This window comes from Orycteropus afer, unplaced genomic scaffold (genome assembly GCF_000298275.1).
Source record: "Orycteropus afer afer isolate SDZICR_OR568_19922 unplaced genomic scaffold, OryAfe1.0 scaffold00056, whole genome shotgun sequence".
Classification (NCBI taxonomy): Eukaryota; Metazoa; Chordata; class Mammalia; order Tubulidentata; family Orycteropodidae; genus Orycteropus; species Orycteropus afer.
The window spans coordinates 5,243,833-5,314,786 of record NW_006921643.1 but is presented as its reverse complement, the minus strand read 5'-3'; the positions used below and the strand labels follow the sequence as shown (position 1 = coordinate 5,314,786).

Genomic DNA, 70,954 nt, shown 5'->3' with positions numbered 1-70,954 from the left:
AAATCTGAGAGGAGCAGACACAGGAGGTCTGCTCCTGAGCCACTGAGAAGATGGTATTGCTGCCCCCCCTATTTCTACCCCTGGCCAGGGCCACTAGGGTTCATTGCTTAGAACTTGAACTTGGTACCCACTACCCTCCCCAACTCAGTCCCCTCTGGGTCAGGCCCAGCCTGGCTCCTGGAACCAACTTTCCTAACTCCCTTTCTCAGCCCTCAGGGGAGGAGGGGCCTCCCTGGTGGGGACTTCGGACAATAAGATGAGCAGCCCCTGCGGGGGGGGCAAGAGGCCAGATGCTCAATGCTGTGCTGGAGAAGGGCAGGGTGGGAAGGGGGGGCAGGGCAGAGCCCAGAGGCCTTTCTGGGGGTGGGCAAGCTGGGAGGGAAGGGGGGCAGGCCAATTGGGGTTCCTGATGACACCTGAATGAAATAAAAAAGAAAAGCATTTAGGAAACGGAACTCACGTCTTACCATTTGTGCTGTTTGTTTACTTTTTATTTTGATTTTTTTGCATTTCCGCTTAGCTTGGATAATGAAACTAGACTGGTCAGTTTCATTCCAGTTTCTATAAAAATCAGTTTTCCTTCCTGGTTTTCTTACACTTGTTGTCGTGTATTGGTTCAGAGCCCTGCAGGGAGTGTTGGAAAGCAGGCACACTCCGCCCCTCCTGTTTTTCTGGAATCCAGAACCAAAAGAAACAGTGTCACTGATACTGAATTTTGTTTTAAAAAAAGAAAACTCAGGGGGATTTGAAAATGGGGATCCAAATCAAGGTGACTGTCTTCTGTCTGGGCCAGACAGAGGCCTCTGCACTTCCTCTTGCTGCTTTCTCCTCTTCTCTCCGTGTTTTTGTAGAGCACGGTTGGTGCGTGACTCTTGGGGACTGGTTCAGGGGATGATGACAGAACAAGACTCTCTTTCCGGCCCTGTGCACATACCAGTGGCATGCCTCCCTTTCCCATTGGCTCATCCTCCCCACCCCTTGTGTCCCTGCACCACCACCCCCGCTGTGTCCAGGTGGTTCCCAACCCATACCCATCTGCCTATTCATCCTCACCACATCTCCAGCCGCACCCGTCATGAGGTCAGAGACCCTTCACCCTTCCAGTGCCCGGGGGCACACCCTCATCCTCATCCTCTCCTTCCCCCGGGTGAGGGCAGCACACATGGCATTATCCCCAGGCTACCAAATGGAGAAACTGAGGCCCAGGAGGTGGGGTGGGGAAATGGAGAGGTAGAGGGCCTGACCTCTCTGTCACCCCAGATGCAGCCCGTGGGCCCTCCTCTCTGCCCCTCTCACCCCTGCTCTTCTCCAGCCCTGGGTACAGACCTTCCCAGAGTCACAGCTGATGACTTGGTGGGAAGGGCTGGGAAGGCTGTTATCTGCTGCTCCTTCTAATCTGTCCTCTGTGCCCCTGAAACTCGGAGAGTAAATCCCCATTTGAGTGGGAACCCACCAACCACCACCCACCCAATCACACTGAGTTCAGACACCTGTCCTGGTTTCTAGACTAATGTACCCTGTACCCTTTAACCCTGATTTTGAGTGCAGGTTAAAGAAACTGTAGACATCCCCCTCCCCCAACCCTTCTCCAGGGAAGCCCCAGCCTCCAGGATGTGGCTCCTCCTCAACAAGCAAGGCTAAGGAGAGAGATAGGAGTGTCCAGGAGCCCCTGCAAGGAGCCAGTGCCCCAAAGAGCTGCCTTGGGTGTCCTCCCACATACATTGCGCCTCTTCTTTTGTTCATTGGGTGGGGAACATGCTTTCCCAAGGCAGGTAGGTTAGAAACATAATTTTGCACTACTCCAGGGGGCATAATTCAAGTTGTAGACTGTGTCGACGATGCCACCTGGAGTTGTGCAACTCAGTGGCCATGAAAGACTTGAGGATGCAGTTGCATAGACCAAGCTGGATGTGGGATCAGGGATGTGTTTAGTTATCACTGGTTTCCAAGACCCATTCAGCAGTGGGAATAAATTTCACCCTTGTTACCCACTGCCCCCTGTATAACCCTATTCTCTCTCTTAAACACACACACACATTCATTCACATACACACACAGACTTTCTTGTTTTCCAAAAGCTGGGCTAAGCTCAGATTGGACACAGACACATCTCTTTCTTGTTCCTTTATGGATTCCAAGGGTCATTTGGGCAACTTCCTGGGTCTTTATCCTCTCTCCCCAAAGGTGCTTCTACTTGAAAAAAAAAATCACTTCTCCCCTGTTAGCCCCCATCCCAAATGGACACCAATTTTGGAGAGCCAAGGAAGAAGAGTTGAGCTTGGCTGGAGTCAGTTGGGAAGCCTCACCCACTCCCTCCATTTTCTTGGGCTGGGATGATTAGGAACCAGGCCCAGGGATCCAGAGAAGGATGTATTGCCAAGGGGCTGGAGGTAGCCTTTTTCTCCAAGCCATCACGCCCACCAGGACGAGTATGCATCTACCTCACTGGCAGCCATGGGCATACTTCCCAGCCCTCCAGCAGCTCCCATTGGCCAGATACACTCCTACCAGTAGCAAGAACAGCTTCCTGCTTCCTCTGAGGGAGATTCATTCCATCAAGGCCCAGAGAAACTCCAGCTCTACGCTCACTTCCCACACCCATTCTTCACTGCTCCGGGTGAGGTTTGAGGGCCACAGGGTTTTCATGAGTATCTATCACAGGCAATGCCACCACCCACTCCAAGCCCAAGGGACTTGCTGATGGTCAGTGTACACTAGAGTGCTACAAGAGGTAGAGCACACTCACCTCTTGAGGAAGTTGAGATTGATCAATATTGTACAGTAGCCTATTGTTGAGGAGACACTGGTCAAACCCAGAAGAGGTGATAGACTTACCTGATTTCCTAAGGAAGAAAGGGCAGGGGCAAGATAGATTCATCTTTGAGAGAGCGAGTTGTTTGTGTGAGGATGGCAGTCTGGCCCTGCCTGTTTCTCCTTAGGTATCTGGCCTTGTTGGGCTTCGGAAGCAAGTGCAAGGCTGGACGTGTCTCCCAGAAATCTGGAGACTGGGGATCACTTGAGGGGAAGAGTGGCAGCCAGAAAGCAGAAGGAAGTGCACCTTTAGGAGGAAGATAAGACAGGGAGATAGGAGCAGGTGGTGCAGTAGGGGAGGCAAGGTGGGAGAATGAGACCAGGCCAGAGCGAGGCAGTGAAGGAGAAACAAGTCACAGGGAAAGGACAGGGTTTCCATTAGGCCCCCGACACGGAACGGGCTCCGAGTGTCCCCAGTGAGCCTGCTCCAGCTCTATTATGATTCTTGCCCCCTGAGGCCAGATACTGCACACCTGGCCTCAGGAAGGCCAACTTGGGGATGCTGGTCATTCAGGCTCTTCTCCAATCTCCCTTTTTTCCCACTAAGCTTTTCCCATGTGTATTACTCTAGAGCAGACTTCCCCAAACTGCATTCTACAAGGTTTCCTCAAAAAAAACAATTTCCATGGTCAAATAAATTTGGGAAATACTGGAAAGTTTAGCTATTTCCATCTGCAAAACTCTTCATAGCCTTTCCTGTGCTGATAGATACTGCAACTCTGCAAAGAGCTTTGGGAATGGATTTCCTAAACTTATTTGGCCACAGAACCCTCTTTGAGAGACTAGATAAGACATCACCAAGGTCACTTTTGTCACAGGCACACAATCTGGGAACAACATTCTGGAGTTCTCCTGTGAGCTTTCTGGGGGCTGTTTCATGGATGACAGCACCTGCCAAGGGCCCTGGGGAGAATCATTTTGTAGGGACTGAAAGGAGTGGCTCCCTATAACAGTACTCCTCGAGTCTCCCAGCACCCTGCCAGTGGATTGCCTGGTACCAAGGGGCTACAGTTCTGGCTTCATGGGGCACCAGGCAGGTAAGAAGGAAAGTTTCAACAACCATTAGGACTATAAGTCAGTAACTTCCCAGCTTTCCCCCACCCCACTTCCCTCAATCATCCTCCTCCCTACCCTTCCCCCACCCTCCCCACCACCCACGGAGCCACATCTATTAGAGAGATTTTTTTTAATGAGATTTCAGAGCCCTCCACCCAGCCCTGACTCCAGCCCCTTCAGCTACAAGTGTGACCCCAAATGCCTGACTTGATTTTTCTCATTCATCACTGTGCACTTTGATTTCTAACCTTAGCCTCGCGGGTGATGCCAGTTTGTTCTGTGATTTTTCCCCTTTTCCTTCTCCAGATGTCCAAACGGATTCTTCGGACAGAGATGTTTGGAGAAACTGCCTTTGCGATTGTACATGCCAGATCCTAAGCAAAGTATGTTTGAAGATACAAACACAAGTCCCTGCTCCTTAGAAAGCTTCCGGGTGCAGTCCCCACCTCCCCTCCCGATGTAGGGCGTAGGGCCAGGGGTGTTGGTTGTTTTGATCTTTGGCTGTTTTGTTTTGTTTCTCTTTTTTCTTTTTTGTATTTTGGCTTGTTAGTTCTTTTGTTTTGTTTTGTTTTGTTTTGTTTTGCTTTGTTTTTCATTTTTGGCCTAATCCTTGGGTTTAAAGTTCAGGGCTGCAGGTAAGGGGCAGAGTGGCAAGGCCAGTACAAATGGTAACGGTGGCAAGGAACCCAGCTGGCATTGGCAGGAGCCTGTGCCGGGGTGTTGCAATGCCTGTGTCTTGCTATCCTGGCTCTCTCTTTCTGGTTTTCTTTCTTTTGGTAGGTGTCCTGTGGGATACACCGGGGACAGGTGTCAGCAGTTCGCAATGGTCAACTTCTCCAGTATGTCTCTTTCTTCTATTTCTTCTCTTCCCTGGTGACTGACAGTCTCCCCCTGTGGGAGGGATGGGGCCTTGCTTAGAGAGACTAGGGAAGGCTGTGGGGGTGTCCTGGGCTCCTCTCAGTCCTCGATGCACACCAGAAGCCTGTGCAGAGGAGACCAATACACCCCCTGCCACCCCTACCTCCCCACGTCGGCTGTACTGCTGGGCTCTGTAATGCTAGATTCTCTCTACAGCCAGCCAGAGCTACACTTGGGCCTTTTACCACCTCTGGGGTCAGGCAGCCTGGCCAGAATGGAAAGAGGCATTTGCAGAGCCTCCAGCTACCTCTGAAGCCCTGTTTGACGGTGTCAGGCTGCCAGTGGGGCCTGCAATGACTGTATGCATGAGTGTGTTGGTGTGTCTGAGCACAAAAGAACGTTCTCAAAAAGCCTGTCTTCCAGTCTGACCAGAGTTTGTTTTGTTTTGGGGTGGAGGGGGCATTGAGGGAGAGGAGACCCAGTGTTATTGTTTCATGGATGCCAAAGACCAGGGAAATGTATGTGGCTACAGGATGGGGTAGAGTAGAGGGTTGCTGCAGATGCTAAAAGACAGAAGGAATGAGGACTCAAGGCGTAATTGGGGGCATTTAACTACTAACCAGAAGTCTGGTGGTTCAAACCCACCATCTGCTCCTCGGAAGGAAGATTAGGCAATCTACTTCCACAGTGATACTGCCTCAGAAACCTAAGGAGGGGTTGCTATGAGTCGGCTCCGACTCAACAGCAGTGAGCTTTTCTCCAGGACCTCTCTGGTTTTAATCCCCATCCAGGACTGTAGTCCTTTCCTTTTTTACTACAGAGGTTGGAGCTTTCTGGTTTGCAAAGTTTGGTTTAAAAAAAAAAAAAAATGTGAGCCTTGTGCCCCAAGGATGCAGCCGTAATTATGAAATGTTTATTTGGAACCTGAGAGCAGTTCCTTCAAGTACCGCCAGGTGGAGGTGGAGCAGAGCAAAAAGCTACTGGTTAACCTTGGACTCTGTTTGGGGCCCAGTGGTCTATTGACCTGCAGGGCCCGTTCCTGGTCATCCCATCCCATCCTGCAGGACAGACTAAACCACTTCCCAGCCCTCCCTCCACCTCCTCCAGAGGAGCACAGCTAGGTCCTGTGAGGAGTTAGGAACTGGAGTGTGATGGGGCCTGGGCTTTGGGAGGTAGAACTCAGGAACATGCCCAGGGTAGGGCCAGGGGGCCATTAAGGTAGGCCTTGAGGAAAAAGGGTTTTGGGGTTTGGGTCTCAGGATGGAGAAATGAACCTTCCCAGTCCTCCTCAGACCATAACACAAAGGCCCAAAAATGCCCCCACACACACACACACAGGAACCCAGAGGCCAAAGCTTGGAGAAGAAAGTAGAGACCCCAGTGAGGATGAGGACCTATTAGCCTAGATGGCCGACTGTCTTGATAAGAGTGTGGGAGGCAGCACCTCCCCAGGCCTTTCTGGTCTGAGGCCAGTGAACACAACCAGGTGCAGAGAGGAAGGCTTCAGGGGTAAAGGCAGAGTCTATGGACAGGCATATGGCCCAACAGAATTCTCCAGAGCCCAAGCTCTAGGAAGAATTGCAGAGTCAGATCCAGCCTCATGTAGAGGACTGTAGAGCAGGAGGGGCCTAAGGAGGGTCAGGGTAGCAAGGCAGAGAACAAGGATCAGGGAAAGAGGCAATGGTAGGCATATTCTCTTTCACCCTTAGGCCCTCAGCCTCCCTGACTTATGGGATTGTTCTGGACAGGGACTCCCAGCCCCTCTGGAACTCAGTTGTTGTCCAAGGCTTCTCTGGCAGCTGGGCTTCTTCAGCTTTCAGCTGAGATCGGTTGAAAGGGTCAGCTGGGCTGCAGGCCCCCAGAAAGGAGCCTGGAAACGCGGTTCCTGACCTTGCTGCCTAGGGCTATCATTATTATTACTGTTAGTGTTTTGTAAAGGATAGTTCTTAAAAAGGCAGTACAAAGTGGCGGTTCGGTGTTCAGGCTTTAGATTCAGATCAACCTGCATAAAAATGCCAGCTGCTGCACTTACTAGTTCTGGGACCTCATTTAAACTCTGACTTTGTTTTCCCATCTGTAAAATAGGGATAATGATACTTAAGCTTATAGAGTTGCTGCAAGGAAATGAAATAACACACATGAAGGGCTTAGCAGAGAGCTGCCATTGTGGTTGGAGGAACGTATAGCACTTCTCCCAGCTACAAATGGCGATGGGGGGGGGGGGGCAGCATCAGTCCCCCAGAGCCTGACTCCCAGCACCCTGAGCAAAGTGTCTAAACAGGTTACCTTTGCAGAGATCAAACAGAGCCTGTGGCCAGAATAGCATTCTGAAGCTTCTCCTCTTTCTACTGACAGCCCTTCTACTCCAAGAGGCCAGGCTCATCCATCTTTACACACTGCCCAATGCAAATAGCATACATGCCTGTACACATACACACACACAAGCACCTTGTCCAAGCATCCTGTGACTGTGTGTCATGGGACAATGTCCAGGATGAAGAACTTGCATATTGTCTCATAAGCCTTGGGAGTCCAGCGTTTAGCTTGCCATGGTTACTGGTCAGTATGCAAATTTCTGCCTAATAGGACCTGCCAGCCCCATTCTAGCCAAGTAGTAGCCAATGAACATGATGAGTGAGAGAGTGCTGGGGGGGAGGGGGACAGACATAGCTGGATGCCCCTCAGAATCCACCTCCCTGCTTCCCAGTGAGAGGGCAGCAGACTACTACCATCCTGGTGGCTGGCCAATCCCTCAGTGGCATCACCAGTCACAACAGCCACTGCTGATCCACCCTAGAGAACACTGACTTTTAACTCAAAAAGAAGGCCAGTCAGGAGCCCCAGAAGCTGCCACTGCTACCATGTGATGCCCAGAGGGGTGACACAAAGGAAACCCTTTAAGGGCTTTGGGAACCCTGCTTAGTTATCCAGATGGTCATTGTCTTCTGTATAGCAGTCAGACCTGCCCAGAGACTCAATAGGTAGAAATAACTAACTGGAGCTTAACACTAGAAGACTGGAGGTTTCCAGTCTTCCTCCTGCTACCTTAGGAAAGTGTCCTAGCACTAGTGGGCCCCAGCTACCTTACCTAGTATAACAGCTTTATCCAGAAGTGGGCCCCAGAGCAGACCTATGAACTACAGTCCTCTTAGGCCCCCTAGTGTGACCAAGCTGAGCTGTTCACTCTCAGGGGAGCACAACTAGGCATTCAAACAATGTGAGCTCTCTCAAGCTGCCTGGAGGATCCCTGGGGCCACAGGATGTACTTACTGCTTAGTGAGAGCTGCCCCAAGGACCTTTAAAGTTTGTCAAGTTCATACTGTCTGCTCGGCACTACTGGCTAGCTCTGGGAGGCCCTAGGAAGGGTGGACCTAACTGTGCAAATGCTAACTTTCTCCTTTCTCCAAGCTGTAAGACAGCAAAGAAACCCAAAATTCACATTGACTGCCTAACCTCAGGCTGAACAGGAGTGCTGGTATGGTCTCTGCTTGGATCTGTGGGGCCTAAACTCCAGATCTTTCTCAATGTGCTTTCAGTCAGAGCCATCTTTATTCCCAATTCAGAGCCACTCCACTCTCCCACTCTTTTCCAAACGCAGAGACCTCTGGGATACCCATCAGAAACGGTGGAGAGATCAGGGATGCAGGGGAGAAGCACATTAGAACACAGAGTCCAGCTCCTCCCTCATCTAGCTGGGGCTTACTGTGCATATGGGGATGCCACACAGTGGGCATGTCTGGCTGCCAGGGCCTGAGCCTTGTGCTCTCCAGGCCTACTCACTTCTCTATGTGAGAAAACAGGGACTATGCTTTACCCGTATTCACCATCAAATTAGGGACTAAACTGAGTCAAGGCCTGCAGACAGGTGCTACATTAGAATGGTAGGGGAGCATTTGAAAACACTGTTGAGATTTCTGGGTTCCTGCCCCAGAGATGGTGATTCCATTCATTGAGACCATTCAGAAGACAGCCTGCTTTACAGCTCTCAGAGATCCCACGGCTAGGCTTGATCCCCATTTAACAGGTGAAGAGACTGAGACCAAGATTGATTGGATGTTGCTCAGGGTCCCACAGAGGGTCAGAGGCAGAGCTGATTCTTGGGCTTTGGTGGCATGGACCCTGAAAGCACATATTAACAATGTGGTTCCACTTCAAAGAGTGTGAGTTGTCGGCCATCTGAGGAGCACAGGTATTCTATAAAGAACCTGCTTGTCTCTTTCTCTGAGGGGCAGTTTACTTTTCCAAGTAGTGAAGTCAGGTGCAGACTCTGGCCTAGCTTCTGCAGACTTCTGGGGGGTTGGCAATGTCAAATGAAGTGGCCTGCCGCCTCTCCCCACTCCTGCTCCACCACAGAGCACTTCCCCACAAGCGCTAAGTCTCTGTGCCCAGGTTCCTAGTAGATGAGCAGGTCAGCTTAGACCTGTGGCACACCCTCATTCTGAACTTAGAAAATGCTGGTAAGAAAAGAAGCCCCAGCAAGGATACTGGGGAGGAGGGAAGGCACATAGGGCCTCTTGAGGGAGCCCTGGGCAAGTGGTCTCCGGGTAGGGCTTCAGAGTGCTGAAGGTCCTGGTACTGGAGCTAGAGGGGGAGGACGGGGGCTCCTCAGACCCTCACCCCCGCTGCCCTTTCCTCCCTGGGGACATTTGCCGACTGACTCTTCCACCTCTGCCTCCCCACCAGGTACTAACTCCCATAGCTCACCTCTAAAGAACCTGCCCTGCCTGATGACTCTAACATTTCCTCTCTCCACCCTCCTCAGGGGCTCCTGGGGACTGGGTGCCAGGGAAGGAGCTCAGGGGGCCGGGAGGGGATATCACTAACCTGCTTTCACCTCACAGGCTGGCTGCCGGTATCTGAAGAGTCCTGACCAACGTTTCTTTCTCTCTCTCTCTCTTTCTTTCTCTCTCTCTCTCTTTCCCACCCTCTGACCCTCCCCCATCTCTGTCTGACCCTCCTCTCCTCTGCACTGCCAGAGCACCTTGGATTTGAATTAAAGGGTACGGAACCTTTATGTATCACTCAGAGCCATCCACAAAGCCCCTCTCTACAGCCCCTGATACCATATGTGCTGGATGTCTTCTTTCCTTTCCAAAAACTTTCAAAGGGATGATTCCAAAAATCTCTCCTGGCCACATCAAGATGTGCTATCAGAAACTAGGTTGATTTGGGGGGTGGGGGTGGGAAATAAGAGAATCTCACAAAGAACACATACCCTGGGGTGCAGATTGTGTCCCCAGTGTGCAGTAGTACCCCTTCTACAGGTCCCCGAGGGGAGGGCCCCTCCTGAACTGTGTGCAGCCCAGGGGGGCTGACCAGACAAGAGCCAGGAATGGTGTTAACAGTGAAAAGCCTATGTCTGGAAGCCCCAGAAGCCTGGTTTGGAGAGTTGTGTAGAGAGGCATCCCTTTCAATTTGACTTCAACCCTCTTTCTTTTCACCATTTCCATTTCCATTGCTTTTCATTCTGCACCAGGCTAGTGGCTGATAACTCCCTGTCTGTCTGCCTCCTGTCCTGTGTCTGCCAAGCTTTGCCATCTGCTTGAGGCTGTCACCCCCTCCATGATCAGTCTCACAATGGCACTCACGTGCAACTGTGGGCAAGACCAAGGGATGGCGTTAGGCAGGGCTGGCCTCCAGTGCCTGTCCACACCCCAGCCCCCCCAGCCCCCCCATCCAGCTTAGAACTTTACCTCCTTCCCTCTGCTACCCTCTGGCCCGTGGAAGACTCCTTGGGCTAGAAGGGACTTTGATGAGGTCAGTCTTTCCAACTCTCTAGCTTTGTGCTGGGAGGCTCCACCCTGGCCTCAAGTGTCCAGACATATCATAGCAGGAGAGATGTAGGAGCTCAGAGGAGCTGAGGCTTCTTCAGGGAGACATGGTGGGGAGCTACAGTGATGAGAAGGCTGTCCTGTGGCAGGTTTCAGGAGGTCTTAGTTCCCCCACCACCCAGTGCCTATCAACTGTTCTCAGTAAAAGATAAGAGTTGTGTGTAAGAGTGTGTCCATCTATCTCTGATGACAGTCATGGGGTGGACAGAAGAGGACCGAGTCTGTGTGGTATCTGTGATTGGGGCGGGTGTAGGTCTATGTGTGTGTGTCATGTGTACTCTGTCAGTGTCCAGAAGTAAAAAGGTATCTGTCTTATTAGGTCTTTCAGTGCAGGAGGGGAAGATGTGTAGGGGCGAGGTAAAACATCTTTGTGCAGTTGGAACCTGGAGTGTGCAGAGGTGCGTCTGTGAGTACATGTAGGTATGCATCTGTATCTCTAAGGGTGGTCTGAATTCACTCCTCAACTCCACAAATAACTACTGAACAGTAGAATTCACCAGACTCTGGGGACATAGCTCACAGAGTCTCTGCCATAAACCAACAGGAAAGCTATCAGGTGGTGATAAGTGCTAAAGAGAAAATAAGATAGGTTAACAGGGTAATGCCTGCCTGGAGTGGGCAGCTACTTTAGCTAAGTGTTCAGGGAAGGCTGATGAGGTGACATTGGGCTTGCACCCTGATGAAAAGTAGCCAGCCCTGCAAACAGCAGGGAGGGTGGGGGGTGCGATTTGCAGCAAGGGCACAGCAAGTGTAATGCTGATGTGGTCTTATTCAGTGGATGGAAAGCTGCAGGGTGTCTGTAGCACAGGGAGCATGAGAGAGAGAGAGAGAGGACTACAAGCTGAGATCCAAAGGGAAGCAGGCCCAGGATGTCAGGAACCTCAGAGCCTGAGTAAGGCTTTGGGTTTGATTCTAGTTGCAGTGGTTATTAGATTTGACTTTGGGGTAGAGATTAAACAGTGGTGTGAGGAGAAGGGCAGGAGTAGAACCAGAGAGACCAGTTAGAAGGCTGCTGCAGCCACCCATGTGAGGGTTGGCATCATCTTAGATTAGTTGGAAGTGGTAGAAATGATAAGAAGTGGTCAGGTTGAGGATCTTTTGGGGTGGTAGAGCTGAGAGGACTTGCTGGTAGATGGCGTATCAGGGTTGGTGGGAAAAAAGGGAGTAATGGAGAATGATTCCAGAGTTTGAACCTGAGCAACAGGAAAGTGGTGCTGCCACCAATGAGATGGGAAGCCTAAGAGGACAGGTTTGAAGAGAAGGTAAGAGGTCAATGATTCTCTTTGGCCATGACCCTTGAATGCATGAGGCACAAGCTCCAGGAGAAGGAAGTCAGGGCAGACAATGTAAATTTGAGAGTCAACTACATATAGATGGTATTGGACATCTGGATCAGGATGAGATCACTGAAGGAGAGAGGGCAGATGGAGAAGTCAAAGCACCCTAGGCCCTACTATATCCACACAGGTAGAAGAAGAGGAGAAGTCCCTGGGTGGTGTGAACGGTTAAAGCACTCAGCTGCTAACCAAAAGGTTGGAGGGTGGAGTCCACCCAGAGGTGCCTAAGAAGAAAGGTCTAGCAATCTCCTTCCAAAACGTCAGCCATTGAAAACCCAGTGGAGTACAATTCTGCTCCAATATACGAGGTTACCATGAGTTGGAGTTGGCAACTGGTTAGAGGAGGAGGAGGCAACAACAGATAGAGAAAGATTAGCAAATAAAGTTGGAGGAAGTCCAGGAGAAAGTGGGCATCCAGAAGCCAGGGGGAGTGTGGCCCCAGAAGGAAGGAGTCAGCTGAGGGAAAAACTGTGACCACTGGACTTGACACCAGGGCTGTTTGTGGTAACCATGACCAGAGTGGTCTCAGAGGAGTGATGGAGACAGATCTCTAGAGAGGACTGAGGGGTGAATGGGGAAAATGGAGCTAGAGCTGGGGATCTGCGGAGAGGCGTGTTTGTTTAAGTCACCATACAATTCTGTCAGTGGGCACGACAGTATGTGTATGTGTACCTGTTACTGGAGTGTGTAGTTCTGTGTGTGCATGTGTGCATGTTCCTCTGGACACACGTATCAGTGTATCTTTGTGAAGGAGTCTGTCTGTGCATCAGATAGGTATATGTGTGTCTGGAGGCTCTGTGCCCCTGATCTATACCTTTGCCACAAAAGATGCTGCAAGCCCAAGAGGTTAAGGATGTTTCTCAGGACTCTGTCAAGGATTTCAGGTCCAGTCTCTACTTATCCCTAAGTTGTAAGAAGGGGAGCAGTATGGAAGGGACAGCCAGCAGGTGAGGAAGGGGTAGGGTTTCTGGGCTGAAGGCCTTGAATGTGGTTACTGCTATCACTTTTTCCCTTTTCTCTCTCCTACCTTTCTCTGTTCTAGCAGGGTAGGGGTTGCCCCACCAAGTAATAGGGGATAGAGATAGGCTGGTCTTTTTAATGGCTTTGAGGCCCAGCCTAGCTCAGCTCCTCAGAAAGGTTGGGGCTGCTCCTTGTGCACAAGGGCTGCCCAGGAATTCAGGTAGGCTGTGCTGCCACTCACTGGCTTCTCACAGGCAGAGACAGTGAGGGCTGGTGTGGGCCAGGCCACAACCTGAGCCAGAAGCAAAGGCCTTTCTCCCTGCTCCCTCCCCACGGCCCTCGCATCCCTTCTAATAAGGCCTCTCTGTCTGATCTGCCACCAGCCAAGACAAACCTCTCTCTACCTTCTTGGGGAAGCTGAGCCAGATGTCTGAGTCAGGCCTTTGCCCAGAGTTTATGTGTTAACTGGCTTCAGGAACAACTCCTATCAAAGTTCTTTGCAGCCACCAGGCCATAGTGGACAGGGTCGCTGGCCACGCTGGGCTGCCTCCCCTGCCTATGGCCTTGGGAACCATCCTACCCCGTCCCATCCTCCTGCATTTTCCACTCATGTGGGAAGGGGAAAGGGTTGGGAAGGGAAACTCATGAGGTAGTTGTGTGTGACCAGATCCTTGTGGGGAGGGGGGGTGAGAATGGCGGGAGGTGGGGTAAGCAGAAGGCAATCCAGGAGATGGTAGCAGGGAGGGGACTGGCTGGAGATGGAAGGATTGGAGAAGCGCTATCAGGGCCTGAGCTTGAGGGAGCCTGGGGCTTAGTGGGAGGTCTCTGCATCACTGTCCACATGGGGTCTATATCCTGCCCTGCCCCTCACATCTTTTCTACCTCTGCAGAAGCCGAGGAGCTGTACCAGAAGCGGGTCCTGACTATCACTGGCATCTGTGTGGCTCTGCTGGTCGTGGGCATTGTCTGTGTGGTAGCCTACTGTAAGACCAAGTGAGTGTCAAGCATGTAGGCCAAGCCGGGGCCGGGGGGGGGGGGTGCCTCCAAGATTGTTTTTGTGAGAACAGGCTCTCCTTCCCCACCCACTCTGTCTAAACTCGGCCCCCTACACCCTCCTAAGCCCCAGCTGCCCCTTCAGGGGCCTCTGCAGCTGAGCATGAGGCCAAAGGGCTAAGCCAAGAAGTAGGAGCAGTTAGAGGGTGGAGAAACAGGCTCTAAAGAATGGAACAAAGAATGATCATGAGCACAGGCTTTGGAAGACGTCAGATCTGGGTTCAAATCCAGCTCTGCCATTTCTGAGCAAGTTGGTGACCCTCTCTGAGCCTTAATGGCCTCATCTGTAAAACAGGAATGGTCCTAGTATATCCCTCAAAGGTGAGGGCTTGAGTAGGAGTGTGTAGCTGACCCCTAAGTTCCTGACACAGGCACCAGGGTGGGTGAGGAGGGGCTGCAGAGAGGAAGGCTACATCCCTAGGGAAGAAAAGAGACCTCAAGACACAGCCTGACCCCACACTGGGAGCATTCTAGACACTAGCACATAGAAGATGGGGCTGGCCACCTCTGTGCAGAGATGTGGGGGCAGATCCTCAGGGCAAGGAAGATAAATGGACAGGAAGGGGAGCTTCAGATAGAACAGTGCAAGCTAAGAGACAAACAGACCAGTCAGGTGTGTTCCCTGAGCATAAGCACCCAGACTAGTTGGAGCAAAGGGCTGTAGTCGGGGGGGGGGGGGAGCATAAGTCTAAAAAGACAGCTGGGCCCAGATGGCATCATAGGGCCTCAAATGCCAGATGAGGTAGTCTGGGTTTATCCTGCAGATGGTGGGGAGCAAACAAAGGTGGTAGAATGATGAGGGCATAAATATGATAGGCTTATCAAATCCATTCATATCTGGGACAAGGGTCTAGGCTGAGCCCCCTGGGTCTGGATATCTGCTGCTTCTATATGTGAAATCTAAGACTCCACCTCCTAAGACAAGAAAGGCCAACAGGGGGCCAGTGGAGGGAGTTGGAGCTCAGGGAACCCCGTCTCTTTAGACTGGGACCAAATGGGAAAATTGAGAACAAGAATTGGAAAGAAAGCAAGCCTCCCACTTGCTTGACTCCCACTATTTTACTCATTTCTTCAACAAACATTCATTCAATGCCTGCTGGACACCAGACACTATGCCAAGCACATAATCAAGTGCCTACAAGTGTGGCCAGTGCTTTGAGTGACAGGTCCAGTGTCATGGGGCACATTCAGGGGCACCTAGCCTCGGCTAGGGAACAAGAAGGGTCTGCATAAGGATTTAGCATTTAGACTGAGACATGAGCAGAGGTGGGCAGATAAAAAGGAGGAAGAGGGGTCCAGGAAGATGGATCAGAGTGTGCAAACGCTCAGAAATAGCCCTCCAAGCATGCAGCAAGCTGGAGTGAGAAGATGACAGTGAGAGAGAGGGCGGGAAAGAGAAGCAGGATACTGAGGGCCAATGAAGGGCTTTAAACAGTGGAGTGACATGATCAGATTTGTGAATGAAACAGATTTATTGAGCACTTACTATGTGCCAATATAAAGCAGTCCCACAGCCATGACTACCTAACCACAGCGCCCTCTTTTTTCTCTTCGTAGTGCTTTACTGAGAGTATTCCTTTCATTTATTTGTTTACATGTTTATTGTTTGTCTCTCCTACTGGCCTGCAAGCACCAGGAGGGCAAGACCCTTGGCTGTCTTATTCCCTGCTGTATACCCAGTGTCCAAAACAGTGTCTGGCACATGGTAAAAGCCAGCACTGTGCTAGAATATTTCATATACTTCTAATCTTCAATGTCTCTATCATCTCATTTTACAGATAAGGAAATGAAGCAAAGAGAGCTTAAGTAACTTGCCCAGGGTTACAAACCTAGAAAGGAGTGGAGCCCTACTCTCTCAGCAGAGCTGATACTCAGTATCACTACACTCAGGCCCTGCTGATTACAGGGTGTTTGATGGTGTCAGGGAAGACTGGGAGGGTCCTGGCTGAGTGCAGCTTGAGCATGGGCCGAGTGGTAACAGTAGACTGCCACAGCAGTCCAGGGCAGAGGTCAGGAAGGCTAACAAGTTCATACATTGTGTTGGAGGCTAGGAGGGCATGCCAGACTAACCCACCCTCCCCTGCACAGAAAACAGCGGAAGCAGATGCACAACCACCTCCGGCAGAATATGTGCCCAGCCCACCAGAACCGGAGCTTGGCCAACGGGCCCAGCCATCCCCGGCTGGACCCTGAGGAGATCCAGATGGCGGATGTGAGTGGTATCCCCAGACCCCTCTGGGCCCTCACTAGACAGCTAGCCTTTTCATGCTCCCTGCTAGAGTGGGCCAGGGCAGGTGCCCACCCAGCCCATGATCAGCCCTGCCTGCCAGATACTGCCTCTCTTGGGTGACTGGCCTTGGTTTGTCTACTTCCTTAAAGAAAAGAGGGGAGTTTGATCTGCTGGGGCCATCGCTGCCCCAACAGTGAGTCACTTCTCATCCAGAGGACCCCTTCCCAACCTAGTACTCAGGGCCCACACTTCCCTATCCCCGCCCACCTCCAAGAGATGTCCATCACTAACTCCTGCCCACCCCTCTGTTCCAGTATATCTCCAAGAATGTGCCAGCCACAGACCATGTCATCCGGAGAGAAACTGAAACCACCTTCTCTGGGAGCCACTCCTGTTCTCCTTCTCATCACTGCTCCACAGCCACCCCCACCTCCAGCCACAGGTGGGCACCCACCAAAGCCCTACCATGCATGGTGATTCCTGTATGCATATTCACCTGTACATATCACATACTTGCCTAAGTACACATACACAAACTGGGCTCTATATTGAGGTCCCCTAAGCAGCCGCAGGAGGATAGAGGTGGGGCTTCAAAGCAGAATCCACAATCAAACATCCCTTCAGACCCTCAGGGGGCCTGATTCTCTATTCCAATTTAAACTAACCCCAGAAGAATAATTGTATCATTTAGCTACCACCTCTCCATTTAGTTTTCTTTTGGCCTCTCTTTATCTGGCATAAAGTGCCGCCTCATTCAAACATCCAGAGTTATTTGATAGCTGCCCCTGAGTTTGCCCACATGAATCATAGTCCACTTTAGCCTTCTCTCCAGAGATGAGAAACCCTGTCCACACAAGCACAGAGGCTGCTTATACAGCTCAAGAAATAAATGGGCTGGCCCTTTTCTTTCCTGGGCAGTCCATGGAATAGGCAGGCCCCCACATATTAGCCACTTGGGTTGGGCTCCCTGAGGTAAGTGGTTAAGAACAATGGGGGTGAAAAAATCCCATAAAAGGGGCCCTGGGATGAGGCTAAAGGGAAGCTGATTGGAGCGAGGAATGGAAGCAGCGTCTGCACATCACAGCCCATCCCTCCATGGGACCCCAGCCCTTCTTCTCCCACAATCAGGATTAGGCATTTGTGATACCACAGGTCAGCCCAGAGGGGAGGAGGGCAATGAGCTGAGGAAACTTAGGATGGAATGAGGAGCCAGGGAAGGGGCGGCCAGGAGACCACGCCTGCTGGGCTTTCCTGCCCTTTCTAATACCTTGACTTGCCCCCACCTGGCTTCCCCAGACACGAGAGCCACACGTGGAGCCTGGAGCGTTCCGAGAGCCTGACCTCTGACTCACAGTCAGGCATCATGCTGTCATCAGTTGGCACCAGCAAGTGCAACAGCCCAGCATGCGTGGAGGCCCGGGCACGGCGGGCGGCAGCCTACAGCCTGGAGGAGCAGCGCAGGGTGGCCATGCCACCCTACCATGACTCCATAGACTCTCTGCGTGACTCCCCACACAGTGAGAGGTCAGTCCTTACCCCGTGGTCTTTCTTGGCCAGATAGGTGCACTGCTGACCCAAGTGGACACTTAGGGTACCTTGGAGACACTCCAAAGAGCCCCATCCTATTTTTCAGATGGACAAACAAGGTCCCAGAGAGGTTAAATGATGTGCATAAGGCCAGACTGGATACATTCTGGGCCACTGAACCCTGGTATGGAGTGACTATATAATGTAATTGTCCTACTGGGATATTTTAGAGTAGAATGAGATGTTATTAGTAATTTTACTGGAACAAATGGACATATGGCTGCCCTATCCTGATGTCACCTAGAGGCCTAGTATCCCAGCAAGAACAGAATGACACCAAGATTATGCAGATGCCGGTAGGGGAAAGGATTTGACCAGTGCAGGATGGCATGAGCCAGAGTGATTGCAGGCCCAGCAGCATTAGCAACAAGACCCCCCCACCTCCCCAGGTCAAGGTGCTGTCAGGTCCCTAAGCAGTGGATGCAGTGAGAATCAGGAAACTCCTCTTCTTCCCTGACTGCTAGCTAGGGGAAGAGAGTAATCACAGGGGGCCAGCCCTCAACCCTTGCTTAGCCCCAGAGTGGTCTTTGGCAAGTAGGGTCTGTGGGAAGAAATCAGAGGAGAGTAACAGTACTAGGCTAGGGAGGAAGGGGAGGAGCAGATGTTCTCCTGTTCTCGTCTCCGCCTACTTGATGCCAGGCCATGTGCTGGACAGGCCTGCGGGGGATCTAGACATGGTCTACTGGTTCCTGCTCCCAAGGAGCTCCCTGCCACTGCAGTTCACATCTATGGAAAAGTGCTAAGCACAGGATACCACTTCAAGGGATACCAGTCTGACTACAAGCTCTGACTATAGGAAGCAGCGAGGTTTTCCAAGACCCACCTTTCCAGGCCCAGCTTCACTACCTTCTATCTGTGTGATCTTAGGCAGGTTAATCCTCTCTGTACCTTCGTTTCCTCAGCTGTAGAACAGGGATAATACTCATCATTCCTGGTTATTGTGAAGGTCACCTGAGATAACGTACATAAAACTCTTAGCTCAGTGCCTGGCATGCACATGGTGCTCAGGAGATGTACCTATTGTTATCAATAATAAGCACAGCAATAAGACTTTTCAGTGCGTGAGTGGGAAAGTAAGAAGCAGAGAGATGGGGAAGAAAAATGTTACAGGCAATGGGAGGCAGTCTTAAAGCACTTATGAACGTGGCTAGTGAGGTGGGGGGGAGCCCTGGTGGTATAATGCCTAAGGCATTTAACTGCTAACCAGAAGTCTGGCAGTTCAAACCCACCAGCCACTCCTTGGAAGGAAGGTTGGGCAGTCTACTTCCATAGTGATACCACCTTGAAAACCCAAGGAAGGGTCGCTGTGAGTCAGATCCAACTTGAGGGTAGCACGTTGCATTTGCATTAGTGAGGTGAGGTGCCTGGGGCAGGATGGGATGTGGCAGAGCTGGACCTAAACAGGTAGCTGGGGCCAGATAGATGGCCAAGGGCCCTGGGCTTCTGCAGGAAGGGCCTCCTGAACACAGTTACAACTTTAAAAGTTTCGATCTGGGAACTACATTAAAAAAAAAAAAAAAAAAAAAAAATTGGAGGAGAGACCCTGGAGTGGGAGAATGATCAGATTGAGGCAACCAGACCCAGGGTCAAAGAGAGAGGGCATGGGTAGGACTTGGTGGTTATTTGGATGTGCATGTAGGAGAGGAAAGAGGGGTAGTCAGGTGATTCAGAGAAAGTAATGGGCCTCTGGGCTGGTTCCAGAGAGCAGTGAGGTGCCAGCTCTGAAGTTTGGAAGGAAGGCATGGAGATAGGTGGTCTCAATCCTGAGATGGACGGTGGTTGGGCAGGGGGCTGATGGGCTGAGGGGTGGGGTTGGGGTGGAGAGGAGGAAATAGAGAAAGAAAAAAGGTTCCCAGGACCCAGCCTGGGAAATATTAACAAGAGCAAACACTTGGAGGAGTTTGAATCTTTAGCCCCAGGCAGATTCACCTCAGTGGGATCTTGGTGACCATCAGCCCTAAACTGAAGACCTTTCCTGAGACAGGTTTTGGCTTGGTAATAGGAAGGAATATTTCCCTCACTAAAGCTATCATGCTGTGGGATGAATTGTCCCTGCGGGAGCAGTGAGTCCAGGTCAGGTCACTGAAGTAGGACTAGTGTTTTCTGGAATAAGGCAGTATGAGGCCTGGTTCCTGCCTGTCCTTGGTTGAAACCCCAGTTCTACTACTTCCTCACTCTGTGAACCCTGAGTAAGTGACTTAAATGTTTTGAGTCTCGGTTTCCTGGTGTGTAGTATAGGAACAATGGAAGGATCTGAATTACTGTATTAGTATTAGATGGTACCTGCAACCATACCCACAGCAAATGGCCAGTGAGACTTACTAAGGGTCAGGTACTAGGCTAAGATATATCCCACTGATATATTTGTGGAATGGTCCTAACACTATAAAATTAATTCTAAGGTACAAATAACAGATAAGGAACTTGAGGCTTGGAGAGGTTACCGCCATCATTCTTGCAGGTGGGATTCTGGGCAAGAACTTGTCTTCTGTCGGGGTCCGCCCCACTCGCTCCCACCTTCTGGCCTACAATTCTTCCTCTCCCTGCAGGTACGTGTCGGCCCTGACTACGCCCGCGCGCCTCTCTCCCGTGGACTTCCATTACTCGCTGGCCACGCAGGTGCCAACTTTCGAGATCACGTCCCCCAACTCGGCGCACGCTGTGTCGCTGCCTCCGGCCGCGCCCATCAGTTACCGCCTGGCGGAACAGCAGCCGCTGCTGCGGCACCCGGCGCCCCCAGGCCCCGGGCCCAGCGCAGACATGCAGCGTAGCTACGACAGCTATTACTACCCGGCGGTGCCGGGCCCGCGACGCGGAGCCTGCGCTCTCGGCGGCAGCCTGGGAAGCCTGCCTGCCAGCCCGTTCCGAATCCCGGAGGACGACGAGTACGAGACCACGCAGGAGTGCGCACCACCACCGCCACCACCGCGCGCGCATGGTGCGTCCCGCAGGACGTCCGCGGGGCCCCGGCGCTGGCGCCGCTCGCGCCTCAACGGGTTGGCGGCGCAGCGCGCACGCGCGGCGCGGGACTCGCTGTCGTTGAGCAGCGGCTCCGGCGGCGGCTCGGCCTCAGCCTCAGATGACGAAGCGGACGATGCAGACGGGGCACTGGCAGCAGAGAGCACGCCTTTCCTCGGCCTGCGCACGGCGCATGACACGCTGCGCTCGGACTCGCCGCCCCTGTGCCCTGCATCCGACAGCAGGACTTACTACTCCCTGGACAGCCACAGCACGCGGGCCAGCAGCAGACACAGCCGCGGGCCTCCCCCGCGAGGCAAGCAGGATTCGGCGCCCCTCTAGGGGGCCCCGCACGCCCGCCGCCCCTTCCGCCTCGCCTGCCCCACTGTCTTTAAGGAGAACAGAGACCACAGATTGGAGAGAGAAAGGAGGGAAAAAAAGAAATAAAAATATTTTTATTTTCTATAAAAGGAAAAAGTATAACAAAATGTTTTATTTTCATTTTAGCAAAAATTGTCTTATAATACTAGCTAACGGCAAAGACGTTTTTATAGGGAAACTATTTATATGTAACATCCTGATTTACAGCTTCGGGAAAAAAAAAGAAACAACAAAAAAAAAAGAGAGATGGGCCAATTTTTTGACTCTTTAATAGAAACCTATATTGTGGTGCCTTTTGCTGTACGCTAATCTGGAGCTCCTGGAGAGAAGAGTGGAGGTGGGGCTGTGGGATCCCGCTGTGTAGGGATGGGGGGCAGCTGTGGGGTTCTGGTGGGGGTGAGGTTGGTGGGCTGTAAGCGCTTGACCCTGGGGAAGGAAATGAAAACTGAAGTAGGTTTTCCTTCAGACAAAATCTTGAGTCCAGACCCCCTAGAAGGAGAGGACAAAAACCCTAGCCTAGACTTTGGGCCAGAGTTAGGATTGTGTAACTCACGGGGGTGGGGGTGGGGCGGGGACAAAGGCCCAGCGACAGCAACCAGAATGAGGAGGGGGCCTCCCTGATCCTCACAGCTGCTAAGAGAGGAGGGCCTAGGAAGAAGTCTTCCCCACAGCCCTGGCCCCAGGGAGGGGGCGCCTCTGTCAGGGGCCCAGTGTATGCGGCTCCTCCTCCCCATGGCCTCCAGGACGCGCCTCCGTCTCTGCAGCACCTTCGTTTACAGGTCGTCTTTTCTATTTTACGCCTGCATGTCCTTTGCATTTCAAATTCTTTAGATTGGATGCATGGTCACGCTGGGACCGAGAAGAGCCACTCGACAGTGTATTTGAGTCCCCTTTAGCAATAAAGTAACTATTTCCTTCTCACAGCCCACCTCCCAGCTCCAACCCACCTATAACTTCCACTTCCCTTCTTCCCACGATCCCCTAACTCCCAAAACTGGGTCCACAGAATCTCTGCTAATTTGTCAAAAAGGTCATTGTTATTTAAAAATAAATAAACCCCAAACAGAAACAAATGGGAACCCTGCCCTGAAATGTCCAAACACCTGACTGTTGACACTTGAACATTTTTATATTATAAATAAAATCAGAAATAACTCATGTTTGATGGTGTGTGCCTCGCCCCCTAGATGAGGAGGGGAGACAGAGGGATGGGGGCCTAGGAAAGATGGATGGATGTTGGTGTGGAAGGTGGAGAGGGCCAGGGCAGACTCTGAGAGGAAGTGATTCTCCCTCCAATCTCCCTGGCCCCAGTTCCTAGGACAGGCTTCAACAAATACCCTCCCCCCTGTCCCCCTTTCCAAGATGGAAGAACATTTACTAGACGTTCCCCCTGGCTGCTAGGGAACCTGGCCAAGGGACTGACGCAAATTACTGTGCTTCGAAGTCAGCCTCAGAACCCTGTCCCAGTTCCTGTCCCGGACTGGCAGGGGCCGGGACTGAGGCAACATTTCCGGCCCCAGGTGGACAAGGAGGGGAGGGTTGTGGGGTTGGCACTGGGGCAGCTGAGGCAAGATGACCTTTGGGGCCTCCGGCATGTCACCAGCAAAGTCTAAACATGCCAGGTGGTATAATGGGTACCCTCCGCTGCCAGAAGGACCACAGCTGCTGCAGCTGGTAAGCCCACAGGGTGTTGCTCTTTCCCCAACTTTATACCCCCCTCAGAGCCACGGCCTGTCTAAACCCGCTGGCCCTGAAGAGTATGTGATTTCAGGCACAGAAAAGGCAGATGGAGGTCTAGGGTTAAGAAGCCTTTCCCATCAGTGACTTAATTGTTTAAACCAGTGCCCAGCATCAGGAACAATGAGGCTCTAGTCAGATAGGGAGTGTATGTTCTATCCAAAGAGCTCAGGCAGTTGACGTGTGTGTTTGTGTAAATGCTCCCAGGATGTGTGCTCAGTTTGGAGACTTTACCGACGGGAGGGAAGGGAAGCTTAGGGTTGTGGTGTATAGGCATCAACAGGACCCCAGGTTCAAATCCAGCTCTGCCCCTCACTAGCTATGTGATATCTCCATGCTGCAGTTTGCTTGGCTGTGAAAAGATCATGGATTACCTACCTCAAAGGGTTGCTGTGGAGATAATGTACATAAAGCACACAGAACTGCTTTTGGCATGTGATAGAGGCCTATTAAAGGACTAATTTGATGATGACACCATGTGCCTTGCATTTTTTAATCACATGGATAATGGCAAAAACAATGAGAGCAGGGTGATAGAGAAGAGTAAAGAAAGAACTGAAATTGTAGTTATTATTGGGGGCTGAGAGAAAGTACCTGTTAAAAACAAAGGATCAATATCATGAAACAAAATGTGTGTGAATTGTTGAATAGAAAATCAGTTTGCTCTGTAACCTTTCACCCAAATCACAATAAAAAGTAAAAAAAAAAAAAGAAACAAGGAAAATAATGAACTTAATGCTACATAAACTCAGACCCCTCAGCTGATTCTAAGTTTGCTTTAAAATTTTCCAGAGCCAATAATTCCTCTTTATGACCTCTGACCTCTATGTGCTCCCAAATTAACTCTGAATGACCTCAGTGTATTCATCAACCTTTTTGCAACCCAGCTTAGTGTCCTCATTTGACCCTTCTGAAGGTACTTGGGGTACCATTGCCTTCAGAATCTTATCAGAAACCATCTCCTCCACACAAATGAACCCACCAATCTCTATGTGACCCCAGATGATTCTGAATAACCTCTTTGTGAACTCACTGACCTTTTCATAACCCCATTTAGTACCTTCATTATCTACTCTGGATCCTCAGATAACTGCTGAGTCTAAGGCCAAAACTTAAAAGTTGTTCCTTGGCTTTTTCCTCATCAAATCATCTACTCATTCATTTCACAGGTATGAGGATGGGACTTGGGAGCAGGTATGGCTAGCGAGGCCTCTTTGCCACTCACCCTCTGAGATGTCAGACTAGGGAACCTGTAGTATGCCTTTCAGGAAGAGTTCTAGCCCTGTTAGATGCTCTGGTGGCACAAGGTTAAAGTATTTGACAACTAATCAAAAGGTTGGTGGTTCTAACCTACCAGCTGGTCCATGGGACAAAGGTGACAGAGTCTGCTTCTGCAAAGATTTACAACCTTGGAAACCCTATGGGGCAGTTCTACTCTGCCCCAGGGTCACTGAATCTGAATCAACTCAATGGCAGTGGGTTTGGGTTTTGGTAGCCCTGTTAAACTACTTCTCTTCTACCACTCTGACGCCAGAAGCAGCTTCCGGAGCCGAAGTCATCTTCTCTCACCCAATTTCTTTGTCTTCTCTCTACCAGGTCATTTATGGCTTCTCCTTCCCCAGCCCCCCTATAGGTCCAAATGGTAGTGGTGATGACCTCCCCACTAGACTGTAAGCCCACGTGGACAGGGACCTAGTCAATCTTTTTGTCACCACAGTATCCCCAGCACCCACACGATTGACCTTCATCGAGAGGAAGAAAACTCAAGAGACACTGTCCTCAGGGATCAGTCCCCTAGAAGTCTCTGAACCCGCTGGCATCTCCACCACCAGGTGGCGCAAATCAGGTATTACATGTCATCTGTCGTCCTCAGAGGCCCTTGGCATTAGAATGGGCATGTTAGGGGCAGAGGTTGTGAAGGGAACACTATGACCCATTTGAATGCAGAAGAAAATAGTAGAACTTTGATTTAGATTTATTTTCATCTCATCCTTCTTAAATTTCTATTTTTGTGTATTTTTATAATGTACATAATATTTTAGTACAGTAGTACATGTATATAATTTACAAATAAATAAGTATACACATTATGAATATGAGCTAAAATTTTTCTTCACTGATGGGAGGCACAGCTAGTGCTCGGGGAAGCACGCCTGTCTGCAGCTGCTGGCGCTCGCTCCTTGGCTGTCACCTACCACCCTCATGAAATGGAGCATGACCCCAAAATGTGAAGGACCTTTGAGACAGCATGGAGGAAGTACCTGGAACTTCTTTATGTTGACACATTTGCTTTATCAATTCCATTTAAATGAACATTTACTTCCCCTGAGCAAAACGAAGGGGCCAAATGGTTTGAGTATAAAACACACTTCAGTTGATCCAAATGCAGTCATCTGGACTTAAATCACTACCTCTCTCCATGGATTCACACATTCTGGCATCAAGTCCGAGTGGGTTGGTAAATGTTGGACACATAGTTGCAAGGCTGGCTTATTGTATAAACAGAATAAATTTGACCACAGAGATCAAACTGCCAGACCTACTACAATAATCTATTTAAAAAATAGAAAGGATTTGCACATCATAGTTGTATTGAAGCTGCCATCAACCCCACCCACTTGTCATACGAATACTGGGTTTAAAGGATGTTAATCTAGTGATCGTCACATGGCGAATTTCTCTATTCTCCCCAAATATGTCCTTATCTAGACCTTTCTGATTCACAAGAAGAGTGAAAGAATTATCAACCTAAAAACAGTGAGCAAATTGTCTTTCCACCTTTTCTCAAGACCAAGAACTCATGGCTTCCATAACCTTCCCCCTCCAGGCATCTTTGGGTTTGCTGACAAGTGGCTATTTCAAGGCAGAGTGTCTTTTATTCCTGTAGCAGTGGGTCTGTACAAGATGCCACCTCTGGAGTTCAGAGACCTGACAGCACCAACATAAAGACCAAAATATAAATGGGGCCATGGTCCCATCCCATTCACTCCCTGGGGCCCCCGTGGGACAGATAGGGTGGCACATATACTCTACTTATTCCAAAAGCATCGACTGGAAGAGCAGTGTAAGTCACAGGTCAGCCAGAGGAGGGAAAAACAGGTTGTGAGGAGGTGCCAACATTTCTACCTTCCCTTCCAGAGTGTCAGGGCCATCGGGGGCCAGGTGCCAGCCTACTTGCTAACAGGTGGAGCTTGGAAATCAGCTTTTCCTTCATCTTATTTCATCCTCTTTAACTGATATCAATTCTAAAACCAAGATGGTTTTAGATTAAAGGAGTTCCTTATATATATAATTCTTATATATGTACATTCATGTCTGTATAAAAAGAAAGCAATGGTGGCGTCAATGGATGGAAGGAGAAGTGTACACACACATGGGTTGCAACAGCTTGGTACTGAGGGAGGGCTGGCCCAGTTACTGGATTGTTGTGAAGTGAGTCAGGAGGACTGAGCATGGTTCTAGAAGTTGGGAGGAGGAGGAGGAGATGATGGTGCTGGTGGTCTGCAGACCTGCTGCTGAGCATCTCAGAGGAAGGAGGCAGAGAAAGGGTGGGTTCCAACCCAGGTCCTGGAGCCAAGAGCTGCCCTCAGAAATGAAGATAGAAGATCTTGATGAGAAGAGGCGGGCCTGGGAGACAAGGGCCCTTCCAGCTTTTCCAATGAGATGGTGTCTAGAGCATGCATACAACCAGGCTACAAAACAAGGCTCCATGCTGAAGAGGGAAGCAAGGGCTGAGAAGAGTCTGAGAGCCAGAGATGCTCCAGTATGAGAGAGCATGGCCATGAACGGCATCTCCAGCCTCTTGGCCCATGGGGCTCTCCACATCCCTCTGGCTGCCTGGAGCTTGGTCTGAGTGGCTTCTGGCTGGAATTGTGCTCACTGACCCTGTAGAGGCATTTGTCTGCCTCCAGGGCCTGCTCATCCACGCCAGCTAAGTGTCTGGCCCAGTGGTATCCTTCATGGCTTTGCTGCCAGTCACAGGTCCATGGCCCTGGCTGAGGGCAGGACTAGAGTGTGTCTTCCGGAGAGAAGGATCATCCCCTTCCAGGGTGGCCAGGCGGGCCTCAATCCGCTCCAAGTCATCTGAGCCCACTTTGATTTTCACAGCCAGGAGGTGGATATAGGTCTCATAACGGCTTTTCTGAAGAGGGAACAGAGAAAGACCAAAAAGTCAAAAGACAACAAAAATGGAAAAAAAATATTTGCCCTTTATATGGAAAAAAAAAAAAGACTGATTTCCTTAATATGGAGAGATTTCTCCCAAATTAATAAGAAGGAGATAAATGAAAATTAAGCAAAGGACATTCACAGGAATTTCACTCATAATATAAAATATTCAAATTAAAATAGTAATGAGGCACCATTTTTAAACCTATCAGGTTAAACCAAAACCAAACCAAACCTGTTGCTGTCGAGTCTATCCCAACTCATAGCAAACTTCCTATAGGATAGAGTAGAACTGCCCCATAGGGTTTCCAAGGCTGTAATATTTATGGAAGCACACTGCCACATCTTTCTCCTGCGGAGTCCAAACTACCAACCTTTCGGTTAGCAGCCGGGGCTCCTTAGTGAAGATTAAGACATTTGACAATGCCAGTGCGTTGACGAGAGCATGGGGAAACAGTTACATTCATAAACTATTCAGAGGGTTGAAAATCAGTGCAAACATCTTGGAGGGAGATTTGGCAGCATCTGAGGTGCTGGACTCCGAGCTTCCGGCCCTCACCACAGTCCAGGGAGGCTGGAGTCCTAGAAGAACCAGGGGCTACGGGTCCAAAGAGCCTGTTCCCACCGAGTCTGCTGTCTGAGCAACACTTCACCTCCGGGCCTCAGTCCCTACTCTTCATCAAGCCAGGCAGGGAGGTAGAAGTGAGAAAGGCCAGGGAGCTGGAGCTGTAATCAACTGCCTGGGTTAGGATCATGGCTCCTGCACTTCTTAACTGTGTCACCTCAGGCAACTGATTGACCTCTCTGAGCCCCAGTTTCTCCATCTGTAAAATGGGGATAGTAACAGAACCCATTTCACAGGGTTGATATGAGGACTCAATCAGTCGCTACAAGGGACATGAAGAGAACCACACCCTCACACTTAGCGAGACATCAGTCCACCATAGCTTCTGTCATACTAATTTTGACAACTGCAAGGAGAGTGGATCTAAGAGTTGGAAGCTATGAAGCCTCATGTTTCTCAAAAGGTCAGGACCTATCCTGTGAATTTCTTCTTTCCCCTCTGCCATCAATAGAAAATCATTGTGGGAATCTAGAGACAAGAGATTAATAACCTCCTATCTTTCCTGCTCTAGGGGTTTACTGGCTCAGCCACTCCCATCTGCAGGTCAGTCCAAAGGAACTAGAGAAGGCAAAAACCCAGGGCCCAGAAAGGCTCACGGCGCAGGTTACCACTGTCAATCTCAAGCTGGACTAAGCAGGACCAAGGGGCAGCTCTGCCCTTCATCTGAAGGTCTGGCCCCTCTTCCTCCCTAAAAGGCTTACTTGCTTGCTGCAGTTCCCTGCTCCAGGTTCACAGCACCTCCTCCATCTCCATGGAAGGTCTAGAGCTCTGACCCTGAGGGTCTCACACTCAGCCTTGACTTGGTCCTTCTCACCTACTTGGATCTGGCCAGAGGAATCGTATCGGCCACTATGAGGCCAGTTCTGCCATCTGGAGAGCCTATTCTTCCAGGTCAGCAAGTAGCTGGGCCTCATGGCACAGCAGAGGTGATAGGCCCAGAGCCTGACAGATTCAAGCCACTGCTGGCTGAAGCCTCCTGATCTCTCACTTCCCCAGGTACTCTCTTAAGATCCATTTGGATCTTTCCAAACAATGTTAGTGACAAAAAGTGGAAGTAAAACTCCCTGCCATATGGCTTCTCATGGCTCCAAGTTTCCTCTGGAAAATAAAAACAAAAATTGCACACTGTCTTCTCAGACAACTCCACTGGAGTCTAAAGGGCAGGGGGAAGGGAAACAGCAGCAGACCAGAGGAGTTCCAGGTGTGACTTATTAATCAGTGAATAAATGGTTCCTGCCTTCCTCCCCCAACCCGGCTCCCCGTCCTTCACCCAGTGAGGATGATTCTTTGTCAGCCTCACTTGCAGGTCTTCATGGGACAGAGTCAGGGTAGTGGGCAGAGAGAGATGAGATGGAAAGACCAGAGAGCTTAGAGAGAGAGATTACATCGCTCAGCATGATAAACCTGTGAAAGAGGAAAATGAGACAAAAGAGGGGAGAGCCCTAGGGATAGGCCTTGAGAGTGTTGTGACAGCAGACTGATTACATTTGGCACTGGACTGTGGTTCTGTACAGAGACCAGCTTAGTTCATAATAAGATACATATCCCTCAGAGGAGCCCCCAATGTGGGAGACCCCCAAATGGACCCCCTGGCTGTGAAATGTTTAACTTGATGTTGGTCGTGGGAGATGGAGGGCAGCAGCTGGCCACTTCCTCTTGCCCCCCACTCTGTCTTTTGCAAGCCCATCCCACCCTAGGGCCCACCTCAAACATGAGATAGTGCTCCTTCAGCCGGTACTCCTCCGCCTCCTTGGACTTGATGCCCCGCTCAACTGGGTGACACCTGTGCTCAGCCAGCTCAGCAGCCACCTGCCTCAACTTTTTCTCATGTGAACGCAGCTGCTCTTCCTGCAAAGAGAAGCCCTGGACTGTGAGGTGACTCTCAGGATGTCATAGGGGTGGGTCTCACCCTGTCCTTCCAGGAAGATGGAGTCACTAAACCAGCTTCACCAAAGGGAAACTGAAACCTGGCCTGGATCACCAAATAAGTGTGGGTAGAGCCAGGCTCTGGACTTGAGGGAATGCTCTTCCTTTCTGATTTTTTCCTCCCCACCTCTCATCACCATCAGCTCTCCCAAGTGCTCCCCAACAGGCTCAGGAGAGGACTGGCCTTCACATTTGTATGTGCATATGTATACTCCCTGACATCATACACTGCGACGGACACACAGTCACCCAGACCCACAAACCAACAAACAAACTCACTGCCATTGGGTCAATTCGATTCATAGTGACCCCTCCTTGGGCTTCCGAGGCAGTATCACTATGGAAGTAGATTGCCCAACCTTCCTTCCAAAGAGTGGCTGGTGGGTTTGACCCGCCAGCCTTCTGGTTAGCAGTTAGATGACTTAGGCACTATGACACCAAAACTCCGGACCCAGACCCAACACCTTGCTTATATGAACTCTCATCTGCGCACACATACACTGGACCAAGGGTCAGTCTAGCTTCAGCCCAAATGACATACACATTCTCTCACATCCAGGCCCAGACAGACACAATGCCCACAGACCCCCAATCACATCCTCAAGAATATACCGCACTGGCAGACAAGCACACACACCATCCTCCACAGCACAGCCAGGCCTCTGTGCAGTATATGGGCCTCAGTCTTCCCATCTAAAAATGGGAAGGGAGGTGAAGGAGAATGTCTACCCATTCCCCTGTGTCCCTTACCCCATCACCAGGCATCCCATTAAAGGAAGTGTGTGGGGGGGTATTGAATAGGGGTCTGGGACAGGGGATGCAGTCTGGGAAGGTAGGGTCATGATTTTAGGAACTTGAACCTGGCAGAGACGAGTGGTGCAGGAGGGCAGCAGGGGCCGACAGAATTTCTTCATGGAGCTGACAGAAGCTGGGAAGGCAGGGGCCGAGAAGATGGCAGCCACTAGGTTGATCCTAAGAATCCAGGACAGCATTTCTTCCTTGCTCCTGGAGACAGGAGTAGAGGGGAAAGCACAGCAGTTTTCACAATAGGGTCCCCAATCCCCCACCCAGCATCCACTATCAGCATTAATTCTCACACAGAGAGGCACTAATAATACCTTTTTATAGGTAGATGAAGGAACTGAGGGAGGATGAGTGAGTGGGTGGGTGAATGGGCCTGCTTAGAACTCTATAGGAGCTCCCAATCTATCCCAGCTCCCGATCAGGACCTGGATTTTCATGTGAAAATAAAACTGCGCATGTTCAGAGCTAATGGCCTTGGGTCTAACAGCCTGGGAACTAACAGCTCTGGCTAATGGGTCCTTGAGCTAATGTGCTCTGGGGCTAATGAGTCCAGGAGCTAACAGGTCCTGGAGTTAATGGCCCTGAATCTAACAGCCCTGACGATAATCAGTCCTGGAGCTAATGGCCCTGGAGCTAATGAAGGCTGGGATTAACAGCCCTGGAACTAGCAGGACCTGGAGCTAAGGGGTCCTGGAGCTAATGGGTTCTTAAAGCTAAAAGCCTTGGAGCTTACTGAAACCTGGAACTAATGGTCCTGGAGTTAATGGATCCTGGAGCTAACAGCCCTGGAGTTAGCAGTTCTGGAGCTAACGGGCTCCAGAGCCAAGAGGCCCTAGAGCCAGTGGTGATCATTAGAGGCAGCTGGGCAATTGGTCATCCCCTCCACAGCCCACCTGGAGTTTCTCTCCTGTTCCTGACTTCACTGCCACCTCCACTACTATGCCCAGCACTTATACTCTGATTCTGATACCTCACCATCTAGCCTCCCTCCTTTTAAGTACATCTGAGACATGAAACCTCATCTTAAGTCACAGAGGGACAGAGCTCAAAGGAGTGGAAGGAATGCTTTACAGGTAAACTGTAGGTTGAGTCTTTCCTGATTTAAAGTGAAGAATGATTCATAAAGAGTCTATCTGCCTTGTCCTTTAGAAATTAGGAATCACCTGAAGGGCCTATTAAAACACAATTGCTGGGGCCCATCCCCACAGTCTCTGAATCTGTAGATCTAAGGTGGGCCAGGGAAACTGCACATCTAACAAGTTCCAAGTAATGCTCAGGGGACCGCACTTTGAGAACCATTGCTTTAAGGGACCCCAGTTGTTGGTTTGTGTCATGTGGATATATTTGCACTTGTGACTGATGAGCAGGAGAAGCTAAGGGTGTCCACCCTGAGACCGATGAGGAAGGAACGCAGGCCCTGAGCAGAGGATGGGAACAAGAGGCTTCTAGCCCCTACTTACGGTGCCTGGAAGAGGAAGACCCTCCAGTCAGCTGTCTTCAGCTTGAGCACATTGGACTTCTTGCTGTAGTCAGAGGCCTTGGTGGCCAGAGCATGATGCACACGGATGGCATTCTTCAAATCACCCTCTGACAGGGCCTTGTCAGGCCTGTACTCATCCTAGATGGGGAAGTGGGGCATGGGCCAGCTTCTGTCATCATTAACCACATTTCTTTCACTCTCACCGTCCCTTCTTCCCTCTCCTTCTCCCCATCCCTATATCTCCCTCCATTTTGCAGTTCCTCCTACTATGAAGCCACTCTAATCCCAAAACAAATCATTTCAGGAACTCCCCTTACCCCCATTTGCCCCAGAAGCCTGAACAGGCCTTATACTGGGAATCCACTGAGCCACTGGGCATTTCAAAGACCCTTCCCTGAAACCACCAAAGCCCTGAGTGAGCCTGCGGGAGGCTTCTGATGGAGGAAGGACCTAGCATCTGCCCAAGTCCCAGGTCCTTCAGCACCCTGAGTACCACAGGTTGGGGCTGGATGGGGGCTCAAGCTGCCCAACCTGGGCAGGGACTCTGGGGCAGCCTCTCACCTTCTGTAGGTACAGGATGGTCCCTTTGAGCACTGCGTAGAATTTCTTCCAGCCACGCCTCCCTCGAGGTGCTGGAGAGGAGAACACTTGTATGGCCTCGACCACTCACTCCGATATCCCCTACTATGCATCCTCCTATGTGTATATGCATCCCCTAGAGGCATGGCCAAGGGGGCAAACCCCATCTGGACTGGCATTCCTCCCCATGTCCCTCCCCCTCTTCCAGCCAGGCCTGACACCTACTCCTCTTGCCATCCATGTCAGCATGCGTCTTCCGGGTCAGCACACCGTGCTTGTAGGTGGTGGCACTGAGAGCCTGCGGGATATCCACAAAGGGGTTGCCACCATCCAGGATCCTTGTCACCTTCTTTGTGCCTGTCCCAAACTTGTCATCCACCAGCTCTGACAGTGATTTCCTCAGCTCGTCCTCATCACTAGGGAAGTACTAGGCCTGAGTACCACCTCCAAGGAGGCCTCAGCCCCACATCGACATGCCATCTCCCCACCAACCACACCTCTGGGAGCCAGGGTCAGAGGTGAAGGGCAGCCATGAGAGAGAGGCAGAGATGGGGAGGTTTTAATTCCAGAACACAGGTCTGGACCTTTGCCATCCCCTCTTAGTCTTCATTTCTGACCCCTGATCTCTGATTTTTAGTCTTTGGCCTCCCCACTCCTATCTTCAACCTTGATCACAAAGTTGGAGACATTATTTTGAGTCTCCTTCCCACTCTTCCTTCTCTTCTCTCCATTCCTGCCCTAAGAGCTCCAGTTCCAGGAAGCAGTAATTCATGGCCAGACTGAAGCTGCTGCCAAAAGCCTATAGATATGTGGGGAAAGATGAGGCCCTTAAAGTCTGGATTCCCCATAGGAGCCCTGGTGAAAGAGTGCCAGCTCTTCCCAGTGGGGTTAGGGTTCCAACAATCCCTGCTTGGGACCTCTATATGGATTGAAGGCCCCAGGATGCCCTGGAGAGCACAGCAGAGAGGAACAGTCACTTTCCCAGGAGCCTCTCACAGTGTGCCCAACCAGCAGGTGACCACACTTCTTTCCACATGGTTGTTGTGGTGGTTATGTTTGTGTGTCAACTTGGCTGGGCCTGATTGAGTGGGTGGGCAGCTGGTGGTGGTTATTTCCCATGATGAGACTGGCAATCAACTCCATGGTGAGATCGACCACAAGCAGCTGAGTAGCTGCCTTTAGGATGTGGTCTACTTCCTGTATTTAAGGACAAGCCTTGGGAATGGTCTCTATTCTATGGCACGCTTGGACCCTACATGTAGCTGTGTCATTGCTCAGCAGCTTGCTATGCTCTGCCAACCTTGGGACTTACAATGGACTTAAGTTAATGGCCTGCCATGTGGTTTGGTAATATCAGGACTGTGCCTTTTTTACTTGCCAACCTTGGGGCTTCTCAGCCTCAGCAGCCAGCAGCTGTCTGAGTGAAGAAATGCCTCTAGCTCCAGTGGGCTGGGAGCAGGAGGAAGAGCTGGACCTCAAGGTTGAGGGGCTTTCACCCAGCCCCCAAAGCCTGGCACTTTGAACTTGGACTTAAAGCCTCCAAATTTTAAGAATAAACTTAAGTCCATCCCATTTGTGGTATATTTCTTGCCAAAGCAGCGCTAGGTAACCAGACCATTTGGAAACCTCCAGGTCACTACCCTAAGCATGGTCATATCCTAAAGGTTATTGGAGGTCCATGCCTCCTGCTTACTAACCTCCCAGAGGAGAAAGAGTTGTTAAGAATTGTGATGAAATCACAATTCCAGTACTGGAAGTCAGCTGTGGACATCATGGAGTTAAAGTCACAGTTCAGTTTATCCCACTGCAGTGTAGACACTGCACACTTTTTATCAAGACAGAAAATAAGCCCAAAGGAAAATTCAACACCAGGTACCAACCAGCTGGATGGGGTCACTAGGGCCCTGAGCTGGGAGGAATCAGCACCATGGAGAGTGGCAGGAATAGTTATCCTGATACACCACCACCCCCAGCTAACGTCCCCTCCCAATGATTCAGTCTCCCCACACCTATGCCCATGTGCACTACTCACATGGCCCATTCCAACTTTTCATTCTTGATGGAGTTGTAAAGAGTCTGTGAGTGGGAAAAAGACAGAGAGAGGAGTTCAGGTGAAGACTCACAGAAATCCCTATCTACCCCAGTAATGTGGGTACAATGAGGCAGCACCTTCTCAGACAGTGGGAGGGACAAAGTGGGTGCTTGATTCACACTTGTTTGTTGAATGGATAAATGAGTGGGCGAGTGCATTAAGGTATTTAATTATGAGATCATTTAATATGTCTCCCCTAGGGAATTATAAGTTTCACAAGATCAAGAGTGGTCTGTCTTGTTTATCACTGAGTCTTCAGGGCATAACCCAGTGCTCAGCATACAGTACATGCTCAGCAGGGTGGATGGATGGATGGATGGATGGATGGATGGGATAATGAGAGGATAGGTGAGTGGATGGATGAACAGAGGGTATGAATAGTTGGGGTGAGTGGTTAAGTGGAGAGACAGGTAGGTGGAAAGAAGTAATGAGGAATGGGTGAGTGTATAGAGGGTATATGAGGAGGAGTTTTGGGTATATGGATAGGTGGATGATTGAGTGAATAGATGGGGTGGATGGGTTAGTGGATAGGTGGATGGGTGGGTGGGTAGATGAATGTATGTGTGAGTATGGGTGGATGTATGTGAGAGTATTTGGGGATGTATGGAGATGTGTGTGTGAGTGATGGGAATGAATGAAAGTATAGGATATGTATGGATAAGTGAGTGACTGAGTGGATGTGTGGGTGGATGGATGCATATATACATGGTAAGATGAATGGGGGAATGGAGGATGAGTGGATGGATGTGTGGGTGGAAAAGTAACTAGATGGATGAATGAGTAGATGATGGAGAGAGGTGAATAAGTGGGTGGTGAGACTGGGATTGTTTGATTTCACTTAAAAATATATTATTAACAAATGCTTCTTGATGATGAAGGTGACAATTATAAAATGAATGATGGAGATAATGTTCTCTTTTTTGACCTCCAGATTCATTAACTGACTGCCCACCTGGTATCATCATACCTTCAAACTCACTATCTAAAATTAAATTCATTATCTATCTCCCACAAACCTGCTCCTCTTCCTCCAAGGCAGAGAACTGACAAGGCTTTAGAGGCCAGAGTTCCATCCTGGACTTCTGTCTCAAAACAAAAAAAAAAAAACTGGATTCCTTTAATTCCTGATGATGCTGGAGGATGAGTGGCCTTTTCCCTACAGTGATGTTGAGGATGATTATGGTGAAGGTGGTGATAGTGATTGATGGTAAAGATGGTAGGAATACTGATGGTAGTGTTGGGCATGATGGTGGTGGTAGTTGTGACAAATGGTGACAGTGTTAATGAGTACCATGACAGCAATGATGGTAATGAAGCACTAAAAGCAACTCTCGAAAACCCTACCCCTGCCTACCTCAGGGAACATTTAATAGTCAAATGCTGAGCTGCGTAGTCTCTCTTTTACCATATCCAAAGTCATGGTGGACCTCACCCAGTTTTAAGAGCCTGGAATGTCAGGATTTAGTGAAGCAGAGACTATCCCCTGTCCACCCACTTAGGGCACAAATAATACTTCCTAACAAATAAATACCTTCAACAGGTCTTTGGCAAAGTCTTGGCCATCATTCAGACGGTCCAAGTTGGCAATAAATTGCTGACAGGACATCTTCTTGCCAATATTCTGCAATGGAAAAAGAGTTCTTCCTGAGAATAGGGATGGAGACTAGGGTGGCCCACATGCCCTGCCCTGCCTAGAGCAGAGGGGATGGGGCAGCAACAAAGGCAGTGATGAAAAATAAAACTACTGGATTTCCCTCTGTCTTCAAGAGTTCAGAAAACATTTTCACGTTGAAGATTCTGTTTTACCCTCAACATTATGATAGGCTGAGATTCCCCTCAAATCCAGAAGAAAGAGTTGGGCTTGAATGAAGTATTGTAATAGTTGATATTTGCTGGGTGCCCACTATGTTTTAGGTATTGTCCTTGACATGCATTATCTTATTTCCTCTTCACAGGTGAAGTGGTGTTATTATCTCCATTTGACATGTAAGGAAACTGAGGTGCAAGATGGTGAAGTAATATGCCCATGATCACACAGGAAGGAAGTAGAAGGGCTATGTTTGTTTGACACTAAAGTCTGTACTCTCACCTGACACTCCATGGTTAACTCTCCCAAGGTCACACAGCACCAGGACTTGAGCCCAGGCCTCTTGACTCCTGAACAGAAGTTCTGTGTATTCCACCACAACTGTCTCAGTCTCTTACCTACACAGAGAGGCAGCAAGATCTCCAAGAGGTAGGTGAAGTGAGGGAGACTTTGGTCTTATGAGAATCAAAAATCAATTTCCACCAACACACATAGGTACTCCATGTTGAGCTGGACTGAGACTAAGAGAATCCAAGCAGATGATTTCACTCCAGGAAGTACAAACACACAAAGAGCTGGAAATAACTGCACTCTCAAGTTCTGGCTTCCTATTTTTTAACCACTGAGTAGTAGAAAGGCTCTAGACCTCTAAACCCATGACCTACGCACATTTGATGAAATACTAAATGCATTTCATCTCTGTGAGGATGAAGACCCTTAAACACCAGATATTATTGCTGCAGGATGTTCTGGATTTGGGTTTGCTATACAGCAGTAGTTCCCACCATGTACCTACAGTTACATGGAAATAGGTATCCCTCCCAAAAAAAAAAAAAAAAAAAAAGGGGGCTCCATAATCAAATAAGTTTACTCACACTTTTCAGAGTCTGTAACATGCTTAAGTGTGTTGAAAGTCTCTAAGGAAAAGATTCAGCACACAGTTTTCCAAGTGTATTGACCTTGGCACCATCTCAGCAAAGAGAATCTATTAGCATCATGTAGGACCTACACATACCATGGAACATAATTCAGGAAACAATGATATAAGGTTTTGTAAGCAGCTGACAAGCAAGAATTTTCTACCCCTCTTCCAATGGGTTAAGAAGAAAATAGCCTGTGTGTGCCTGATACAAGTGTGTGTCATATAGTTATATATATATTTTTTATATGTACATATATGTATGTATGTGTCTAAGTATATAGCTATGTATATGTGCATTTGTAACATGAGGGCAATGTTTATAATATTGGTTTTAACTTACACACACACACACCATGAACATTCTCCAGGCATCAGTCAGAAGTTCAAAATTTTAAAAAATAATCAGACAAGATTTCCAAACCTAGTAATGAGAGACTATCTTGCTGAAGGTTGACCTTCCCAATAAAAACAATAGTTGGATAAAATATTAATAAAACATCAGTATGAAGGCACTGGAGAGCTATCAAAGCAGTGAGGACTTCAAGTGGGAACATCCTGCAAAGAAGGGAAGAAGGGAGAGGTAGCCCAGTGAGGAGCAGTTTTCATCCTTGAAGCTTTGCCAGTTCACAAGCAGTGCCCAAAAGGCTGAGCAACTGAGTAGTCTTATAGGACTGGGAAAACAAAAGTTGGAGTCAGGCCCACCAAAGACAAGGGACCCTGAGAAACACTCCAGGCTTTTAATTAGGACATCAAAAGGGCTATGCCCCAAGAGTAAGAATGGATATAAAATAACCATCTTTATATAGAGACCAAAGTCCAGCTTTGAATCACTCAATCTATAATTGGAATAAGGTAATATTCTCCCACCTTAACTGTTAACAAGACACAAAAGTAAATCTTCTTTGGAAGAAGATAACATCAATCAGTATATCACATTATCTCTATAATTTTTCACAGTCAGCCATTCATTCAAAATTACTAGACATAGCAGGAACAATCAAGAGAAAAATCAAGCAATAGAAAGGGTCACAAGAGATCCAGATAATAGACTTATGCAAAGATAGTCTTTAAAATAACTGTGACCAAGAAATTGGATGACAAGATGGAGATTTTCAAAGAAAACTGAGAACTATTAAGAGAAAATCAAGTAGAAATTATAAAATGAAAATTATAATAACTGAAATTTAAAACTCAATAAATGTACTTAACAGCAGATTAGCAGACTGCTTGAAAGAAGATATCCAAGTTAAAAAAAAAAAAAAAAAAGTACAGAAAAACCCTAATAGATATAGGAGGCTTAGTAATAAGGTCTGTGACAAATGGAATTATAATCCCAGGTGGAGAGGAAGAATGAGGCAAAAACAATACATAAAGATACTGGACAATTTTCCAAAATTGATGAAAGACATCAAGTTACGGGTTCAAGAGGTACTGCAGGAAAAATTTTTAAAAAAAATTGTCTAAGTACATCATAATATAACTTCTTAATGGGAAAGCCAAAAAGAAAATAATGAAAACAAAAAGAAAGAGAGAAAAAGGCACACATTTCCTTCAAAGAAGCAACAATAAAACTGACTTCTGACTTCTCAGCAGAAACAGTGGAATACAAAAGATAATAAAATATCTTCAAAGCACTGGAAAAAATAATTTTCTACTAAAATTATATGGGAGCTCTGGTGGCATAGTGCTTAAGGCATTTGCTTGCTAACCAGAGGCTGGCAGTTCAAACCCACTAGCCATTCCTCAGAAGGAAGACTGGGCAATCTACTTCCATAGAGATACCACCCTGCAACCCCAAGGAGCGGTCACTGTGAGTCGAATCTTCTATACACAGAAAAAATAATTTCCAAAAATGAGAATGTAAAGCCCTAGAATAGGAAAAGAGATTTGCAGCACATATATCAAACAAAGCACTCCAATTCAGAACATATAAAGAACTTCTACAAATAAGTAAGAAAAAGGTAGACAATCTAGTAGAAAAATGCATAAAAGACTTGAACAGGCACTTCATAAAAGAGATCCTCCAAACAGTCAATAACAAATGATAAAGTGCTCAGTTTCATAAGTCCTCAGAGAAATGCAAATTAAAACAACAATGCAATGCTCTTACCTATCCACCCAAATGGCTAAAATGAAATAGTGAAATAACACCAAATGTTGGTGAGGATGTAAAGTAACCGAGACTTTCATTCACTGCTGGTGAAAGTGCAAATTACAACTTTGGAAAACTGTTGGCAGTAGCCACTAAAGTTGAACATAAACATACCTAATGACTTAGCAGTCTACTCCCAGATTTATACCAACAGAAATGTGTACATATACTCACCAAATAATATGTACAAGAATGTTCAGAGCAGCATTATCAATAATAGCCCCAAACTGGAAAAAAATCCCAATGTCTGTAAATAGTGAAAAATGTTGAAAAGCTAAATCAAGCCCATACTGAAGCCTGCTAATAAGTACCTGTGATTTTTAAAGCTAGTTGGCATTAAATTTTCTGTTACTTTCAACTAAGCCTCTCCTGACTGATCAGCCCCCTTCCTGTCCTCACTCTCAGCTCATGACTTGGCCTCATGTTTCACTGAGGAAATAGAAGCCATCAGGCAAGAGGCCACTCATCTTTCTACCACCAGAGCTACTAACCCACTCTCTGCCTTTCTTTGGCCTGTGCTCTGCATCTTGTCTCCAGAAGAGGCTCAATCGTCCCTTCTCTCTCCTGCATCATCAGTTTCCCCTTATCTGCTGGGTTGACCCTACTGACACACACCCATGCCCTGGTTAGATTTTAAAGCAGTCCCCCCTTGACCCCTCCAGCCATTGGCTCATTTCAGTGCTCCACTCAAAGCAACATATCTCAAAAGAGCTATCCATAGCCTCTACTTCCTCACCTCTCATCCTCATTTCCACTCACTTCAACCTGGCATTTGTCCTCTCCACTCCACCAAAAGTGTTCTTATAAAGGTCTCTAAGGCCGTGACCATCCCACCAACAGCCATTCCAACCCCAGTGGTCACTTACATGAAAGCCTTTGACACAGTTGGCCTTTCCCTTCTCCTTGAAATCTTTGCTTCTCTTGGTTTCTGAGATGTTGATGTCCCCAGAGGTTCCTTCATAGTCTCTCCTGCTCCTTGCTTGACCTCTAAATAATGGCATGCTGTGGAACTTGGCTACAAGCCTGCTTCTTTCTTCCAGGTTATCAATCACTCTCATAGATTTAAAATCCCTTAGTATGACAGTGACCACTCAGCTCTTCACTTCAGCCCACACCTCTTTATTGGGACTTAGATTTGTTTACCCCACTCCTTCCTTGACAACCCCATGTTGATATCCAATGGCCATCTCAAACATAACATGTCCAAAATAGAACTCAAGTCACACACACACTAAAGTTTCTTCATCTCAATAAAGGCCACTACCATCCACCCAGATGCTTAAGTCATCCTTACTCCTCTCTTTCATCGACAAACACCATTAGCAAGTCCTGTCAGACTCACCCTCAAGAGGTCTCCCACATTGGATCCTTCTCTCCACATTCACTGCCCTGATTACCAAGCCACCATAATCTCCTTTATATGAGTCTCCCAGCAAGAGCCATCTGCTGCCTACTATTCTTTCTCTTTAAGAAACTAGAGAGATCGTTCTAAAACATGAACAAAATCATGTTATTCCCTGCTTAAAACACTCTGGTTTAAACACCAGTAAGATGGAGGAATAGGCAGACAAGCAACACAGATCCTCTTCAAAAAAAAAAAAAAAAAAAAATTGACAGAGATACAGAAGATAATCCTGGAGCCCTGAGCTTTGAAAGGAACTATACAGAAGTGGATTAGGAACCAACTAGTGGAAAAACCTGAACAAAAATGGTGACTACAGAGACAGTCAGAGCTGCGGACTGTCAGCTACTCCAACAGGACCAACAGCCTGAATAGTTCCAAGTGGTGTTGGGACCTGAGAATTGACCTAAAAAAGATCAGCCCTGGTCACCAAGGGCTGCAGGGACGACTGCACTGATGGCTTATGACTAGGAAGGGAAACAGCAAGATATGAGATAACCTGAGCTGTTGACTTTCCACTGTCTGGAGGGCACAGTCATTTTGAATGTTTACAAACAGTGGCCATTTTGGATATTTAAAGTGACGGAGGGTGCAGCCATTTTGAATGTTTACAAGCGGTGGCCATTTTGGATATTTAAAGTGACCGAAGGTACAGCCATTTTGAATCTTTACAAGTGGCAATTGTTTTGGATTTAAAGTGATAGCATATTCATTCAGATTCCAGGGACCTAGGAATAGGTTCTGTTTGCCAAGGGCAGCAAGGACATATAAGAGGCTGACAACAGGAAAGGAGACAGGTGGTGAGTGTATAAGTGCTGCCCACTAGCAAATAGAGGAGCACAGCACAGAACCCTGCTTGTGTAGATAACATACAAACAAAACAAAGGAAATGAAAATCATGGGCAAGTCACTCCAACATACAATCACCAATTAAATATAATCACAAAAACGTCACAATGCCTCAGGGACAACAGAGCATCACAGTCCACACAAAGAAGCAAGATAAAGCAGGAGAAACAAGGGACCAGGATACAGACCCAAAACACATCCCTGAAGATGCAGCATTGGAACTCCCTGATAAAGAATTCAAAAGAATTATATTTAGGTATCTTCAATGAATTGAGAGACAGATCAAGGAAAACATAGAGAAAATGCTAGAACAATTTTGAAAAACAATATAAGAACAAAATGAAAAATTAGAAATGATACAAAATCTACACACAGAAATCCAGAAGATTAATACTAAATTTTCAGAAATAGATAAGACATTGAATGGACAAAAGAGCAGAATTGAATCAATGGAAAACAAAATTAGGGAGATTGAAGGCAAATACCTGAACACTTCTTTGGAAAGGGATAAATCAGAAAAAATATCAAAACAAAATGAAGAAAGCCTAAGGTTCATGTGGGATACCATCAAAACTAATAACTTATGTGTATTTGGAATTCCAGAACAGGAAGACACAAATAAAACCACAGAGAAAATTGTCAAAGATTTGTTGGAAGAGAATTTTCCTAGTATGATGAAAATATATCCATTAAGGAAGTCCAATGAACCCCAAACAGGATAGACCCCAAAAGAAAATTACAAAGACATATCATCACCAAACTCACCAAAACCAAAGACAAAGAAAGAATCATGAGGGCAGCACAGGAAAAACGAAAAGTTACCTACAAGGGGCAACCAATAAGACTAGGCTCGAATTTCTCGACAGAAACCATGCAGGCAAGAAGACAATGGGATGGTACATATAAAACACTGAAGGAGAAAAATTTCCAACCAAGAATTATGTACCCAGCAAAATTGTCCCTCAAATATGATGGTGAAATTAGGACATTTCCTGATAAGCAGAAATTAAGGGAATTTGTTAAAACCAGACCAACCTTATAAGAGATGCTGAAGGGAGTCCGTTGGACAGAGAAGCAGTAACAGCAAACAACAACTGACCATTAACACACAAGGTGATATAACCCAGAAACCAACCTAGCTATGGAAGAATCCAAAGTAAGTAAGACTACAAGATTGTAAACAGGGAACCAGAGACACCAACCAACAAATGAGGACAACTACAAACCAAAGAGGGAAAAAATTGTGTGGTTACAGAACTTCTGGATGGTAGGGAAGTCAAGACAACTACAAGATAGAACGGACTGTTCTAAACTTGGGAAGCCACCAGAGTGGGTTTTTTTTGTTGTTGTTTTGTTTTAATTTGAGGTTACAGGGTAACCTCAAAGGAACATGATAAACTTTCACGTCAAAAAAAGAGGACCAGCATAAATATTCAGCAAATACTAAAACAATAGCAATGAAGGAAGTGATAACACGATTCATAAACAGAACAAGCTCAGCATAGAAAATTATATGGAACAAAGAAATCGACACCACGAAAAAGCACATAACAAAAATGACAGCAACACATTCATATTTGCCAATAATTACATATCTGGCAAGGGACTTATCTCTAAGATTTATAGCGGAAGAGTAGATGACCAAACTATGGTACATATACATAATGGAATGCTATGCAATACTAAAGAATAATGTACAGTTTGCAAAACACTGCATAACATGGATGAACTTGGAGGACATTATGTTGAGTGACATAAGTCAATCACATAAGGACAAACACAGTATTAATTCGTCGTTGTGGAGGGTCAAGGAAAGGTTTATATATGGAGGGAAATTTTGTTTGTTGGTTGCCAGGGGTGGGAGGGGAGCAGAGGGAACACTGCAAAAAAAAAAAGCCTTGACCCACGTCACTTTATTTTTGTGTATTTCACTGTACATAAATTATATTTCAATAAAATGCATTAAAAAAAAAGAAACCCATTCTGGTGGCTTCCCAACATTTGAAATAAAATCTCAAACTCCTTACCAGAGACGGTCCCACATGGCCCTGCCTCCCTCTGGTCCTCTTCTCACCACACTGATCTTTTGGGGCTTTGCACTTGCCAATCTCCTTCCTGCCTCAGGCCTTTGCCCTTACTGGTTCCTCTGCCTGGAATGCTTTTCCCCCCAGATCTTTCCATGGTTGGCTTTGGCTGAGCCTCCAGGTCTCTTCCCAAATCCTGCCTCCTCAGAGGGGCCATCCTGACTCCCAATTCAGCCCCCCAACCCCCGCCTGTTTATTCCCTTCATAGATCTATTGCTATTTGCAATCACTTCTCTATCTCTTCCAACCACAATATAGGCACCCTCAAGTCTTTCCCATCTGGTTCATGGAAAATAGAGGTTGCTCACCAGATGGGATTGTTGTTGAGCCTCCCTAGAATCCAAATCCCCCTCCTATAGGAAGTTAGGAACTCTGGTAGAGTAGTGCCTAAGGCACTTGACTGCTAACCAGAAGTCTAGCAGTTCAAATCCACCAGCAACTCCTCAGAAGGAAGGTTGGGCAATCTACTTCTGTAGTGATATCACCTCGGAAACCCAAGGACGGGTCGCTATGAGTCAAGTCCGACTCAATGGCACATAACAACAACAACAACAACACAGGAAGCTTTCCTGATTCCTCCACCAGGCCAAGCCCACCTGTGGAGCCTGCATCTACATCCCTGACAGCTCTTTACTGCTCCTCTCTGACCAGAGTTAGCAGAGTCCATGTTCCTGCGATCCCCATATTCCACCAGGTGCTCAGTCCCTATTTGACAAATGGCAGGGTAAGAGCATGAGAGGAAAAATGCACAAAGCAGGGGATGCTGCTGTCATCAGGGTTCCTTTGAAGAGCTCACAATAACTGCAACAATCGGGTTCTGGGCTAAGTGCTATCTCCCTTAAGCCTCACAAGGGCTTTAGAGATAGGGAAACTGAGGCTTAGTGAGATACGTAACTTGCCCAGGGCCACACAGCCATCATGTGGAAATGCAGAGGACTGTGACCCAGAATCCTTGACCCCAACCTTATCATCAGAAGGGACCAGTCCCTGGAGGACATCATGCTTGGTAAAGTAGAGGGTCAGTGAAAAAGAGGAAGACCCTCAATGAGATGGATTGACACAGTGGCTGCAGAAATGGGCTCAAGCATAGCAATGATTGTGAGATGACGCAGGACCAGGCAGTGTTTTGTTCTGTTGTATATGAGGTTACTATGAGTTGAAACTGACTCAACAACACTTAACAACAACAATCATCAAGGAATACTGCCTCCAGAGAGAAATACAAGATCCTGAATGTCTGTCCCCAGCCATGGTGTGGTGGTTATGTTTTTGTGTCAGCTTGGCTAGGCCTGGTTGAGTGGTTGGGCAGGTGGTGGTAGTTATTCCCCGTGATGAGACTGGCAATCAACTCCATGATGGGATCTACCACAAGCAGCTGAGTAGCTGCCTTTGGGATGTGGTCTGCTTCCTGTATATAAGGAGAAGCCTTGGGAATGGTCTCTAGCCTCTGACATGCTTGGACCCTGCATGTAGCCGTGTCGTTGCTCAGCAGCCTGCTATGCTCTGCCGACCTTGGGACTTACAGTGGACTTAAGTTAATGGCCTGCCATGTGGATTGGTAACATCATGACTGTGCCTTTTTACTTGTAAACCTTGGGACTTCCCAGCCTCAGCAGCCAACAGCTCTCTGAGTGAAGAAACGTGTCTAGCTCCAGTGGGCTGGGAGCAGGAGGCAGAGCTGGACCTCAAGGTTGAGGGGCTTTCACCCAGCCCCTAGAGCCTGGCACTTTGAACTTAGACTTAAAGCCACCAAACTGTAAGAATAAACTCCTGTTTGTTAAGGCCATCCCATTTGTGGTATTTTCTTGTCAGAGCAGCACTAGGTAACCAGAACACATGGTATTTTCTATCATCTCATATGCATGCAAAAGCTGGAGAATGTATAAGGAAGACTGAAGAAGAATTGATACTTGTGAATTATGTTGTTGGTGGAGAATATTGAATATACCATGGACTTCCAGAAGAACAAACAAATCTGTCTTGGAAGAAGTACAGTCAGAATGCTCCTTAGAAGCAAAGATGATGAGACTTCATATCACATGCTTTAGACATGTTATCAGGAGGGACCAGACCCTGGAGAAGGACATCATGCGGAAAAGTAGAGGGTCAGAAAAAAAAGAGGAGGACTCTCAACGAGATGGATTGGTAGAGTGGCTGCAACAATGGGCTCAAGCAATGATTATGAGGATGGCACAGGACCAGGCAGTGTTTCATTCTGTTTGTATAGGTAGGGTTGCTATGAGTGGGAATCAACTCAAGGGCACCTAACAACACTTACGCCTATCGCATATATGAACAATTCTCCCTCAACCTCTTCAGTTCTATCAAGGTATTGATGTTTCTCTTTAGCTGTGGGCTTTTACATGGAACCATGGCCAGCTAATACCCACCCAGCTCAGAGATGTGGGGACAATGCTGTTCTCAACCTAAGGGTTCACTGAGTAGTGGCTGCGGAGCTCATTAGGGGTTCTAATGTTCTGTGGGGAGGGGCATCCAGGGCTTGGCACAGCAGTGACTAGAGCCTGGGATTGCTCTTAGGCCCAGCCAGGGGTGGAAAAAGTGTTTAGCACTCCTTTCAAGGAATGCCAGCAATACCTGCCCTCAGTAAACAGTGAGCTATCTTGGAGGAACATCAGTTCTTATTGACATGCACATGAACTACACAAGTCTCTCTCATTTCACACTCAGACTCCAGCCCAGGCAGACTTGACTAAAGTTGTCAATGTTTGTTCTTCCTGATGAAGGCACCAAGGCACTAGCCTTCCCCAGACCCAGAAGACCCCATGTGCCCATGAGCTCTGCCCAGTGTTCCAGTTCCTCCTCTCCCAACACCTGCTCAGGCTACCTCAGACCACAGCCCTCAAATTCTTGATGCCCTGAGAGCCTCAACTGGATCTTCTGGTTCTCTATTACTTTAAAGTTAATATTAATGATACTATTGTTATTCTTACATAATAATATTACTCATAATAAAATCCTTACTGGGTGCCAGACACTGACATTGGCATTTTGTATATTATCTCTCACAGTTCTTCTGTTGATGCTATGAGGGAAGCCATCATTCCCTTCTCACAGGTGTGGAACCTGGGAGCCAGTGACTTGCCCAGGGTCACACAGCTACCACATGGTGGCAAGTGTAGGATCTGAAGCCATGTCTGTCTCAGTTCTTTCTTCCACCTGATATCCCCTGGATTTTCCTACTAACCCCTGAACCAGACTTGCTGGCCTATGGTGTCCATGAGTTACTAAAATATCCCCAATCCAGTGCACGGGAGCTCTGACCACCCATGGCTGAGCAATGACGATGGGGCAATGATTGGGTAGGGCCAGATGGCAGGATGGGGGACATAGAAGGGTCACATGGAGATGATGGTCCAGGCACACAGAGGCATGCACACCACTAGCTACACTTACCACCTGAGGGAGGGCAGAGAGCCCAAAGAGAGGGTCCCCGGAGCAGACAGAAGAAGAAAGAAGGAATTATTGAGCCACAAGAAGCAAGCACTGAGTCTGCTGAGGGCCTGGACCAGGCATGGCCCTCATAGCATGAGGCACTCATACCAGTTACTTCACTTGATTTGCCTACTGGTGGGTTGGGGTGTTAAGTATGCCTCTTGAAGGCAACCCACCAACTGACTGGTAGTGGCTGCCTGGGGCATGGTCCTAAGACAGGGCCACAGTTGGGCTGTGGGACAAGAGGTGGGAAGAATACACAATCTTTTAGCAATGTCCGGCATGGACAAAGCTAAGGGAGCACATCTTTTTTTTTTTTTTTTTTTTAATTGTGATTTGGGTGAAAGTTTACAGATAAAATTCATTTTCCATACAGCAGTTCACATACATTTTGTCTCATCACATTGACTGCAGTTTCCCACAATACAGCAGCCCCCCTCCCACTTCCTCCCCATAGCCACCTCTTCCCTGTGTCCTTCCCTCCCATGCACTCCTGCCTCCAAGCTGTCTCCCTGTGTATACACAGCCCTTCTATTTTCACATGGTTCATCTCTCCAAGGAGTGTATCTACCTAATGTAAAAGTTCAGCTCATATACCTGTTTGGCTGGAAGCCACAGGAGTGGGTTCAATTCTAGACCTGAAGGGCAGCTAGGGGCCATAGTCTCAGGGGTTTCACCAAGCTCTATCAGACCAGCAAATCTGGTAGGGGAGCACATCTTATTCAGCACATCCTAAATGCCCATGTGCCTCAACTGTGTCTTGGGGGCAAGGGCACAGGTAGCTCTCAGGTGAAAAGAACTGAGGGCAGGGCCAAGTCTAGAAGCCAAGTTGCCCAGCTTCCAGGTCTACTGAAAGAAACATGACTACTGAAGAGGAGGCCTCAGGGAGGGGCCTGGGCTAAGGATGGGCCCATGGACAGCTCGGTACGGGTCAGTGAGAGGACATTCCCACATCCCCACCCCTACTCACATGTCCATGCAGGTCCGTGTTAAGCAGCATCAGGGCACAGGTGAGCGTGTGGATCCCATCTAAATCAGAGATGGCAGGTAGCACCCTCAATGTGAGGCTCCAGCTCATTCCTCTCCCCACAGCCACCCTCCTGTCTCCCAGATGGAGCCAGCCTGGAGGGCTTAGAGACAGGAAGTGGCCAGTCACTGCTGGACCCAGGGCCTGGTCATGCTCTCTACCCAACCCCCACTGCAGTACAGGAGCTATTTGCCTTCCCCAGGCAGAGCCAACCGCTCCCTCAGAAGGGATCTGAACACTCTGGTCCTGTTCTAGTCCAGATTCCTACACCTAGTACCTCAGACTCAAGAATGGCTCTGGGTTCCAGATACACCAGACCTGCCATGGTCTGTGTCTCCTCCAATAACTGATCTAGGCCCCAGTTCCTGGGACTTCGGTTCATCCATAGGGTAAGCCCTACCCTTAAGCCCTGAGCCAGACTGCCACCCCAGGACTCCCACCAGGAATCAGCATTGCAACAGGGGACCAGGAGGAAATGAAGAGCCAAGCGATGAATCTCTAGGATTGGGAAATTTCTGGGTACACTGATGGGTGTGATATTTGGGAAGGATCTTGCCCAGCAGCTGGATTCATTCCATGTGCCACAGCTTATTCATCCAGGCAAAAGACAAACCACTTGGGCCTGGCAACAGGACAGCGGTGGCAGGTGGACCAAGAGTGGGAGGAGGGGCCAGGTGGGCTGGGCAGGGTGGGGCAGGCAGCCATACCTTCTGAGGTGCTATCCTCGGGGTTGCACTGGCAGTACCGGCGGGAGAAGTGCGTGAGTACCCGCTCGCGCTCCTGCGTCTCTCCCATCAGTGGAAAGGCTTTCAGAAAGGTCCTAGAAGACAATTCAAGGCTGCTGGGGGCCTCCCAGAGCCCTGAGTCAGTCTGACTCATCATCTGAGTAGGTGCTTCCCATGCACGCACACCCATCCCTGGTGGCCGAGGATCTAGTGCACCAGCAGCTGGGGTCCTGGATGTCCTCTGAGCTCAGGGAGATCCAGGCCCCCAGAATGGCCACTCAAACATGGAGGCCAGGGAGCCTGGTCAGCTTCAGAGTTTCAACCTTCATCACCCCTCCAGGGCCCATAATAGAAGCAGATTGTGAAATGCAAAGCCATATGAGCACCTCAGGGCATCAGTTCCTCTTCAGGGTAAACACCCACTCCTCATTCTCTCCTCTAGAGCTGGGCCCAAGCTATCAACTCCTAGCCCTCAGATGGCTTTTCTGAAGTTGCTTCCTCTGAGCCCAACCATGACCTCCCATACCCTCCCCTCACCCCAACATCTAAGTCATCACCAAGTCCCAATAGTTTGTTCCTCACCCTCAAGCTCAATGCCTTCTCCTCCTCTCCCCTCATCACATGCCCCATGACACCTGCAAGAGCCTCTACACAAGTCTATTCCCTGAGCCTCCAATACTTCCTCACTACAATGCCCCAGTGGTCTTTCATGCAGTCAACACTCGCCCCAACTTAAAACTCATCACTGGCTCCCCAGAACCCTCAGAATAATATCTAAGAACCTCATGTCATGACGGCCCCAGCCTCTCCTCCTGTCCCTCCAACCATCCATGCACCCACCTGCTGCCACCCCCAAGCAGTCTTCACATTCTGAACAGGACAGGCACTTTCCCTCCTCAGGGCCTCTGAGCAGGCTAGGGCCCTGCCTGCTCTGGAATTAGCTGACCAGGACTTTAAAATAACTATGATGAATATGTTCAAGGAAATAGAAAGATGGAGAAAACAAGTGACAAGATGGGAGCTTCCTCAGAAAATGAGAATCCATTAAAAAAAATAAAATGGAAATTCTAGAACTGAAAAAAAAAATCAATAAAGGGGTTTAACAGCATATTAGACACAAAAAACAAGAATAAGTGAACTAAAAGCAAGTGAATAGACAATATCCCAATTGAAGCAGAGAAAAAAAGGAACAGAGGATACATAAAAGAATGTAAGGGACATGAGACACACTAAAAAAGTCTAAGGTCTGATCCCTTCATTTAGGTGGCCCTCACTCCCCTCCAAGTGTTGGCAGAGATATCACCTCCCCCATGATGTGTAGGGTCCTGGCCTAGTGTCTTCTCAGTAGCCCCTGAAACCACAGCTGTCCAAACACTGGCTCCATCCACCCATTCCACACTCTTCTGCTCCATGGGACCTGCACCTGGTCCTTCTGATGGCGAAGAAAACTGTCTACTCCCTGGTTTCAAATACCAATAAGATCTGAGATCAAGTCCCATTCTTACCATTTCCTCTCTCAATAACTCTGGGGCAGTCTCTACATCTCTCTGGTAAAGAGAGGTAAAAATGGGAATGATAACCAACACATACCCTTTACAGGCTTGGTGAGGATAAAGTAAGTAATGTGTGTAAAGATCTACAGCACTTAGCATACAGGACATGCTCAGTACAAGCAAGTCCCTTCCTTTCCTCTCCTAAAGAGTGCAGGGTACGTTTCCCCCACTTTATATCCTTAATACCTACCACATAGTTGGCACTCATTGAGCTGTTGGACTGCTGCTTTTATGACCCCTTCCACACGGCCTCACCAGAGGGGTCAAAGACCTGCCCAAGTTTTCACAGTAAGTGTATGCTAGAGCCAGCAGGAGAATCCAAGTGTCCTACCTAGACCATCTGCCAGCACTGCCCCATCCCAGCCCCACTGACCTGAGGGCTCGGTCCAGAGTCAGGCCTGAGAAGTCGAAGAAACTGAGGTACTCTCCAGCCACCAGCCTGCTAAACTCATTGCTGTGAGGAGAGCATAGAGTGTCCTGTTAGAAGCAAGGTACAGCCCACGAATGACCAAACAATGGAAGATTGGCGCCAGGGCACCTTGACCCACCCACTCAGACCTGCCCAGCCCCTAGGCTGCCTTCCTCTGCTAGTCAGTTGGTCTCTAACCATTCAACCTTGATGTGTAGGGGTCAGGAAGGCCCCCTGGAGGAGATGATGTCTCAGTCAACATCTGCAGGAAGTAAGGGTCAATCAAGTGAAGGGAGTAAGGGATAGGGTGGCGCCGAGAGTACAGAGAAGAGAAACATGTCCACGAAGCTGCCCAGCAGGGTCAACGTGGTCAGAGGCTGGAGAAGATGTGAGGGCAGAGCCTGAGAGCCAGAGGAAGGTTCTGGACTTGATTCTGAAGGGTTTGAAGCAAGGAGGGGGATGAGTGAGATGGTCAGATCTGTATTTTAGAACACTGTCTAACTGTTTAGTGGAAACCCTCAGGGAAGCCAGGGTAGCTGTCGAGGAGAGAAATGAAGAAATAGGAGTAGAGATATTTAGAATGGAGAGATTGAATGGGTGTAGGGCATGACAGAGAAAGTGGCCCCCTGGGAGAAATGCCCAAGCTTGGGACAATGGGTGTGGCTGAGTGCATATATATGAGAGTTATCAGCCCACAGGTGATCAATAGCAACTGAGGAGGAAAGAGGAGTGAGGCCACGAGTGAGGAGGGTGCATAGACAGGTCAGAGGCACAGGACTCAAGACAGAGCTCTGAGAATGCCCCACTTGAGGATGAATTGAGGAGCGTGAGCCAGCGAAAGAGACTGAGAAACAACTTCCAGAAAGTTAGGAGGGTGATTTCTGGAGGCCAGCAAAGAAAGGATTTCAAGAACACTAGAGTGAAGAATTGTTGCTTAAAAAGAAAATAAATTTCCACCTTAATCTAACCAAGCCTTAAGATCTCACTCCCATTCACAGGAGACTTATAACATAGAGCAATACATTTGGAATAAGAAAAAGAAAAGAAACAAAACACCATGAAGATACAGCTGTGTCCTCACTACCATCACCACATCCCACACCCTGTTTCCCCCACCCTATAGGGCTACCCAACACCCTCCCCCTGCTTCCTGACAGCAACAGCCTCACCCAAGCAGCCCAGAAAGGAAACAGATTCAGGGCGAGGCCAGGAATGAGGACAGCAGTGGGAGGGATGGTCCTTGGAGACTGCTGGGATCAGGCACCTCTGATAGGAGTCACCCACACCCCCTTCAGGTTGACACTAGGTTGCCTGGGGTTGGCACAAGAGCCAGCACTCACTTCTTGCCTAGCTGCCGGGCCACATCACAGCGCTGGAAGCCCTCAAGGTGGTAGAGGCGGCGTGCCAGCCGACGAGCGGCTTCACTGACCCCCTGGCACCCATTGGCCAGCGGGTCCGTGCTGCCCGGCTCCAGTCCCTCTGAGCTGCTTAGCTCTGAATCTGAGTCCGACAGGCCATCCTTCAGGCTGGGGTCACTGCAGAGGGGATGAGGGGCAGAGAGGAGGGGGTCAGAGGTCCTGGGGTACAGCTAGAACATTTCCCTTGACCTCTGAAAGCCCGTATGAGGGTCAGAACAGGGAAAGACGCTTCACTGCAGCTGAAAGGAACCACGTCAGACTTTTAGAAAAGACTCTAAGTGAGATCATGAGATACACATGCTCACAGCACAGCTGCCTGAGCCCTTGGGAGCTGTGGAGACCTGGAAAGGCAAGAAGGAACCTCAGGATCCAGGGGCTGGGAGTCTGGATTTAGAAGGAGGACAAGATGGCCTTGAAGAGGGCTTGTGACTAGACACAGGACTACCCAAATTTCCTCTGCCTCCTCTGGGCCTCAGTTTCCCCATCTGCTCAGTGGTCCTCCCAGCTCCCAGCCCGGGCCCCTGCTCACCTGGCTGAGTTCATCAACTTGTCCGTGTCCTCATCATCATCATCCTCATCCCCTCCTGGGCCTCGAGGCTCATCCTCGTGGAAGCCATTGGGTACAGTCGTGAGAGACAGTTGACTCAGAACATTCTCAGAGCGGCTGCTGGAGATGGAGCACCGCAGGGGGCTGCCCAGCTCCCCATCACCGCCAGCTGCCCCTATGTCCCCCTCAGACCCCATGTCCCCAATGCCCAGTACAGCCCCTGGCTCTGGGCTATCACGGGCCCGTTGTTGGATGAGGGGAGTAAGGGGGGCCTCGAAACTGACACAGCTGTCACTCTCATCCGTGAGGCTCAGCACGTCCAGGGAGTCGAGGCTGCTATACTGGGTGCCCCGCAGCAGCTCTGACTCCACAATCTTCTCGAATGTGGCACTGAAGCCATCTCGCACATCTGGCTCCCCGAGGCCATCTAGCCTGTGAAATGCAGGAACCCAGTCACTGCTCTGCCAGGGTGTCCCCATTACAGAGGCTGGTGACTGTACCAATCCATGTCTGGTGCTCCCTGGGGGGTGAGAAGCAGGCCTGGATTGTGTCATGTTTATTTATTTTTTCAGCCAATACTCACTGAGCTCTAGGCACCAGATACTGGGCTGAGTACCAGGGATACAGCAGTGAAAAAGGCAGACATGGTCCCCACTCTCCAGTGCCCAACCAGGGCCTGGTCCACTGCAGGTATCAAATAATTATTTCTCTCAATGAACAACATGTGGGGCACCTCCCAAGCCTTGTGGGGATACTGTTCCCTCTGGGCTCTCAGAAGAATGCAGTTCTCTGTCTCTCTTTTTTTTAATAGACACCAAAGTTTATTAGTGATTACCAGGGGCAGGAGGGAGGGGGAGAGGGGAGGGTTATTACCTATGGAGCACTGATTTCCAGTTTATAGTGACAGAAAAATCACATAAAGGGTAGGCTGCACTGTCAATTATTTTAAGTGCTATCAATAAGTTGTACACCTAACAGTCATCCACATCAACTTCAAGAAACACCACATCACCATACTTTTCAGACAGGAAATGATAGAAAGGCTTGAACATTTTGCAAGGCCTGTACCACGTGGCTGAGAAGCCAACCACCACACATTTATCTCCAGCACTATTCAAGGCTGCCTGAAAATCTCCCTTGTCCTTGATCCACTTCGCCATTGAGGTCTGACAGACAACTACAGAAAGAAAAAATGGACTTGAAGTGCCAGACAGAGCTTGGACCCCCAGTGTGGTTATCTCTTTGTTACAACTAGTGTAACACAGGGTCATGATGTCACTGTCCCCACAGCCTGGGAGGTTCTTACCTCGGCTGACCACATCTCAGCTCTCAAATCTTGCCTTAATGTCACCTCCTCAGAGTGACTGGTGGAGGCCTCAGACCCGCTGAAACCTTCTTCACTTTTTTCCATCCTTCCCAGGTCTTGTCAGAATGTACAATTGTTTGCTCATCTGTTTATCATCTACCCACTAATCCCCCACACACACATACACACACACATACACAGTAGGTGCTCAGGACATCTTGTTGAATGACTCACTGGCTGAATGTGCAGATTCTTGTTGGTCCTATGGCCCTACCCATATGTCCCAAGCTCTTGCTGGGCCTGGTATTGACCCCAAAGAAGCCTTTGCGTGGGCTATTCCTTCTGCCTTGATTGTTCTTCCCTCAGGCACCTGTACGGCTAAAGGCCTCCTTCCTTATCACCTTCTCAAAGAGCTCTACTCTGACCTCCCTGTTTATAACTGTGACCTGCCCCCAAACACCTTATCTCTTTTTCCTCCTTTATTTATTCCAAAGCATTCATCCCCTTCCAGCATACTATGCAATTTATTTATCTATTATATTTCTTGTTTACTGTCTGTCTCCCCCATTGGGCCTTAAGCTCCACAAGAAGAAGAATTTTTGGTCTGTTTAGTTCACTGACGTGTCCCAGCCCATAGAACAGATCACAGGGATGAGCTGAGGTATCCTTGGAGGATTTTCATCCACATACCTCTGGGAGACACAAGGTAAGGCAGGAAAGGGGGTGGATAGAAACCAAAAGAGAGCGAGAAAAAGAAGACAGAGAGAAGGGGAGTGGAGCGGAGGAAAGGGGAAGGAAGAAAAATAAGAAAGAGAGAATAAGACAGAAGATACAAAAAGCACAAGAGAAACAGAGAGAGAAAAGTGAACAGAGATAAAGAGACAATAAGAGAAGCAGAAATGTGGAGACAGCATAGGGAGAAACAAAGAAAGACAGGAGCTGAGCCCATTTCAGACAAATTCAGGCCCATCATTTTCAAGGAAGCTTGTCCCTCTCTCAGAGAATTGGCTACACCCTGCTCTTTCTCTCCCAACCCTGGACACCTAGAAGAGATCTGATCTGTATTTGGAGGGCTGGGAAGTGCCCCTTCCCCACAAACACCCCATGGACCACAGTGCCTAAGATTCAGTCTAAGTGTGTGTCTTTTTTTTACATATAAACTTTTTATTGTGATTTGGGTGAAAGTTTCCAGAGCAAATCAGTTTTCCATTCAACAATTCACACACATTTTTTCACTGCTCCCACTTCCGCCCTGTGTTTCACATTTCTATTCCTCCTTCTCTCCTAACACTTGCTGTCCTCTGAATTTTCTCCTTCGGCAAAAGCTGCCCTTTTGATTTTGAATGGTTGATTGTTTTAAAGAGGACATACCTTCCTAGTGCTATTGTACACCTTGTAGACATGTTTACTCTTTGACTAAAATTTGAGCCACTGGAATTAGTTCTGTTCCAGGTCCTCTAGCGTGCTTCTTGAAGGAACACACTGGCCTGGAAGGGAAAAGGTCAAAGCCACCCCTTCTCTCCTCCCCCTCAGACCCTAGCAGGAATAGAGACTACAGCCTCATGAGGTCCCTTCCTGCCTGGGAGCTGAAGTGTGGAAGAAGGAAGATGTCTAAAGAGTGGGGTACCTGACAGAAACCTCTATTATCACTGCAGGAAGAGGGGAGGGAAGCAAACGGTTGCTCCCCTATTGCAGACACTCAAAATCTGCCCAGCAAAGACCCCTTAGCCAGGCCTATGCTGAGTACTGGGGACATCCGAGTAAGACAGAGCCCATCCCTTAGGGGCTCTTGTCCCACTGTCACAGTCATGAATAGTAGTACCCCAACCCCCACCTCCTCATCCACCTCAGCATCCTGAGAAAAGGTCCTGAAAGAAACTTGGAAGCCAGCAGCCCAAGCCCTAAACTTATGTCTGCCCCTACCTTTAGCCATCCCAAATAAATATGCCATCTAAATACAACAAGTGTGCTGCAAGAAGCCCCCGCCTCCTGGCCCACACCACTGCAGGTCAGTTGGCTGCTTTAGGCCCTGTCTGGATGCAAACTTTTCTCATGACCACAGCAGACCCAGTACACATGTGCTCCTGACCCCATATACTCACATTCCTACCCACACCTAGACACCCTACACACACATACACAGACCCAAATGTGCACCTAAAAATGCACAAACACCTCCATCCACAACCACACAGACCCATGCACACAAATAGGCTGCACACACACATGCCTGCCATAATGCACACACTCACACTTCTATTGCACATTTCCATGTTCAGACCAGGGCCTGCATCTGTGTATACCAAGATCTCTGTACACTTTCTCCTCAGATCCTGGGGTATTCTAGACACTCATTTGTCCCAGCCCCACCTCTAACTGGCATCCCCAAGACCCCAGATCTCTTCACCTCTTGGTGAGGATGACAGAAATGGAACTGTAATTCCAGCAAGTAGGATTGAAGTAAGATTCCAGGTAGAACTTCCTGATGGCAACCTCAGGTGAAATGTAGCTGCAAGGGATTAACCCACAAAGCCTATTTAGGGTAAATTGTAGAATGTGAAGTTTCCCAGCTCCAGAAGGCAGAAGGATGGACAAGATAACCTTTCACGTAAAAGTATTTTTAAAGCGACATGAAACACTAAGCACTCAATCTGGGATGGAGGGAGCTCAGCCCTCCCACCCTATATAGAAACAGGCCATGATGACAACTGCTTGTGGAAGAGAGCACAACAGGCCTGCTGGCCTTTGAAAGTCCTCTTATGGCTCCATCCTCGCAAAACACCCAGAAACAGGACAAAACAGGGTCATGCAAGCCCCATTTTTTGCTTATGAGAAAATAAAAAACCAGACAGGCTGAGTGGCTAGACCTAAGCCACATAAGAATGAAGCAGCCAAAAGTGGTGGGCCCTACCTTGAGACACTCACTTACCCTAGCTGAGGGTCTTCAGTGTCTGGACAGAGACTCCTGGAGGCACAGTCCCCCTCTGACAGCCCATCAGCCCCCCAGGGCCTGGACTCCACTGAATCTTCCAGAATGTTCGAGTCTGAGCCCAGGGTTAGACCATTGGTTAGGGAAAGGCCAAGGCTGAGGCCATGCAGGGCCATGCCCAGACCCTTTGTGGGCTCCTCAGTGTCCACCAAGGTGCTCCTCATCTCATGCTCTGGGATGCTGTGGCTGCTGTTCAGGCCCTCACAAGCTGCCAATCCATTCTGGACCCCAGGCTCCTCCTCAAAAGATCCCGTGGCCTCAGGCTCCAGGCTGGGGTCCCAGACAGCAGCACTTTCCCCAGGCAGTACAGATGGGAGCTTCTCCTCGTCCATGGCAGCCACGCTTCCAACCCTGTCCTGACTGCTCCTTGGACTCCACTGGACCTGATGGCAGACAGAGATGAAGGGGATTAGTCAGACAGAACAGGTCTAGAGAGCCTAAAGCCCAGTGGAGCCAGCACCTGGGCAGCCTGCTGGGGGCAGGAGGATGGCCAAGATGATCATCTCAGAACCCTTCTGACTGGGTCCGGGTAGGCACCTTGGCCCTGCCTCATCCAGGCTGCCCTACTCACATCTTCCCTGATCACCAGCCACTCCAGTGTGTCCAGTCCCTGGCTTCCCTGTTACCTTTTATGTGTCTCTGCTGTGCCCTTCAGAATTCACCAAAACCCTCTTGGGTAGATCCAGGTTGGGAAGAACTGGGGAAGGGTCCAGCACCCCTGTCAGGCCCGTCTTCCTTTTCCGCAGCGAGTGATGGAGACAAAACACCAGACTGAAAGCAACCAGACCTTTCGCCTCTTTCCTTCTTTCTGAGTTCTCTCACTCTGGCTCCAGGAGGCAGAGATGAGCGAATCTTTGTAATTAATGGAAGGAATGAGGCCAGGGACTGCCTTTGAAAGGGGGAATTTAGAGAGGAGACAAGGAGGTAAACAGAGCTGCAGCTTTATCAGAGGAGGGGCTACCCCAGAGAACCCAAAAGGAAGCCACGGAAGAGGCCACTGGGAGGGCCAGTGTGTGGCGCTGTCCAGGGTGCTGGGCAGATAGGCAGCCACCCAGGAGCCTCACTGAGAGCCGAGGCTGCCTCTGCTGTGCCCAGCGCCCAATGTTCGGGCTGTGCAAGGAGGAAGGAGGAGGGACTTGGGTTTCCCTCCACACCCAGGCCCCACTGCAACTCGTCCAGCCTGGAGAAGGGACTGATGAGAATGCCACAGGGCAATCTGGGGACAGCACTGAAAGGGGAGTCAGGCCCTGCTCTGCTGAGCTCATCCTGTCCTCCCGTAGGTCAAGGTCGAGCCTTCTTACTGCCCCATCCAGGCCAGCCCCACTCCCCTCTACCCAGTCTGGGCCTAGTTTGCCTATAAAATGAGGAGACTCCTTTTACCTACCAGCCCCATTTAAAATGCAGTGGAACCAACCCATGTTTCCTAGAAGCTTCCTGCTTAACTCAATCGGATGAGGAAGGCAGATATAAGGAGCTGGGGGAGTCTGGCCCTCAGACTCTCAGTCTCCCCTCTCTGCTCCACCCAGTCTAGGCCACTGCCCACTCCTCTCAATGTCTTCTGCCAGTAAGGACACAGACTAATTCCCCAAACATCCCAGAAAGCTGCACAAAAGTAGGAATATGGGGATTTCTCCCAATTCTGCTGGGCTACTTCCTTCCTCCCCTCTTTCACTCTCAGCTACTCCCAGTACCCCCACTCTCCTTTGCCTATCTCTCAGGAAAAAGAGGGGTTCCTGGAGGTTCAGGAGAGTCTGAAGGAACAGAGAGGACTAGTCAGTTTTCCTGGGCCACCTCAGCAGAACCCGCTGTAGCTGCAGCCAGAGGGATTTAAGTGAGGTCCACCCATACTTCCTATGTGCCCCTGGCCAATAGTATCACCTGATGGGCTTATTAAAAAGCAGATTACTAGGCTCTACTCCAGACCTCCTGAACAAGAATCTATAGGGAAGGGGTATTGAAATCTGTTCTCCTTAAAAATGACACAAGTTTGGGGAACACTGAGTTAGACTGCAGGAAGAACTTTCCATTTAGAGAAGATGAGTGTGGAGAGGAAATGGTACTTCTTCTCTGGGGATTTTTGGGTCCTTTAGAGATTACTTAAGGAGCTCTGGTGGCACAGTGCCTAAGGCATTTGATTGCTAACCAGAAGGCTGATGGTTCAAACCCACCAACCACTCCACAGAAGGAAGATGGGGCACTCTCCTTCCATAAAGATTTACTGCCTTGGAAACCCAATGGGGGTTTCCATGAGTCTGAATCAACTCAATGGCAATAAGTTTGGCTTGGTTTTTTAAGGGATTACTTAAGGCTCACAATATTACTTAAGATTCATTTAACCTTAGGTTTTTAAACATGGGATAGAAGAGGGAAGGACATGCAGGGATCTGGGGTCCCAGTCCATCCACTCTGAGCACCTTATAGAGTTTTGAATACTGCACAAGAGTAAGATTTTACTTTTAAAACAAACAAACAAACTTCCACAGATTTAAAAAAAAAAAAAAAATCTGAAAATCCAGGCTCTAGAATATCTGGGTGCCGATCTTGGGCTCAGGAGACCCCAGGGGTTCAAGCACTGAGTGAGGGATTCTTTCTGGTCTGCCCTAAATCCCGGCTGCCGAGGTTGCTATTTCAATCCGTTCCCTGTGGTTGTGTACTCAGAGGAGGAAGAACAAGAGGTCATCTTCTCAACTGAGACTCCTTGAGGGTAGGAGGAGCATTTAGGAAGGAAAGAGGAGGGGAGAATAGGGCCTTCTGGCCCGCTGCCTGAGTTCTAGTCCTCTGGCCTGCTTTCTAGCCCAGGGGCCTGGCTGAGCACTAGATCTAGGGCACAGGTTTTCAACACAACTCTACCAGGATGCCTCAAGCTCCCACACCCACATATGAAGGCTGAGCCTAGAAGAGTGGTGTACCTCCCTCTGGGGAGGCTCTATCTGAGCTCAAAATGAGTCATGAGATTTGAGACCCTAAGTGGTTTCACCTGATGATCAGTCTATACCAGCCCCAAAGCCAGGGCTGTGGACAAATCAAGGACCTCTCGGGAAAGCCCTGAGCCACCCTCCAACTTCCAGCAGCTGCCTGGGGCTGGCTCCAGACCTACCTGCCCTGCCATGTCCTCCTGCAGCTGGAAGCAGGATGGAGGTTCTGCCAACACTGGGCGCTGGGCCGTGTCCTCAGCATCCGGAGGTGGGCCAAGCTTAGCAGGGGTGGGCAGACAAGGGATAGCATTGAGCTCCACTCTGGGCCAGGGGCCCAGAGTCCCTGCTGGGGCTGAGGGCCAGCTGAGCTGAGAAATAGCTGAGCCAGGACCCCCCTTTCTTGCTGAGCCCAGGGGAGAGATGCCTGAGGGGGAGGTCTTGAGGCAGAGGTGTGAAACAATGTTCCCAAGTCCATACTCTTAAACTATCCTGTGTTCCTAGGACTCAGCACTGCCCACTCTGGCCTTCTGGACCCAGCTGCAGAATGGGGGCATCATCTATGCTCTCCTCCTGCATGGCTGATCTTAGAACTGAGATCCAAGGAAGAACTAACTCACTATAGATATCAAGGATGAAAGGCACATACAGTCCACTCTTTCCACCACTACATTTTACAAATAGGGACACTGAGGCATGGAACTAGGATAGGCTTTTCCTGAGGTTACCCAGTGAATATCTGGGTAACCCAGGAGTAGCCTCCCTCTGCAGCTGGATGGGCTGGAAGTGCAGAATAAGTACCTAGGTCCCCAGGTGCCATGCCAGACCCTCTCACAAAGTCAAGGACCCAAAGCTTCAGCCAGGAGAATCTACTCAAAGAAATGATCCTACCCTCTTCAGCCTTGGTGGCAAGAACAAGGTGGGGAGGTGTGCAGCTGGGCCACTGGGCATCCATCCCAATGAGATGCCTCCAAATAACATGCTGATGGTGCCCAACATCACTCACCACCTCTAAAGGCCTGAGCCAGGCCCCTCTCCAGGCAGGGGATCCCACCACCCACTACCCTTGGCATGACCTTGGGCTCAGCAGCCTCTATTATAACACCAGCTGAGATGGAGACAACAGTGACAATGGAACCCTGGCTCAGTCAGGATTGAGCACCAAGACAGGCACTTTCTGGGTCTCAGCTGTTCTAAGACAGGCCCTGTCCCCCTCCTCACTCTCTCTATGGCAGCTGGAGGAAGCTGTGAAAACACACACTACATCACACCCCTCCCTCACTCATAACCCTCCAACAGTTCCCACTGCCCTTAGAATAGAATTCAGCCTCCCCAGCATGGCCTAAAAAGGGCCTGCCTGAGCTGGTTCTCTACTCTCTCCCATCCTCCACTTCATCAGCCACACTGGCCTTCTTTCTGCTCCCTGAGCTCATTCCCACCTCAGGGCCTTTGCACCAGCTGTACCCTTGGCCTAGAATGCTCTTCCTCCAGATCCCTAAGTGCATGCCTCCTCTGTCATTCAGGGTTCCATCCCATGCTGCCTCCTCAGAAGGCTCTCTGACTACCCAACACTCTCCACCACACTCCCTCACATGGCATCATAGCACTTAACACTTAACAGAACTCAAGCCCCCCTTTTCTACTTATTTTCTGTTTGTTTACTTATTTATTGCCCATCTCCCCCACTAGGATGTAAATTCAGGGAAGATGGGGACTATGTCACGTTCAGTGAGGGTGGGGACTATGTCTTCCCAGTTCCTAATGCAATGCCTGACACACAGTAGGTACTTTTAAAACATTTGCAGAATGAATGACCTAAAGATTATCATCATCCTCATTTTACCAATTAGGAAGCAGAGGCTCAGAGATGTTGAGGAATATACTCGGAGTCACACAGGTAGAAAACAGAAAGACTGGGGTTCTGCTTGGAAAAACACTGGACCATCGGGCAGTTTGACCTGTATCCAGGGACAGCTGAGGTCATAATCCTTCTGCTTTGGGAGATGCTGGGGCAGGGAAGCAATGATCTAGAACTGGGCTGAGGGTAGGAAAGACAAGTACCACACTGACCACAGCCACAGTGACACACAGGAAGCTAGTGTGGGTGGGAGGAGATGGTGGAGTATGGGTCTATCTAGTAGAAATGGGGGCACAGGAACCAGAGCTGAGTGGGGGCCCCAAAGTGCTGAGTACTCTCTAATATAGGCAAAATTGAGGAGCTTGTAGGATGTCTAAAGAAGTACTGGTATCAGAGAAATTTCTTCTAGAATGTCAGTGTGGAGGCAAGGCTGAGGCCACACCTTCCCAGGGAAAAGGGCTAGTTGTTGGGACACTCAAGTTTTGCTTCCAGTGTGCTGGAAGGCCTTGGGCAAATGAAGTCCCTCTCTGGGCTCATTACCCCCATGTGTATCAGAGGTATTAACCACTACCAGATCTTGGACCTCTCTGAAAATGTGATGGATCTATGGATACAACCCCAGATAGACCATCACACATGTATACAACATTTCAAGTATATTTAAGGAGGCCAATGGGCCCCTAAAGCCCATCTATAAGACTTGGGCATGATCTCCAACCTGGAAAATTCCCCAAGAACCTTCCACCTCTGACTTCAGACACTCAGAGACAGCTCCTTATGGGACTGGGCCACATCGGTCCAATCACTGCTATCTCGAGTGCCAGGCACAGGGCCTGCATCCAGTAGGTGCTTCATAGATGTTTGTCAAATGTTGTCCAAATGAGACACTTAAAAGGAAGCTGAGAACACAAAGGGAAGCACTTCCCTCCTCCTGTATCTGTGTTTGGGGGATGAGGGACACCCCTATTTCAGGAGCCCCTAGTCAGGGCTGCCTGGAACCCAGACCCCTACTCCCACCGTACTGACCAAGTGCCTCCCAGAAATTCCCATCAGAATGTGAGTTCCAAGGGGCCCCAGGAGGAAATATAATCAACTTCTGTTCAAACCACAGCCCTCAAGAGGCTAAACCTGTACCCCCAGCCCCTTCCTGCCTCTACTTCTCTGTCTCTGTGCCCTTTAGAGTGATGGGCAAAGGCTACTTGGAAAAGAAAACTGAACATATTTCACTCTCAGATCTATTCTCTGCCCTCTGGGAATCCACCTTGCATACCTGTCCTTCCCCAAAACTCTTACTGCACTAGCTGGCTATCTAACTCACCCAGATTCTAGCATACACAAACACACATGCTCATGTACACACATGAACACACCAGTGCACACACATGGATAATTTAACAAGATCAACCAAAAGGGCTGGAATGCAGATCCTGACCAGCTGTGCCCCACATTCATGGGGCCCAGGCCAGCTCAGGCCTGGGCATTCCAGGGCTCCACAGGGACCTGCTAGGCCACTGACACCCCAGGCAGCAGGGAGTAGGCAGAGACCTCTCAGTCAGGTCCCCGGATCCCATAGCTCACCATGTTCCCCTCCAGCTTCTGTCAGCCAAGGTCCTGGAGGTCAGGACTTTCTTGTAGTCCTAGAGCTCCATAGTCTTCTCTAGGCTCCGGTAAGCCTCAGCATGCATCTCATCAACATCTCAGAATATGAGCATACCCAGGATAACATGGAAGGGCTGTCCACTCAGGAGACTTGGGAACTTCCCACACATACACTCCAAACCTAAACCCTCCTAATCTACTTGGTATTCCCAGCTTGAACCATCTTGTGCAGCAACAAGTGCCTCAGACAGACCATCCAGGACAGTGGGTCAGTCCCTGAATTGTGCAGTCAGAAAAATCCCACAAGCTGTGCAACCCTAAGAAAGTTGCCCCACCTCTCTGAGCCTCAGTGTCCTCCTCTATAAAATGGGGGGTGCTAACAGCACCTGCCTCGCAGGACTGCTGTGCAGACTAAAGGACATGGCATGTGTACGATGCTCAGGCCTGCAGGGGAGCCGCTGACTACCCCACGGGGATGGAATGTGCAGGAGAGCAGTCCAGACAGCACAGACCATTTAGCAGGTGCCCCACAGACATTTGTCCTTGGCAGCCCGACAGAGCAGGTTCTGAGTCAGGGACTTCAGAATCCCAGCTTCAGAGTGGAGGCAGGAGAAAGGCTTTTGTGGGGCCAGGAGGATGGGCCACCTTTCCCAAGACAGGTGAGGACCCTATAATCCCAGCCTCAACAACACTCTCATCTCAAGCCAGGTTCACACCTATCTTCCCTTCTCAAGGCACAAAAGCCATCCCAGGTGGGGGCAAGGGCCAGGGGCTAGGGCCTCTCTTAAAAGGCTTCCATCCCCCATCAGATGGTACCAATTTGGTGTTATTATGAAGCCTACCACCAACCTGCCTCCTCTTCTTGCTATGGCCCCTGGGGAACAGTCTTTGCCTTGGGTTGTGGGGGTCTAAAAGGCCTTCCTCTTTCTCAAGGCTAAGCAGGCAGAGGTCTCTAGGGTAGAATGTGCATCTGTATCTAGTCTGCATATGCCCCACAGCCCACTGGGACTCTCAGGGCCCCTTAGGCCCAGTGCTGCAAAGGTCATTCCTTGACATCTCTCGGCTTCTCTCTCTCAACCCCCTCATTTGCTTACATTTGCATACATCTGCACACTAGTTTGGAGAGCCCGTAACACTAATGAAATCCGCAATGTCTGCTGTCAAACCCCAAATCATTTTTTGCAGCTGGTGACTCTGCCCCCAGCTGACCTCCCGACAGGGTAAACCCTCAGTTACCCAGAACAACTAAGCACTAGGCTGTTCTGGTTAGAAGAGTTCACAACCAGAGCTCTTCCTGGGGCTTCAGAAGGCCCCTGGGACTTACTCTTCTTAAGCCCACATATGCAGGCCTGGTCACTGGTAAAAGCCTCACCCCTTGATAGACAGCATACAGGGTGGGAGATGAATAGGAGAGTCAAGAATGACACCAACTTTTGGAGCCTGAGCAACAAGAGTGATGGAATTGCCATTCCTACATGGAGATGACTGGGGGGAGTAGGCTTGGGGAGGAAGATCAGGAGCTCAGCGTGGGACATGTTGAGTTTGAGGTGTCTAGTAGACATGAAAGTTGAGATGTTGAGTAGGCTCCTGGAGATCAGAAAGGAGGGCAAATCTTGGGACTTAAAGGTATAGGATGGAAGTATATAGATAGTACTTACCACCAGAGGATTAGATGATATCAGCTCAGACATAAATGTAGATGGAGAAGAACTCCAGTGCAAAGACTGGGCCCTAGAGCACACCCATATGAAGAGGTGATCAGGAGGAGGATCAACAAAGGAGACTGAAAGAAGCAACCCTTAGATAGCAGGAAAAGAGGAGAGTGGTTGTCCTACAAGTAAAGGAAGTATTTCAAGAGAGACTGGATGTGTCAAAAGCTGTTTTGAGGACTGGAAATTGGCTATCGGGTGTAGCCACATGGAAGTCATTGGTGACTCTGAGAATAGAAGTTTCAGTGGAGTGGGAGGGGGTGAATCAGAGTGGATGCAAGAGAGAGGGGAAGGAGAAGATGTGGAGACAATGAGTCTAGACAATCCTTCTGGAGAGTTTTGCTATAAAAAGAAGAGAAATGCATTTGTAGATGGCAGTAGAAGTGGGGTCAAGAGAGTGAGCTTTTAAGATGGGAAAAATAACAGCAAGGAATCTGCTGATGGAATGATCTAGTAAAGAGGGGAACTGATGATGCAGGAGAAGCACTTGCTGGAGCAATGTCCTGGAGCAGGCAAGGGGAACAGACCTAGCACACAAGTAGAGGGGTGGCCTTAGCCAGGAGCAGGGACACTCCATTCACAGTGGCAGGAAGAAGGCAAAACAGTGGATGCAGATGCTGAAAGGTGGTGAATATAGTGCTGGAAGTCTGAAGAAGTTCTCTGGTTGCTTCTACTTTCTCAGAGAAGAACGAAGCTGGGTCATCAACTGAGAGGAAAGGGATTGGGGGTTGAGGATAGGAGAGAAGGTGTGCAATCGTCATCTAGTATGGGGGGATGGAAATGGACTCAGGGCACGTGGTCTGATTGCTGAGCATCACCTGATGTTCATGGATTTGAACATAAGTGAGATCAGTCAGGTGGTAGTTTTTCTCAGCCCCATTCAGTTGTATAGGTGCAGGCATGGAGTAGGCAGGGAGTTGGAGTTAACCAGAGCTGGGGTTTTGACAAAGGAGCCCAGCTAGAACAGTGGTTAAGCATTTGGCTGCTAACCAAAAGGTCAGCAGTTTGAACCCACCAGCCATTCTGCGGGAGAAAGATGTGGCAGTCAGCTTTCATAAAGATTTACTGCCTTGGAAACTCTCTGGGGCAGTTCTACTCTGTCCTGTAGGGTCGCTATGAGTTAGAATATAATCAAAGGCAGTGGGTGTGGTTGGGGGGCTTTGCCAAGCAAGTATGAAGAAGCAAAATGAAGTAAGAGAGTTGGGGGTCTGCAAGGAAGGAATTATCCTGACTTTCATGGGGGCAGCTGCCTCTGAGCTGATCTCCTGGTCCCCTGCTGGTGCCTGAAAGCCCACAATTCATTCTCTGCCATGGGTTATATGTGGCCTTCTCTCTGTCCTCATCTCAAAATGAGCTTCAGAAGGCCACCAATAATATATAGGGAAATGAGCCTCCTCTGACCTGGAAAGTACCTCAGACCTCACACATCCAAAATGGACTCTACCATCCTTCCCAAGCCATTTTACTTCAGCTCTTCCTTCTAAATGTCTCCTTACTCCATCCTCTTCTCTCCAGTCCACTTACCCCACCTCTCACAACATCCTAGTCCCAGATTGCCTTATCTTTCTTCTGTGGAATGGATGGTAGGTTTGAATCACCAGGCTTTTGGTTAGCAGCCAAATGCCTTAACCATTACACCACCAGAACTCCTTCCTAGTCCCAGTAGAGGCCCATAATGCACAACTCCGAAGGTCCCTGTTCCCCCGTGCATTCTCTCTGTGCACCATACACGAGCCCTGAAGCCAATTCCTGGCCTCTAGTGCCTGGACCATGTATGTCATGGCCTCCTGACTGGTCTCATTCCCACTACACTGGCCCTGCCAATCTCACTCCATCCTCCTCTGAGTGCCTCTTCCAGCACTCAAATCTGGCCTAGCACTCCCATCTTTAAAACCCTACTGTGGTTCATAGGACTGTTGGGGAAAAGGCCAACTCCTCAGCCCATATTCCAGGCCACTTGTGGCCCACCTCCTATCTTTTCCCTACCCTGTCCCCTCTCCCCCTGCTGTGTCCCTCTTTACTTTCTCTGGGCCCCTCTGAAAGCACCTACCCTAAGTTTTTCCTCTTCCCATCCCTACCCCTGGCCCCATCAATGACTGCTTGATCTCCATCTCTTGGTCTGAAATAGAGGTTTGGTCAGGTACATTGACCTAGTGCATGGATGACCAGATGTATGAAGCTTCTGAAAGAAGGGAAAGGGGTGGAATGGGATGAAAACATTAGCCTAATGATCTACTTTGCACCACCTACAATAGGATAAGTTAATAGCATCTGCCTCCTGATGTGACGAACTGAGAAGGATACAACATCACCTATGTGATATTCTTGCTGAAAAATTATTAACTTGAATCTAATTGTGAGGAAGCAATCAAACAAATCCAGAATTTGGGACATTCTACAAGAGGAGTGGCCTGGGCTCTTTAAAACAGACAATATCATAAAAGACTTCAAAAAAAAAAAGAGAGTGGAATTGTTCCAGATAAAAGGAAACTAAAGAGACATAAATAGCTCTGATGGCACAGTGGTTAAAGCATTTGGCTGTTAACCAAAAGGTCAGCAGTTCAAACCCAAAAGCCATTCCACGGGAGAAAGATGAGGCAGTCTGCTTCCATAAACATTTGGGGAAAAGATGAGGCTGTAAAGGTTTATAGCCTTGGAAACCCTATGAGGCAGCTCTACTCTGTCATATAGGGTCACTATAAGATGGAATTGACTCAATGGCAGTGACTTTAAAGAGACATAATAACTAAACACAATGTACAATTCTTGATCAAAAAAAAAAATTTAATCTATAAAGGACATTACAGGGACAAACTAGAGACATTTTACTAGTGGCATAGTGCCTAAGGCATTTGACTGCTAACTAGAAGGCTAGTGGTTCAAACCCACCAGCCACTCCTCAGAAGCAAGACTGGGCAATCTACTTCGCCTCAGAAATACCTCAGAGATACGCCTCAGAAACCCAAGGAGGGATCACTATGAGTCAGATCCGATTTGACAGCAGTGAGTTTGGTCTGGTTTTTGGTTATATATTAAGTTAAGGAGCTCTGGTGGTGTAGTGGATAAGGCATTTGGCTACTGACCAAAAGGTCAGTGGTTCAAACCCACCAGCCGCTCTATGGAAGGAAGATGGTGCGATCTTCCACAAAGATTTACAGCTCTGGGGGTCACTATGAGTCAGAATCAACTCGATGTTTGGTTTTTATGTATATTACCAAACTCATTGCCATTGAGTTGAATCCAATTTGTAGAGACCCCCATTGGGTTTCCAAGGCTATAAATCTTTACAGAAGTTATCTCCCCATCTTCCTTCTGTGGAGCAGCTGGTGGGTTTGAACTGCTGACTTTCCAGGTAGCAGCCAATTTGCCTTATTCTCTATACCACCAGAGCTCCTTTTTATATATTAGGTTAAATTATACTTATGTTAAAATTTTTGGATATAATAATGGATTGTCCTTATGTAGAAAAGTATCTTTGTCTCTGAAAATTCATGCTGAAGTATGTAGAGATCAAGTGTTCTCATGTTTACAATTTATTTTCCAAAGGTTCAGAGAAAGAAACAAATGTGGTAAAATGTAGGTATCTGATAAATACAGGTCTCTTGATAAAGAGTATATGGATAGGTGCCATATACTATTAGGTTTGAGAAGATAAAAAAGTTAGATGGGGGAAGGAAGGGAGTGGAAGAAGAACTCCAAAGAGGAAAGCTCAGGGCTGGGCTAGACAGGCAGGAGTCAGGAAAGAGAACACTCCTTAAAGGCACAGCAAGCTGGGCCCTGGTCCTGCCCGGGGCCAGACGCTGGTGTCACCATGAGGCAAAGCAGGCAATGCCTTAGAGCGGCTCACCACCCAAAGTGGGCCAGACCACAAAGAAGCCAACTCACCTGTGAGTAGACCAGATTAGGGAGACGAGGATTTGGAAGGAAATGGCTGGCCCCAAAGGAGATCAGCAGGATAGCCGTCAGCCAGGTCAGGGGCCGGCCAAACATAGGCCTTGCTCCACCTCTGCCTGAGCTGTGGCAGGGAGCCAGGTCTGGCCCCAGACCCACCCACCCCCAAACACCCCTCTAGGGGCGACAGCCTGAGTGTATCCTTCCATGTGAGGAGCCAGGCTAAATATGGAGTCCCAGACATAAGATGCCTCTCAAAACAGATTTTCCTGGAAAAGACCATCTGGCAAAGGAGGTTTAGAGTTTCGTCTGCCTCGAAAGGCAGTTCTGACGTCCAGAATGGGAATGCCTCGAATCCCACCTTTCTAGGAGGCCCCAGCTGAACGCCTGTTTCCTCTCAAGGTTTCCCCTCTTCCCCAGATGAAGAGATGGTCAGCCCCACCTCCCTCTTAACTTGTGTCTCCAAGGAAGAAAAGGATGAGGTTAGTGACATAGTTTGTTCAGAGCATTAGACAGTTCTGCTGAGGTGCAAATCCTGACTGTCACTTACTAATTAGGTGACTTTTAACAAGGCACTTCTCCCTGAGCCTCAGTATCCTCCTCTACAAAATGGGAATCATGGTAGTGCCTCTCTCTTAAGGCTGCTGTCTGTATGGAAGTGCCTAGCACAGTGTTATTGCTTAATATATGGATGGCGAGGAAGTAACGTCCCCCAGCCCCTTTCTCTCTCAGTCTTGTCAAGGGCAGGAAGACTTTCTTTCCAACTAGCTTTGCTCTCTCCCTTCAGAAAAGGTTCTAAAAGGCATTGTGGATTAGGTGGTTAGGTCTTCTTGGAGATTGTATACTTCATAGCTGTTGGATCAGGATAAGGAGTAGGAGGCAAACAGACTAACCAGTCTGGCACAGAGCCCCCTGGGACCACAGGGTGTATGTAAATCACCCAAGCACTGAAACGTCAGCGCCTCAGGAGGCACCATGGGGTGGGGGGGGGCTCCCGAGGATACCCCAAGCACGTTTCTCTACCTTTAGCTGGGCCGCCACCCACCTACTCATCCCAACATGTGGGAACCCTGTGGGGATTGAGGCATACTCTTGGGGCCTGCTGTGTTTCCACCAGAACCAAATTTTGCAATAACTTTACCCAAAAGCCACTGTCTCCCACCATCCTGGGAAGGCAAATCTCTCCTCCAGAGATGTGAGGTGGACGGGGGAGGCCAGTTGGCTCATTATACTGATTTAAGGATCCCAGTTCTCAGAACCTGGAGCTTCCCTAGGTGGTAGGGTGCCTAACTTCCAGGAGAGGGGAGAGAAGAGTGATCATACCAGTGCCTCTTCCCCACTATCCCTCAGGTTGCCTGAGTGCCCATCCCCTCCATTCTGCAGCTCTTGCCTCCAAGGTCTGAAAGAAGGGGCTAGAGAAGCCAGGAAACCCAAAAGCCTCTCCCCAGGCCCAGGCTGCCCAGTTGCCCTGACAAACCCTCTCCACGTCTCCCACCTCCCACCTATCAGGCTCAGCCTGGCTTATCCCAAGCCTGACAGGGATCTCAGACCCTCTTCCATTGTGGCCAGCCCTTCTGTGCCCTGTTTTCACCCAGAACACCCCAAGCTGGCCTCAAGACAAAGAGGTGGGCGTGTGGCAGGGTTCCTTGGGCCTGTGCAAAGACAATGTCCCCCAGCTCTGCCTCCAGGTGCCCCTAGATCCTCCAGGGACAGCAGGAGTCACAATACCTCCTTTGAGGAGGGGGGCCAGCTGGGCAAAGTGGTCCCCAAATCCGGACTCCCTATCCCAGCCCAGCCCCAGCACCCCTCTCCAAGTACCCTCTCCTTCCCCGCTGATGCCACGGCCATTATGTGCCTCCTCAGCCTTGCC

The 70,954-nt window shown here is 49.0% G+C and overlaps 2 protein-coding genes across 2 annotated transcripts in view; one reads left to right on the top strand and one right to left on the bottom strand.

Annotated features, from left to right (window-relative positions):
* Positions 1-21,023, top strand: part of NRG2 (neuregulin 2) — a 264,101-nt gene extending 243,078 nt beyond the window's left edge. Inside the window, exons 5-11 of the mRNA XM_007938981.2 lie at positions 4,648-4,706; positions 9,702-9,725; positions 13,744-13,846; positions 15,995-16,118; positions 16,451-16,578; positions 17,433-17,660; positions 20,273-21,023. Of these exons, the coding sequence (XP_007937172.1) occupies positions 4,648-4,706; positions 9,702-9,725; positions 13,744-13,846; positions 15,995-16,118; positions 16,451-16,578; positions 17,433-17,660; positions 20,273-21,023 (1,417 nt within the window). The remainder of the gene's footprint in view (positions 1-4,647; positions 4,707-9,701; positions 9,726-13,743; positions 13,847-15,994; positions 16,119-16,450; positions 16,579-17,432; positions 17,661-20,272) is intronic.
* Positions 21,024-26,730: 5,707 nt separating this feature from the next.
* Positions 26,731-57,447, bottom strand: PSD2 (pleckstrin and Sec7 domain containing 2). Its single transcript, XM_007938979.1, has 14 exons — positions 57,056-57,447; positions 52,803-53,252; positions 52,196-52,390; positions 50,820-50,900; positions 48,876-48,988; positions 48,112-48,170; positions 36,004-36,093; positions 34,413-34,456; positions 32,606-32,796; positions 32,363-32,433; positions 31,782-31,939; positions 30,378-30,522; positions 29,296-29,439; positions 26,731-26,940 (listed from the first exon to the last, which is right to left on the bottom strand). Exons 1-14 carry the CDS (start codon positions 57,445-57,447, stop codon positions 26,731-26,733), a joined length of 2,343 nt encoding a protein of 780 aa, XP_007937170.1.
* Between the last annotated feature and the right edge of the window lie 13,507 nt (positions 57,448-70,954).

Bases quoted from the DNA above. Each gene is read 5' to 3' on its own strand.
- PSD2 (XM_007938979.1), bottom strand. From the start codon at position 57,447: ATGGACGAGGAGAAGCTCCCATCTGTACTGCCTGGGGAAAGTGCTGCT. The intron at 52,391-52,802 runs GTGAGCAGGGGC...TCCCCTCTGCAG, and splicing joins AAGTTGATGAACTCAGCCAG to TGACCCCAGCCTGAAGGATG. The intron at 50,901-52,195 runs GTGAGTGCTGGC...CTCTCCTCACAG, and splicing joins GCCCGGCAGCTAGGCAAGAA to CAATGAGTTTAGCAGGCTGG.